Source organism: Perna viridis, chromosome 5 (genome assembly GCF_037379345.1).
Source record: "Perna viridis isolate PV_CMFRI_1.1 ecotype Kerala chromosome 5, ASM3737934v1, whole genome shotgun sequence".
Classification (NCBI taxonomy): Eukaryota; Metazoa; Mollusca; class Bivalvia; order Mytilida; family Mytilidae; genus Perna; species Perna viridis.
The window spans coordinates 48,985,260-49,057,348 of NC_142449.1; the positions used below are offsets into that span (position 1 = coordinate 48,985,260).

The window sequence follows — 72,089 nt, forward strand, 5'->3', positions numbered from 1 at the left end:
GCACATCGTTTCGTATATGCGGACTATAATAGCTCATACCAGGAAATCCTAATCAAAGCTAGGTTGCCTTCACTGCAAATCAGACGGATAAGAACTATGCTTTAGAAACTTTTAAAATTGTTAATAATATTGCCCCTGTATGTCTAAAAATCTGGTAAATGTACAAAAATCTAAATATTCTTTCAGATATGTAAAAGAGTAATCAAGGGAAAAAAGGTTATAGCAAAATATTGGATGTGCCTCAGGTAAAGTCAAGCAGTTACGGTAAAAATTTTTCAAATTTGCTGAGGCAACACTCTGGAACAGCCTTCCCAACCATTTCAGGACAGAAAACAGTTTTTCTCATTTCAAGAGCCTAATTCAGTCATGGAATGGTTCGGAATGTCGCTGTTCTGCATATAGGTAACTTTCTGTTCCATGTCATGCTTATTTTAGCTATACGTTTTGTTTGACTTCTGCTTGAATAATAGTACTTCTGCATTAGATTTAGTTTCTGTATGGTTACATACTTTTATGCTTAGTTCTCTGCTATATTATTATGTTTTAATAATTGCATCCTATGCTTATTTTGTGCTTGATTATATGTATTGCTTTGTGTGTATGTGTCCTTGCCTTGTATTATGTTATGTTATTGTTTTATATTCGGTCAAAAGCTCCTTAGAGTTTGTGTTTGTATTTATGACATGCCGTATCAAAATAAAGTTCTTATTTTATCTTATCTTAAAATGATGTAGAACTTCTAATTGTGTAGTTTTTGTCAGATGGCCAATTCTTCAATACATGCATGTGTGTGTGTGTGTGTGTGTGTGTGTGTTTAAATAAGTAATACGCGATAAAAAGCATTTTTATGCCATTCTGTGAGAAATTTAAGCAAATATTCAAAACATATTTTGACAGTCTTTATATGTCTCATACCCTTGAATAGTTTAATTGGAAGCAACGTAGTAAAATAGCATAAACAATTTCGACAACTTAAAAAAAATATAAGAATTAAATTCACAAGGCCTTGATCATCACAGACAACATGGTGATAATTGATACAAAACGAAAGGTCTCCTAACTTAGCAAACTTGTTTTCTAAAAAAAGATATACATTTGTTCAGACGTTTTTTTGGAGTGAATCGGGATAATAATGAAGCATAATATAGAGTAGCAAATCAACACCCATCCAAACCCCTATATACATACAACGTGAACGAACTCGTGTTTAATCAGACAATCTGCTGATTTTCTTTTCCTTTTTATTACTTGAGGAAAGAAAACACATGACAACAGAAAAACTTTGTGGTAGGTTATAAGTTTACATGTCGTAAAGAAGTACCCCAGAAAATGTATTGTACGGCTCGTTGCTTGTGGCATACACATCGGCTGACGGAGGGGTCTTGTCGCGAAATCGCCGCAGCCAAACTTTATCATTCTGATCCAGGACCACAACGGTTGTCTGTGATGCCATACTATTTTCTGTAGGACCACCGTATACTGCCACGAGTTGGACGCCGTTTTTCACCATTTCTGTTGTGATTAAGTGACCACGTCTATTAAGTACCGAGGCACTTAGTAGATATAGTCCCCTTACAGGAGCAATGAAGTGTCCGTCAATGGGATCGTAGGCATTTCCTATATTTGTAATGACCCTGTCAAACTCAATTGGCTGTAGGTATCCCAGCGATACGATATGTGTCAACACAGCTAAAAATGCGATTTTATTGCTAGAAGGAACTGAAAAGAAATTTGAAAAAAAATGTAATCCAGGGATAAAGACCAGACATGGAAAACAGACACACATAATAAAGAACATAAAATAACCAAATAATGCATACACAATAACAAAAGTAAATGTGCAACTCGGACTGCACTAGAAACTGGTACGGACCAGGTGAACCGGTAGGGTAAGCGTCCTAGGAACACCCACCGAGTTGCTCATAGAAAGTCAAATCCGGGTTCGACGAAAGAGGAAAGGAAAACTATGACACGTTGAACAAATCAGTTTTCATAGTGTACCTAGATACACCGTAACGATCCATAAGTTCATGATGACGACCATAAAACTTCTGTAGTGATGACTTTAATCTTGAAGCAATGTAACCCTGTTCCAGAAGACTACTTGTAAAAAGTCTAGTCTAGTGCGATACAAAAATTTTGCGTAGTTACGGCAAGCTCTGGCATAACGTATGAGTTGTGATATGAAAACTCTGTTGAATTATTCTATCAGATCAACATTAAAAATAAAATGGTTATACATAGCTCTGAGCCTCAAAATTGAATGTTGTGGTTCAGAGGAGTGGTGTGGGCACGTAATTCAAAAATTGAAGATATAATTTTTTACCCAATAAACTTATTTTGATAAAAAATATAGCTTTGCCATATCATTATTAGATAGATAATTATGATAGATTAGAAGTTGAAAAATGCCTCACCTCCAGATTCTAGAAGACGTTTATTTTTAAGAAACATATGTCTAAAAGGCGGTCCTTCGTCGTCAATAGAAAATGGCATGTGTGGTAGAGCTGATCTGCCTTGAGTTCTTCAGGAACACTCTGACTCAAATCGTCTCATCTTGGTGTCTAGCAGAGTTATTTCCCGTCTTAAATCTTTATTTTCTTCTTCTAATGCCATCATCCTGTCTAAATGTGATTGAAGAAATAGTACCATAAAGAAGTAATAGATATATAGATTGCATGAAGAAATAGTGTCAACTCGGCAGTCAAAATATCAACAAATAATCTGCTTAAGAAATAGGAGCACATCGGCAATCGATTTTAGAAAAAGAAACCAATCGGCAATCGACTTCCGAAAAATACTTGCCTAACGTCAACCACTTTTGGAAGTGATGACAATCGGCAATCGACTTAAGAAAACCAATGGATTATCTACTATAGGAATACAGCTATAATACCCTATCGGCAATTGTTTTAAGAAGTAGTAACCAATTGACTTCAGTAATAACTGTCAGGCGACAATACATATAAAGTCTAAAGGAAGCTGCCAACCAGCACACCTAATGCAGTCATGACGATGCAGCACAAACAAAAAATATATAAATCAAATGGATTGCACAATGATACCTGTAAAGATTTTACACAATAAGAAAATGTCTATGTACAAATTACTGACTATTAAGAGAGAAAACACCATCTATAAAACGAAAACTAAAATGCCGGTACCAAGTCAAGACCATTGTGGTTGTATTTAATCTGATATTGCCATTTTTTATACAGAGTTTTCTTTTAGACTACTCCTTTTGATTACAGCTTTGATTTTATCAGTTCGGTATTTTTTATTACCATTCGATGAACAACGTAGATGCTAGTGTCTCTTTTTTTGCAGTAGCCCTTTTAAAAATCTGGCTTCATACGTATGAAGGGAAAGATCGGGCAAGAGTGACGCACAATTCGTTCCCATAGGTATTCCGAAGGTCTAATGAAACAGTCGATAATTGTTGCCAACCAGAAGTTTCAACATTTTCAACATCAGACTCGGCGTACTTTTTGTTAGAATCAGTGTGTGTGTGTGTGTGTGTGTGTGTGTGTGTGTGTGTGTTTTTGTTACAAAATAAGCCTTTTGTGTACCTTGTACTAGATTAGTTTGTTGGGGTTTAACGTCCGAGCAGCAATATTTCAGCTATATTCAGACAATGAACATGAAATGGATGATAAAATGAACATGAAATGAAAAAAAGAAAGGATGGGTCACAAGGATAATAGGGTCGACAAATTTTGATTGCCACTGGAAAAAGGGGGGATGGGTAAGGTCGGGCAATTTAGCCACCTATGGCGGAGCCCAAAGGTTCCTACTCCTATCGAATACCACAGCAGGGTTCTTTAACGTACGAGGAACGTGGATCTTTCCCAACACGGTGCACCACTATGGTTTTGCGGTCAGGTTTTCCGTATTATAGCCTGACAACCCCAGCATGTAACACGCCAGGGGTACCCCATTCCACCACCTGGGGCACACATCCCAGTTGGTCTGTGGGCAGAGCGCTTAGCCCCCGGCTAGGTTTCTGAGCACTATTTAGTCGCCTTTTACGACAAGCTTAGCGCTGCTGCAGGCCTATTCTTTTAACACCCGGACCTGCACGGGGCACCTTGTACTAGATAGGCATATCGTTTAATTCTCTGCTTTGTATGAAAACAATGTTAAACAAGATTACGTAGAGCTGAATTTAGCTTGTCAGTATGGTATACAAGGTAGAAATATCAAAAGTCTGTACACTTCTACAAAAAGTAAGGCTACTGGAAAAAAGACACTCATATGGGTCTTTTGAATTCTTGAGATTCCACATCTGATTCACGACAGTTGTAGAGTAGGTTATCACTTTAACCCTATAAAGTTCATTTTTGACCGTCTTGAGTTAAGGCGTAAAGAGGTTTGAAAGGCGTTTATTCGTGCAATTGGCAGACCAAACAATATACCGACGTTTGTAAGCTTTGTTATCGAATAAATAGTAGGGAGAGCCAAATTACCAGAAGCTATAGAAATACCGGAAGACGTTAGCACAGATATGTTATTATTATTTATGTCTTCTTTTTGGGAAAGATATCATTTTGCAGTACTAGTATTTGATATACGTAGGAAAGATAGAGATAACACAACCATGTACTTTGACTAGAATTGTCATTTATCTAATACTTCAAACGACAACACTACAATGATCATTTTTATCTAATATATAATTTCATCTAATGGAAGCCTTAAATTTTCAAACCTTTCGTTGTGCTGAACAGAAACATATATCGAAATTTTCAGTTAATTTGTTTTGTCTTGGAGTTTTTGTTTGGTTTCGTCACTGTACTGTGTACATACCCAGCAATATTTGAAAATCCTTATCTGATACAGTGCCACTTTCCAAAATCAGAGAGAAAACAATAACCACAGAGAGGAGAAGGTTCATGTTAACCATTCCGGATAAAGGCAAAAATAAACTATAATTATACACTATCAGTCGAAATATGATAAGAACCACATCGATTATCTTTACTAGGGCACATGCTTATTTATATATGAAATGAAGAAAAGGACATCAAAATCAAAGGTAAAATTCGTGAACACAACAATTCCGGGAACAACATAAGATTGAATTGCAAAGAAAAAATGATATACACAAGCACGAACACAACTAAAAAACTAAATAATAAAAGAGTAATCAAAGGAAACAAAATCATAGCGGAAATCAAAAGAATGTAATCCAGGGACAAAGACCAGATAGGGAAAACAGACACACACAAATAAAAGAACCAAAATAATACGTACAATGCAACAAATGTAAATGAGTAACTCGGACTACACTAAAAATTTGGATTAAAGACCAGTTGCCTATCATCTTGCTTTTCTATAAACACTGAAAAACTGACATCGAAAACCGGTATTATTAGTCGAAACTTTCAAGATACTGCTTCGATTATTTTTTTAAGTTCAAAAACTATAATACATGAACATTTTTAATTTGACAAAAGATAAACCCTACTGCATTATTGATTCATGATAGCAAAGTATTAAAATAACCTCATCTGCTTTATGGGTTCATGCTAGCAAAATATAAAAGTTTGTGAAACAATTTGGTGCTTTTTACAGCTATTACATTCATTAAAGCATTACATTGAAAATATAACTTGAAAAGAGCTACAAAGTCGAGTTTAGATGTAATAAGCACTGTAATAATTTCTTAAATCAGTTCAACATAGATGTCATGAGTATCTCAAATTATGGTATGATTCATTCTTTGAAGGTAGTATTAGAGCCAATTATATGACGAAAATTTAGATGCTGAATTTGACAGAGACAACAACCCCACCAGGATGAATCGTCAGCTCAGGACAACCCATTGGTCTTCAATAAAAGACTAGGAAACTTTACACTACAAGGCAGACAGCACCAAAAAGAACACTGTACACAGGTACAGCGAAATAGTTGCCTGTATACACTCAAGCATAACTAGACACACAGAGGCCTGTCTTCGGTCACGCGCAAAAAAATGCAACAGGGTTAAAGTCATTTACAACCCTCCCTATTTTTAATCTGGCCATTGTGGAAAAATATTACACAATTAATCAGATAAAAATCAGTTTTAAAAGGTCTGAGTACCGTGCTACAACAGAAATAAAGAAAGTGGTTATACGTTACACAAACGCACGAACAAAGGACTACTAGCAGTAAAGTGGCATGTCATCTCCACACCAGTTTTAACCTTCTGAAAGTTATGTCCTCATCGTATGTAATATCTGTGCATATTGTAAAAAAATGATCAATTTAGAAAGTAGCTACCTACATCACCTTTCATGAAAAGATAGTGAAAACGTTTTTCAAAATACCAAACAAAGTTTGGGGATATATGGGTTTCTTCCTGTCTGTCCGTCTGTTATTTCGTCTGTCAGTCCGAACTATTTTTTTAATCAGCTTGCAGCATTGTTAAGAAACATTATGGGATGTAATTTAACTACTTGGAGATGTGCATACTGTCAGAAAGAGTAATCAAGGGAACCATGATTCTAGCGAAAATCGAAAAATGTAATCCAGGGACAAAGACTGTAAATGGAAAAAAGACAAACACAACAAAAAACATAAAGTAACTAAAATCATACATACATAGTAACAGAAGTAAATGAGCAACTCGGATTCCACTACAAACTTGGAGCAAGGACCAGGTGCACCGGTAGGGTATGCATCCTCTGCTTTTCTAGAAAGACGCACCGAGCTGCTCATAAAAAGTCAAATCCGGGTTCGACGAAAGAGGAAAGGAAAACTATGACACGTTGAACAAATCAGTTTTCATGGTGCAGGTAGATACACCATAACGATCCACGAGTTCATGATGACGACCATAAAACTTCTGTAGTGATGACTTCAATCTTGTAGCAACACAACCCTGTTCCAAAACCCCAATTGTAAGAAGTCTAGCGCGATACAAAAAGTGTGGGTAGTTGCGACAAGCTCTGGCATAACGTATGAGTCGTGATATGAAAACTCCATACGCAGGTGGATATGTGTTTGGACAAAAATTGTAGAGATGACGGCTGTTGAACTTAAGTATTTTTCAGCAAAACATGGTCTCATGCGTTTTGTCTTGTCCAATATGAATCGTGTCTCCACGTTGGTCATCAAATGTATAGGCTTCAACAGGCTGCGGTGGGAATTAGTCCCGTTAAGAACAATATCTAGGTTAATTCTAATTTTTAATAAGTGCTATTGTTTAATATAGAGTGTGAAATATTTCTACTTTAACTGTAAGTCAATTTGATCAACTAAATTATTTTTTTGGAATAAAATGTTCTTCATGTCGGATCTCAATGAAAAAATGACACCCTATACCCAAACTTGTGGAATTTTTTTTTTCGTTTCTTTGCTTTGTCTCGTTTCTTTTAGAGGCACGATGTCTTTATTTCTCTTGCTTTTCTTTCATCAGCATGCTTTACTTCTAGTAATGTCATGGTGGAAATACTCCATTTTACTCAAACTTGTCAAGATACTAGAAAAGATCATGATCAAAATGTAGATTATAATAAACACAGTGAGAGAAACTGTTTTGAATATTTAGAGGTGTTGAATATTTCTTCATCATTCTAGTAGAGTATGTTACTAAGGGTATTACTGAAATAATTTAAACGTGATCTATAATTATAATGTTGCTATATTCAAGGGTTGATCTCTGACAAGATATGTTTCATATGAAAGAAGAACTTCTGATCTCATATTACTGTTTTGGGGTTGTGTTGCGACAGATTTGTGTCCCTTTTCACGAATGAACACTTCCGTCACTCGTTACCATTATTTAATTTTGATGTTTTTATATTTCTATACAAGGTCATCATTGTTTAATTGTAGTTAAAACGTTTTTACTACGTTGATAAAAATGAAATAGCATATTCTTATAATTCATATTTATCATGACCAACGACATTTGACGATTGAGAGACGTCATAAATCGCTGTTACCACAGGTGGTAAACTTAATAATTTTATAGGTAGCGTGAATTATCGAATGTTTCCTGTGGCATGAATTTCGATATTCACACGTGAAATGAATTATGTTTTTTCTCTTGGGCTTCCTCCAGCTAAAATGTCAGAATACTTTTCTCTTGTGTTGTTAACTTTAACCGATCACAGAATTTTAAAATTTATTCGTCAATAACAATAAATCATTTAGAAAAGCTATTTAATGAATTGAATTATCAATTAGTAATCAAGAATAGTAATGCCAATCCAAGTTCATAAGGTAATAAAAACTAACTTTCAATAATTATTTATTTATTTCAAAACAGTTCTACCATATTACTTTTACTTCAGAAAGTGGTTTTAATACACCTAAAATCATACTTCACGTGTCGAAATTGTCTAGTCCTGTTAAATTATCAAATTTTGTAAAGATTTACTTAAATCGAAACTTTTTCCCCGAGTTGCTGAATAACTAGAACTGGGTATCTGATTGTAAGCCTATTGCATTGTACAATCTTAAAGTAAAATAAGGTTTATATCATGAAAGCTAAGACATATCGGTATCGCAATAGTCAATTTTATTCAAAAGAGGAGAAATTATTTGCCATGATTTTCATATGGGTCCTTTTTGTTTTGTTTTGTTACTTCTGAATAATAGCAATTTAAAATACATGTATAATTTACAGCTATTGTGAATGTTCTCAGTAAAGTAAATATGTTTTATATGAAGTCTAGAAACTGTACCTTTTCGCTTAAAACACTTAAAGACCACCCAAAATCATACTTGTAATGCAAAAATGATTTTTCAATTATCTTCATTCTTTAATTGCTAAAATCAATACACAACTTGAAGTGGATTATTGGTTCGCGTGGCACATGCTCTTTGTTGCGGAGGCGATTTATAAATGACACGTGTTTCCTGTTTTCTGTCACTGCAAAAATTCTCGGACATTATATTGATGACGTCATTAAATGTTGGGCAGACGGAAGAGAATGTTCATTAAAAGTATAAATATTTAGATTTTCTCTCGCGCCACTCACCTTTTCATCCGACCTTAGCATACTTCATTCATAGGTTCGAGAGAGAAATATGAAACCTGGCTAAAGATCTCTAATCATTGAAATACAAATGACGATGCAAAAGAAAACTAGGTTGGAGCGTGAAATGCGTTAATCGAATTTCATTAACACTATTCATAGTTGTTTGGTGTTGTGACTTACCAACGTTACTGAAGATTTAAAAAAATGTCATTTTCATAACGAAAACGTTGATGAAATCAATGAGAGATGTAGTAACGCATACGAAGATGAACAATCGATAATCGTTCAGGGCCACTTAAACATTTCATATTAATTGAATTATGATTTTGATTAATGTATGTTGATTTTACCTTAAGGAATAATTAAAACAGTATTATAGTAGACATTGATTAATGTAATGAACACGGAATTTCTGTCAAATATGTTGATATACCATTAAATCATGTCTGTTTTAAATTTTAGTAACTAGACAATTATGCTTCTTTGTGAAATATGATTTAAAATATATCACCCGATAGGCTTATTATTTGTTTTTATACATAAAATATATGTGCATTTCATAAATATATTTTGTGAATACTAAAAAATGTTCCCTTATTTACCTCTCTACAATATATAATAATGTTTTATTTAAAAAAAATAATGACACATTGGCTGTGTAGAATCTATTAAACCCCGAATTGTACTTTTTATAGGACAAAAATTCTCAAAATCCGTTCATTTTTACGCCTGTTTGTTTTTGAATTTTAACAGTCTTCGGCATGTAAGGCCAAATGAAATTTTGCGGTCTCACTTACTGATGAAATCAAACATACGATGTTTTTGACTCACTATAAAACTAAAAAAAAAAGTAATAAAGTTATATGAACTGTAGTTACGTAAATACGTGTCATCATTAGTTTTTTCGTTTTTTTTTTTTGTATAACGTCATACTTTTTTATGGTGCAAACAAAAATGAGAAAAATGTAAAGATGGGGAAATCTCAAGCACCATTAGGAACGATTTCAATGTACTTTGGAACTAAACTTGCTCATTGTTTTCATAAAATAATTTACACAACAAAACATAAAATAACCAACATACTGCATACAAAGCAGCAAAAGCAAATGAGCAACTCTGACTCCATCAAAACTGGGAGAATGGACCAGGTGCACCTTTAGGGTAAGCGTCCTCTGCTTTTCTAGAAACACCCTTATAAGAGAATTCCCTTATAAGAGTGAAGAAAATTTTCAGCCTTTGTTTTAAAAAGTGTAAACTGGTCCAAGCCAGGTTATTGAGTATACCCTGTTCAGAATAAGAAACATTCCGGATAATTTTATTTCTAATGGGTGATAATGTGCGATTTATAATGGGTTCGTTATCAAAACGTTTTGTATGGGATTATTTGAATCGCAGTGTGCGGACCAATCGACGTTGATAAAGTCATAGTACAAAGCCAGGTTATACAAAATAACCTTGTTTACTCAAAGAGAACCAACCAATCAGAAGGTTTGGTACAAATCAAATTTGATTAAATGGTTATGAATATAGTTCTTGAGTATAATAGTAAATGAAATATAAGCTGATGAATCGGCATTAAACATGTGTCCATTGTTTTTTTTTTTTTTTTTTTTTTTTTTTTTTTTTCGAAAAATTTAATATCAATGAAAAAATCAAATATATATTCAAGTACTTAAAGATATGACTATGTTTGATTTCATTATTTGTATTTCTTTGATTTTAAGTGTATTAATCATTTTCTTTCGGGTACAGTTGTGATAGTATAATTTTGCAGGTGGTCTTTGAAAACCAGCTACGAATTCCATGAGGAAGTTTTCGTATAAATGCCAGCTGGCGTAGAAATGTGAATGGCCATATTTCTTCCTATTTCGATGAAAGATGAAAATTATCTTTCAAATCAACTAAATTTTGTCTTGATATCTGACAAATTACCGGTCATCTCCTACCGAACAAGATTCAAGATGTTTCTAGATAGTTGCTATAATAACAAATTTATTTCACATCAAATTACGATTCCAAATGTTATGTAGTATTGTCGTTGAAAAACGAACAACCGTGTGAATTAAATTAAAGGTTCAGAAAAAAAATCTCATATACAGCTATTTAAAATCTTATCTACAGCTTCTAGAATCACGAATGTTATGTCCCCGTCATATCTTCTTATTCCTGAAATACATCAGCAATCAATGCGCGCCATATTCAATGTTTACATACATGAAATGCATTGACCCCTTCGGCCTTCTTAAGCTTCTATAGGTCGTCATTTTTATGTGTGATATGTATACAATTAAAAATAAATATTTTTATATAATGTTTTTGTGCTTTGTTTCGATAGGATTATTTTCGTTGATGGTCAAATGACAAAAGTACGATGTACTGATACGACGATTTAAACTTATCCCATCGTATTCTCATAGTGGTGCAGTATACTGATAAAAAATTAGGGGATGACTAAAAATTCTATATGATTTATTTTAAATTTATACATTAAGAGTACCCCGTGCAGGTCCGGGTGTTAAAAGAATAGGCCTGCAGCTGCGCCAAGCTTGTCGTATAAGGCGACTAAATAGTGCTCAGAAACCTTGCCGGGGGCTAGGCGCTCTGCCCACAGAGCAACTGGGATGTGTGCCCCAGGTGGTGGAATGGGGTACCCCTGGCGTGTTACATGCTGGGGTTGTCAGGCTATAATACGGAAAACCTGACCGCAAACCATAGTGGTGCACCGTGTTGGGAAAGATGCCACATTCCTCGCACGTTAAAGAACCCTGCTGTGGTATTCGATAGGAGTAGGAACCTTTGCGCTCCGCCACAGGAGGCTAAATTGCCCAACCTTACCCACCCCCCTTTTTTCCAGTGGCAATCAAAATTTGTCGACCCTATTATCCTTGTGACCCATCCTTTTTTTTTCATTTCATGTTCATTTTATCATCCATTTCATGTTCATTGTCTGAATAGAGCTGAAATATTGCTGCTCGGACGTTAAACCCCAACAAACAAACATATACATTATGAGTCGTTCATTACTTTAATGACCTTGTAGCAAGGTTGTAATTTATAAATTTATAATTGATGCCAGTAATAATAGAAAATATCGACAAAAAATACCAAAGCAACAAAACAGGACAATTCAGACCAGTCTCACGTACATGACTATTCCGACCCATGGGAGTCTTTGGGCTGACATTTTCTTTCACCCCGATTGGGTTGTTGTTTCTTTGATATAATTCATCATATCCATTCACTTTACATATATATAATTACTGAATTATACAAGTAACGTAACTTTATCAAGCACGAAATTTCCACAAATTAAAGTACAAAATAAGTGACAACTTTTCTAACATACAAATACTGTAATATGTATGTGTTTAGTCAATAACTTCGATGAAAATGTGGAAGTTGATCACGTTTATATAGTAAAGTAAATCATAGTAAACAGTTTTGTAGATAAAAGTTGTTTCAATGTATTTTAAACATCGTTCTAAATTAAATGAAGCAAGGGTAAACTCACACTTTCAAACTGCGTGAAACAAATGGAATATAAACGCTTTGTTGTATGGCGTTAATTCTTTTTTTCACTTCTTATCAAGTTTTATAATAATCAAATTGATGAATTATCGAAAATGTAATATGAGGGTAACTCAAGAGAGCGAATAGAGAATCTTCCGGAGACTCTTAGTTTACTGTATTTATACATTTCGTGCTGTTCGTATCTCTGTATACAAAAAATAAGAATCAAATAATTTTTAAAACTTGAATATGCTGTATACGTGTTTCATAGAGTTACCTCCCTTCGGCAGTATTACAACCAAATATGCTGTATAAGTGTTTCATAGAGTTACCTCCCTTCGGCAGTATTAGAACCAAATATGCTGTATACGTGTTTCATAGAGTTACCTCCCTTCGGCAGTATTACAACCAAATATGCTGTATAAGTGTTTCATAGAGTTACCTCCCTTCGGCAGTATTAGAACCAAATATGCTGTATACGTGTTTCATAGAGTTACCTCCCTTCGGCAGTATTACAACCAAATATGCTGTATACGTGTTTCATATAGTTACCTCCCATCGGCAGTATTACAACCAAATATGCTGTATACGTGTTTCATAGAGTTACCTCCCATCGGCAGTATTAGAACCAAATATGCCTGCTATTTTTGTTCAATTTTGTGCTTTTTGTCTAAAGCCTTCCCTCGTATTCATTTTTTTATCAAGCTTAACAACTTTTATGTATGGATGTTATAATAATAATGTTCAATGGATTGTTTGATCGATTTTTAAAATCAAAAACAAGTATAAAAATGTACTTTAAAAAAACGTTGGGACGTTGTACAAAGCACATGTTATAATTTTGTATAGAATAAAATTAAAATTCAACAAGTGAATATTTAGCTGTTGAAAAATGTTTTGAAGTATAATTAAATCATCTAATTTGATAAGAATCAGGTTATTTGTCCAATTTATCAGACTGCCATTCCAGCTTTGAAATGAACATTCTCGTTAATTTCTCTCGTATATTCCAGATAATTATCATGTCAAGAAGTAGTTAACATAGCCCTGGTGTTCTTCTCTAAGTACTTCAAACATGTGCTACTACAAGAGCTAGGCGACTAAATCGGTAATTTCAAGTTAAAAGCAATTACTTATATTTCCACGTGGTAATTAAATGCTTTTCAACTTGTTCTGGCATTCATAAATCTCGTATTTTCTATTAGTATATGAAGATTATCAGAAACTCCCAGAACATATTGACGTAGGGCTGGAAAATTATTTTGAACGAGTTCTAAGGGTGCTTTGAAGTAGTTAGTGATCCATCTGCCAAGACTAGAAAAACAGGTCTTACAAGAGGTCTAATAAATTATTTCTATACAAAAAGGAAGACGACGAGAAAAACTACCAAAATTCTTATTTTCTCAGCGAAGTACCTTATTAGACATTTAGGCTTACTCATAATTTATTTAAGGTTAAGGTTGTTTTCTCTTTGACATATTATAATATCCTTTCTCGTTATAGTATCAAATCTTGACGCAATTGGCAGTGGCACATATTGACACTATAGTTTACAAAGAATTATGGCCAACGGAAGAAGTGAAAATACAACACAAGGAATAAAATAGATTTTCATTGGGGGATTACCAAGGGGATACAGCACTGGGCTTTTAAGCATGAGTTTGACATCATTATTGATTCGGTGTTTTCTCCGATTTTAAAGTATGGAATATCAGGCGTTCGTCTCCCCATAACTCTGTCGAAAATGCAAAGAGTAATCAAGGGAATCAAGGTTATACTGGTAACCAAAAGAATGCAATCCAGGGACAAATACCAGACATGGAAAACATACATACACAACAAAGAACATATAGTAACTAAAATCATACAGTACATACAAAGTAACAAAAGCAAATGAGCAACTCGGACTCCACTAAAAACGGAGAGCATGGACCAGGTGCACCGGTAGTGTAAGCGTCCTCTGCTTTTCTAGAAACACCCGCCGAGTTGCTAATAAAAGTCAAGTCTGGGGTAGACAAACGAAGAAAGGAAAACTATGAACCGTTGAATAAATCAGTTTTCATGGTGCAAAAGCTCATATTTGCCAAATGGTCGCATTTATTGGGTTATGGGTTATAGTTATGGATTAATTTGCTCTATTTATCGAATACTTATTGATCAATATCTCCAGAGAGTATGATTGATGATTTTGATGAATAAAAAGAGATCGCTTTTTATTGATAAAGTGATCTGTTGCCTCATTTTCTCACTGTTCGAGTCGAGTCCACTTTAATGCATTCAGCCAGCAAAATGAATTTATTCAAAAAATTGTTTCAAACCGAATACTTATCGATCAGATTTCTAACATGAATTTCTAATAAAACTCGAGAAGTGTTGGATTTCCATAGCTAATTATAATCAATCGATTACCTTTCGAATTACCGATAAGTGATCGATGATCAGTTTGGTCGATTAGCCTTGTCCGGGGCAATATGTTTATCTCATTGATGGCTTTAAACACGCATATAATAAATTCACTGAAGTTGATATAGCGTACCTTTTTTGTCCCGAAAATCAATGTGAATATGATTTTGATGTCATTACCTCCCGACATCTACTGACTAAAGATGTACAAATGACTTCAATATGTTTAAGATATGCGGTTTAATTTATCAAAAGTGTAAACTGGTCCAAACCAGATCAGTGAGTATAACTTGTTTAAAATTTGCTCAAAGAGAACCATCTAATCTGAAAGCTTCTTAAAACTTAAATTGAATTATTAAACATTGAAGAACTGTCCCTCATAGTACATAATTAGGGAAGGTAAGTTAGTTTTACGTAGTTTTGTGTGCTCATTTTAAATATATTGAGAGTTAATTGTGACCATCATATGTATGATTTAGTATGTTAGAAATAAATATTTGAAGGACCCATGCACTGATTATCAAAAGATTTTAAAAACGAGAACAAATCCTACCAAATGACAAAAAAAAACTTGCAACTTTAGAAATGAATAGCAGAAAGATTATTGGTTAATCTGGTGCTAATGTTCAAAATTGGTCAGAACATGAAACCTCTGTGTTCGGTGTTGGTGCCAAAAATACCATTTTCAGAATGATACTAATTGTTCAAAAGATTCTAATCAAAGTTGAAAGTTGTTTTTTTATAATCAACCACAATGTTGGTTGTTTTAATCTGACTTGTCTTTAACCTTTTCTTCAACTGTCCATCTTTTTGTAGGACAACCATTAAATTGGAAAGTCATTAGAAAAGCAAATCACATCGTAAATTGGAAAGTAATGCTTACGTTTATTATTTTGAAGCTTGAATTCTCAGCTCAATCTTATCTTAGTTCCATAAATAGACTGAAACGATCTTAAAATGCACAGCTCTGCAGGGGCCAGTACGCTTCTATGGCAGCATCCTGGAGGAAAAATGTCATAAATTTGAGTGTACGTGACAGTAAAATAGCTTACTGCTCTAATTATGATCCAGTTTTCAGTGATATAATCTCTGATGTAAAACATACATGCATTGGAGTCTCGCTTTGAGAAAAAAGAAATTTATTTTTATGCATGATGAACATGTTCCACGTCTTTAGTTAATTGCAGAATATATATGTCTTCTGATGATAAATACTGACATTCATGGGAGTTTTTTATGCTGATAAGTGTTGTAAAATTAAGGAAAAAACTTAGGAAACTTTGAATCAAAGGTGCATTAAAAATACGTCAGGAGGAGAGAAAAAGAATACACCGGCGTGTGTGGCATTGATCAATTAAATCCACTGTATTTCATATGTGTCATTTTCTATAGCAGTTAATAAGTTTTTGACGATATCATGCCGAGGAAACGCGATAACCTTTGACCTGATACGTATAAGCTGATTGGCTGGTTATGAAAATTTATGATTTAGGTGTGACCAATTTGTCGAAAATGATTTTTTGGCGATATCAATCAGCATAGAGATGCGCTTGTTATTTGCCGTCTGTTTGCTGAAGATGGACAAGATAATTATGACGTAAATTATATTTACTTGGAAGGAACTGTGACCACGTGATCGTGAAATTATCGGTTAATTTCCAATAATGTGTCTTGACCTATGATGCTCCGGTACCTATTGAACTGAGACATCAGTTATTCTCAAAATGCCAATATAGCGTCTTTCGTGTTCGAATCGGTTGCGTTAACCCGTACCTGACATTTGTTTAAAGGGGGTGTTGATAATCTGTCCGATCGAGACTCTTTATAAAAATCAAGGAGTGTGCAATTTCAGTGCCAAGCAGATTTTTTTAACTTGAATTCATATTTTAAACAAAATATACGATTGCGAATCCCCATGTTTAGAGTTTTAGGGAGCTTTCATAACATATGATGAAAATGGATAATGCAAGAAAACATTTCAGGTAAAAAAGTTTGCCGTATATACGCAGACTTTGTTTCGTACTACATTACATTCTTCTTACATTTAGGCTTCTGGAACAGGGTTATGTTGCTACAAGATTGAAGTCATCACTACAGCAGTTTAATTGTCGTCATCATCGACTCGTGGATCGTTACGGTGTACCTATCTGCAAAGTGTCACAGTTTCCCTTTCCTCTTTCGTCTACCCATGGATTTGACTCTTTATGAGCAAATCGGCGGGTGTTTCAAGAAAGTCAGAGGACGCTTAGCCTACCGGTGCATCTGGCCCATGCTTCCATTTTTTTTTTCAGTAGAGTCCAAGTTGCTCATTTACTTTTGTTACTTTGTATGTATTATTTTAGCCGCTTTATGTTCTTTGTTGTGCTTGTCTGTTTTCCATGTCTGGTCTTTATCCCTAGATTACATTCTTTTGATTTCCGGTAGAAGTTCCCTTTGTTACTCTTGAAATAGATACGATTGCCGAAGAGTAATCAAGGGAACCAAGGTTATAGCGGTAATCAAAAGAATGTAATCCAGGGACAAAGACCAGACATGGAAAACATACAAAGTAACAAAAGTAAATGAGCAACTCGGACTCCACTAAAAACTGGGAGCATGGACCAAGTGCACCGGTAGGGTAAGCGTCCTCTGCTTTTCTAGAAACACCCGCCGAGTTGCTCATAAAAAGTCAAGTCCGGGGTAGACAAACGAGGAAAGGAAAACTATGACCCGTTGAATAAATCCGAACATATGTTCAGACACACCAGACTCTAGCCCGAAAATGTCTTCATACAAAAAAAACATGACCAGGCAATTAAAAATCGACAAGGTCATTTAAATACAATGTTATGGATTATCGTTCCGGCTTTTCCGCTTTGACATATAAATTACATTTGTACAAATAACTTTCTCAAGTAAAGAAAATGCAGAACAAGAATAAAATTATCTGCTTCAATCAGGATTTTATTCTGAAGAAAGGTTAAATATATGTGACCATTTTTTCAGTACCATTATAAAGTTCATTGATATATTTATGTATGTATGTTTGTATCAAATATTTAAATAATAAAATTATCGCCCTGGATAATTTTGTTCGTCCATATCTTATATATTATAATGGAGTCTTGTTTCTGCATCAGATCATTTAGTACACGAATGAAAGAGTTTTATCAGTGACTTTTTTTACATTTTTCCATTGTTTTACTGTCTGATATTTTCTATTTTAATTTATGGCATAATGTTTTGAAAAAAAATTAATATCTTATGTAAAAATGACTCGCCATAGACACGACATCTCGCCCTATAACTAATCGATAAAACTGATCACCAATCACTCATCGGTCACAAATCGATTGATTCGTTCTTTTAATCGAATACTTTTCGATCAAAGTCCCAAAATAGTTTGATCGATGATTTTGATCCGAATTTTCTTTTGGAAATCTGATCGATTAGTGATTATTTTGAACAAATTTTTTAAGAAAATCAATTTTGTTGATTAAATTGCATTGAAATGGACAAAAAGCATATTTCCAAACGTTTTGATACATTGATTCCTGACTAATTAACAACAATTAAATATTGTAACATATCACTTTATAAATAAAAAGTTGTTTTCATGGACACTGTTTTATATGTCATAGTAAATAAAAAAAAAATATATGAAACGATGGTGAACGACTACTTTCTGCTGACATTGCATATAATGTGTAAATATTGGCAAAAAATACCAAAGCGTGAAAAATCCAGCTGTGTCATACAAGATTCCTGTCTTTTATATAGATTTTTGACAATATAATGCAACTATTACTTATGTATAACACCTGGTAAAGACTATTCTGTTCGATCTTGTCATTAAGCTTCTCGTGATATTTTTTTTAAACGAGTACTGTCGTTGATTTGTTTTGTTTTCGTTATATTTGTTGTTGCTGCTGTTGTTTTACTTGCGTGAGATTATCTTCGTATTTATTTTGGTGTTTTTTTTAATTTGCTTGATTTTTTGTTGTCATAAGACCAGTAACTGTGGTTATGGTCCATTAAAGAATGTTCGCTAACCCCAAATTTTTCAAAACATGTACTATTTATTTCTTACCATTAATATTTTATTCATTGTTTTTGTGATAAAATTGTAAAAAACGAGATCAGTAGTGATTTGCCCTAGGTTAGCCCTAAGCAGTAGGGATTTGCCCTAGGTTAGCATTAAGCAGTAGGGATTTGTCCTAGGTTAGCCTTAAGCAGTAGGGATTTGCCATAGGTTAACCTTAAGCAGTAGGGATTTGTCCTAGGTTTGCCCTACGCAGTAGGGATTTGCGGATTTGCCCCAGGTTTGCACTAAGCAGTAGGGATTTGCTCTAGGTTTGCTGTAGGCAGTACGGATTTGCCCTAAGTTAGTCTTAAGCAGTAGGGATTTGCGGATTTACCCTAGGTTAGCCCTAAACAGTAGGGATTTACCCTAGGTTTGCCTTAAGCAGTATGGATTTGCCCTAAGTTAACCCTAAGCAGTAGGGATTTGTCCTAAGTTAGCCCTAAGCAGTAGTGGTATTAAGTTAGTTTGGCTTGAATTTTAATAATCACAAGACGATGTCAAATACTTTATTTAAGTCTCACCTCTTGATATTGAACAACAAATCACACAATAGCCACTGTGAAAAGTGTCATGAGATACTATATCATATATAGATATAATATACATTATATGCATTCAACATGCGCTATAATTACCTATCTTTTTTTAATTTCTAAATACTCTGCATCTTTACAGTTTGATCAAACATTATATAAATTTTGTTAAAGTGGTGCAGATAGACTGTTTATTGTTGTATGTTAACAAGCTTTTTTTTATAGTTAATTCTATTTTTTTATAATTTTTATTTTATTTAATTCTGTTTTATAGTTTATATTAGCGAAGTTTATATTATAATTTATATTAGGCCTTCTCAATAACCAAACATTATTGTACTTTTTGTTATTTTAATTTGTCAAAATCGATAAACCTACAATTAAATTGTTTATTATAAATTATAAGCAATGCGTCTTATTATTGATAATTTCACGCTTCTATCAAAAATATTTGTAACTTTTAAATTATTTTGTAAACTTTATTTTTCTCTCGGATTGGTAATATTTACTACGATTTACAACTAATCATAACAAAATCTCCAAAGTACCCTCCCAGCAGCATGCCAACTGGCCAATCAGCGATCTCCATGGGCGCAGTACAGGCATCACTTACGATGTATATTTCGTGCCAAATTATGCATAAAACTCGAGATCAATGTCTGCATTATCTTAATCTCAGAAAACCGTGTCTAACAAGTAATCATCTTCTTGATAAGAATGCTTGATTTCGGAAAAGATTGATTTTTCACTTTTTCAAACTCGTGCTTTGATTGATTCTGAATTGTTTAAGAATTTTAGGATATTATTGATACTGAAATTAACTTTTGAAGTGAGCAGATTATTCCGTGTTTATACTAATACTGTTTATAACTGTTTACAAATTGTGCAAGTATAACAATAAACAATGGAAGTATCATGCGCTAACGAGATCACGGAACTTAGACAAATGCAAATTTTGCCGTCGGCTGACAACAAATTCGTCCCAAAGCTTGAACCGGAACCATCAGACGACGAAAATGAATCAGAAGTCAGCTCTGAAGAAATTTCGACTACCACAAACTGTTCACTCAGTCCGGACTCGCAGACAACAGATCAAAAGGGGACGAAAAAATCGGGAGTCGGTGTTCGAAGGCAGGAGAAACCACCATATTCTTACATTGCTTTGATCGTCATGGCTATCCAGGCTTCCCCAAACAAAAGATGCACTTTGAGCGAAATATATCAATTTCTGCAGCAGCGTTTTCCGTTTTTTCGTGGAGCCTATCAAGGATGGAAGAACTCAGTTCGGCACAATCTCTCACTTAATGAATGTTTTATCAAACTTCCAAAAGGACTTGGGCGACCAGGAAAAGGGCACTACTGGACCGTAGATCCTGGGGCAGAATTCATGTTCGAGGAGGGGTCTTTTAGGAGAAGACCAAGAGGATTTAGGAGGAAGTGTCAGGCTTTGAAGCCTTTTGGAATGTTGGGCATGAACGGAGCACCGAACATGATGGGCCCACACTATGACTTGTTCCATCAAAACAATAATATGACTGGAATGAATATGCCATGTGGTGGAGGTATGCCACAGAGTTATGATACTAACAATCATGTTATGCCCGCACCATCTTCAATTCCACATTGTAATTTTACTCCAATGCAACAGACTCCGAATGTCAATGTGAATTGCAGTTTTAACATGACAGTCAATGGACGCTATCCCGGAACTTCCGGATGTGCCATGCCAGGATTAGAAAACGATTACATGACAAATTCGAACAATTTACAAGCCTCACTGTATGACAGAGACCACAATTCTATGCAAAATTTCTCAAATTCATGGAGCACACAACGTTCATATTTAAAGCAGCAGCAAATTAGCCCGTCCGGAAGTACCGGTTCCCTGCACAGTATGTCACCAAATTCTGGAGACTCTCCTTATGGACCAAATCCTTCTAGCGCAACAGAAGCTATGGATATGGCGCTAACAGGTATATTTTATTTTTTTAATATTCTTCCTACGTAAATACAGGTTATTCGTATGATAAAATATACTCTGTATGGTTTTCAATTTCAATTTAAAGAAAAATACCTCATAAATATAAAAAAAAATCTATGCAAGTCTTAATTCTGTCATAATTTAAATTGTAAATGATTTTAAATATTTTGAACATTAATATCAACACACAAAGTACAAATATTTTAATATAATAATAGTATAGATTAATAATAAATACAGATAGAACAAATAAGTAACGAATACATGAAATATTTTTACAACTACATTTCATTTAATCAAAATAATTTTTAAGGTTAAATTTTGTTGACGACCGTAGACAGAATTTAGCTGCAATCTAGTACCATTTTGAGTACAGTTTTTATGTTCTTTATATTTTTTGTTCGACGCCATTTACAAATTAGCCAAATAAAAAAATACATTTTTTGGAATCTTGAGATTGCGTCGGCCATTCATCAACCGTCAAACTAGGTAATATAAATCTTTCCTGGCACGACACTATCTTTTTCCTCATGTCGTTGTAGAAAATGTAGATTTTGATAACGGGTAATATTGATGAACTTCAAACTCCAAAGAGTCTTGTTGGGGGAGATAAGACCGACTTTTCTCTCCAATATCCTCATGATTTTTTAAAGATATTAAATCCGACGTATTCAATTACGGAATTTTCCAGCATTCCTTTGAAAAAAATTAAATTAAAATACGAAATTAACGACAGTAAATCTTGACACCGGTGGGAATAATTATTCAACGGTAAGCTCGACTATCGGTCCGATGAAAAGTAACATCTGTATAATTATTTATAGAGAAAACAATTAATTTCATGAAATTCTTAAATTCTTTAAATGTTGGTGGGAATTTGTGATGTATTTCTTCTCTGTGGGAACCCGACATGGCACGAGATTTAGCCGCTTAGCGTCAACATGTATCTTCTTTTTAGAATCAGCTGGTGGTCCACTCGGATCCTCTCGGATCTTACTGGGATGAGAGGATTATCAACACTTTCCCGCTGTGAATAAATTAATGAAGGGTTATAATCATTAATATCCTGACATGAAGCATTTTCCATTTTAATTTACGGCATGATGTTAATTGTTTTCTGTTGTAATAAGGTAGAAGCGTTTGAATGAATTGACATTCTGCTACATACAAGGCATGCACAAGAAAATCTTTTTTTTAATCTGTCAATTTGGTTTTTGCAGTCGTTTAAATATAATGTTCAATTTCGATTGCGGTTTTTGTCAACTAAATACAACATGATTTTAACATAAATTACTTAATGAGATTCGAGTGAGAAATATGGTTAAACAATTGAATGACAATATTGCATTTTTTCCTTCGTGTGGCACATTAAAGGTGAGCTGTTTCTTGTTGAGCTTTTATTGTGCTCCATTGTTACGTTGTTATATTCGGTTAAGAAACGTACGGACGTTAGCCGTAGAGTCATGATCAATTTCTGCATTTCTTGTTTACTGTAAATCATAATAAAATAAAAATGAATTTTATCATTTATTATTGCAAACATATTCATAATTTCAAGCAATGTTGTTAAAACATTTGAATTTGCAAACACCAATTTTAGACAAAAATACATACGTTTTATAAATAGCATTATTTTCAATATAGTATTTCAAAGTCAAAAGAATTTTTGGAAAGAAAAGTAGTTTAGATCCCCTAATAATTCTATATATCAGGAACGGATAAAAATATAAATGATGAAGATTCCCTTCCAGACTATCATTCACTCATTTTTGTCATGGTGCGCAAAATTTACATAGTTTTCCAAAACAAAAAGGTGGGTTGAAACCCTCGGAACTCTTCCCTGAATCCACCACGGTGTAACATATACAAATGTATAAATTATGTAAAGTAATACATTCTAGTAATAAGATATTGTAACATTGAAGGATAATAGACAATGCATATATAACTCACAATAATAAGATTAAAATAATCTTTAGTTTCAAAAGTACAGCCATAACCTTGGTCCGTAATATACCCACCATTTCGATACCGAAAGCCTAAAGCTATTGTCAAATATGAAAATCATATATGAATATATGAATATCAAATAATAAGTAAAAACAATAATTTGTGATGTTAGAACAGAAGCAATTTTTTTCATAAATTTTCAAAATATATAAACAAAGTATTCTACCCAATGTTACTCAGTTTTTCAACTTAAATACTTGTACATATAGATTATTGAATACCTTTTTAAGTACCGTGTTACCAAAAGACAAAGACAGTTCTTAAAAGAATACAGTTTCATAAGGTAGTCAAAAATCCAAACATAATCGAAATATTTTGGCTTCAATAAACATATATATTTAATTTGAAACAATTCCAAGAAAAACTATAATTTCCTGAAAAATAAAATGTTATTTAAATATCTATCTGTAACAAAGAGAATTTCTGGGCGATTTAGAAAGGGTTTCGATATTGGACAAGAAACACTCGTTTTTAGAAAGTCTTTAATCTTTCTCTCAGTAGATCGAAAAGCAATCTTATCACTCACTGCTTTATTTTAAAATTATTATTCTGCCATTTATCTCTGTCATCTTACGATTACTGCCTCAATCTTACAAAGATGTTTGTTTATATAGAAAATTCTCTGCTTGCTTTGTATGGACGGCACGCACCGAATCTAACACTGAATTTTGGTTTCCCCGCGCGAATTGGTATCTTTTGCAAACGATTCCGGTTTCCATGATGTATGAAAAATAAATAAACATATTACGCGTGATGATCCTTTGATGTGCATATTCTAGGCATATTTCGTCAAATCTTATCAAACAATGGTGTTTCTCGGCCGGACCAATTTTGATACATCTCATTAGTCCTTGTTTTTATTATTACTTACTCCTGCTCTTGTTATTTTCTTGTCCTGCATCTCTCATTAATTAACACAACACAATATTGTCGTAAAATAAGACTACGAGGGTATTTATTCCATTAATGGAGAGTATCATTGGTTACTGAACGAACGAATGACTAATTAACGCACTTAAATATATGAAGTAAATATACAATTTAAACTAAAGGTACCGGGAATGGGGTGCCGGTACTGAGGATATTGGGACTAAATTGAGAAGAGGAAAATTGTGCTAATTTCATCCTAGAAGTGAAAGTGTACTTGCTGAAACAAACGGCTTAATTTAATTAATTGAGGAAACAAACTCCTTGTTTTGTTTCACTACAAGAAAATATATTTCAAGTTTCTTTTTAAATAAAAATACTTACAAAATAGTTTATTTAATATTATATATAATACGTTTGATATCAAATAATAAGTAAAAACAATATAATTTATGATGTAAGAACAGAAGCATTTTTTTCATAAATTTTCGTAGTGAAAATTTTGTTGTTTTGTACAAAATTCTATCAGTATGAACCTGAGACAATATAAACAATCATCTTGTAGTAAAATATTAAATAAAGTATGTGAAAACGAGGCTTTATCTTTTATTGCCGAAATGTCATCATTTCAACATTAAAGTGTCATTAAATGTTTAAGTTTTAATGGCTGTACAAAAATGTATGGTATGGAAAATCTGCCAAAATTACCCAGAACGGTGTAATATTTTAACACATAGCATATATTGCTTCAATAAATAATGCAAATAAGCATAAATTCCGTAAAATTCTGTAACACACTGAAGATGTAGAATCTCGGGTTATCAGCAAATGATAAGGATAATGGACATCTAATTTTCTGCCATTAGTTGGAGATAAAATATCAGTTTCATGCTGACCATGATGTAAAAACGACAGTGGTTAATGAATCTGACATGCATTACAGATGGTCAGAGCTACCAGCGTCCATATATCATTCAATCACATTAGTACCTCGTTATAATTGGTCGATCTTGGATTACCTCCAAACATCCGTTCTAAAGGTTCCTGCTGGTTAGATTATTTTGCGGTCTTAGGTTTGATTATAAATGTAGCCTTTTCGGTAACAATACTAATTTTTTATTTTTTATTTTAAGAATGTAGGTACAATCGTTGAGATGGTCCGTTCTATTTATTTGTGTAGAAAAGGTGTAACAAATTCATGTTAATGTCAATTCTGTTTAATTTCAAAGGAGAAGATTGAAATAATATTATATAATTTTTTGCACATTCAATTTATTTATACTATCTTTTCCTAAATAATTTACACTCTGACTTGTCAATTTCCACCAGTTTTAAAGTCATTGGACTTTAACTTAACTGTAGTGCATGTACAATGTACATATATATTTTTTCTAAGTTGAATGGAGTTTACGTCTTTTTTTTCTCTCACGTGAATGTCCAAGTCTGATCATATGTTCGTGAAGACATAACCTTTTAAACAAAACCTTTAGTATGTGTAATGTTCTTTTTTATCGAAATTGCTGTATTTTGAAATTGAATTTTAACTTTCGTCAGGCTTTCAAAACTGCTAGTAATAAATATTGAAGAATAACTCATTTTCTATTCTACAAGTAATTTTCTATTCTACAAGTAAGTACACATGTACATATAAGTCTTTACTTTCAAGACAAAAAAAATATAAAATAATGAATCATATATAATACTATTATATTCAATACTTGGTCATATGTCAGATAGACATTTCGGAAATTGTTCTCTTTAAGTATTTTATCGTCCGTCCCTGTAACCAATCGATTAAGAATCAGAAAACATATTGTCAAATAGAGTTACCCTTCACTAGTTTAAGTATAATATTTTCGTTTTTCTTCGAGGTTATGAGCAGCCTTAAAATTCGATAAGATAAAATTATACCGCGTTCCAAAATCTTTTCTTGCCAATTAAATATAATAATAAAATAATTCATTTATCAAAAATATAGACCACCACGTCGGTAAACAAGTATAACACAATAAAAAAAATAATACACAAGGTTTTCTTCTGTTTTCATTGCTATACGCTATGGTTTTCCAGCTTTTAACTTTGACATTTAAAGCTGGAAAGCACTCGAACAACCTATAATATAATTTTAGAGTCTTTGACGGAAAAAGTAAAATAGAATCGAACGCCCCACGATTTGTGCTAGAAGATATGTACCAGTCAAAAGACCACCAGCGAAAGTTCACGTTTTAATGCAAAAATGTGACCCCTATGGTGTTAAAACAACAAGTAAATTATCATATGACATTAGCAAAGGTAGTTAATATCGGAATGGCATGGCTATGATTTAATGGTGTAATTTGCTAAAATGTAATAAGTCTTTAACCTGTAAAAAATGAAAGATTATAAAAGAACAGATAAGATTAAGAACAAAAGCCAGAGAGTTTCTCTATCAGAAATATGCACCGTGAAAACTATTTTTAAATTAATTTTACATACTATTTTTGACATACCGTTTTCACAGTTTATCTTATCTGTGACGGAAGCAATTATTTCGCACTAAATTTCCGATTAAACGTTACGAAGTTCTTGTTGTTATTTGTCTATAAAGCATTGCAATTCATTCCCTTTGGAAGTCAATGAGTGCGAACTATCTGGATTATTTACTATCGAAAAATATCTAAGGGTGCTCTTACGTTGGAGGCATATGAACTTTATGACGCGTAAGGACCGTTCCCCACAGTATCAGACAATGTTGACCAGCTGGCCCTACTCTTTGGGGTACCACATTGCCACGACGACTGATAACGCCAATATGAATAATTCATCACTTCATACATAATACTCTCTTGAATGTTTCGATGATAATATTGTGAAAAATGTCTTGTGCCATAGCAAAAATGACATAGTATGTCCTTTTTCTCGATTTCTTAAGCGCTCTTTATCAAATTTGCCTACAATTACAAACTGAATTTACTAGGGAGTTGAATCATCAAGTTCAGACTCCAGTCTTGAAATGCTAGATCTGACAGTACAATGAAAGCAATACCCTATAGACAATAGAATGTAAACTACACGATGCACGCGTGTATTATGAACTTTCGATCTTAGATAAATGTGCCTTCACATGCCATCTATTTTACCATGTACATCGAAAGTTCACCGTAGATAATATAGGAAATAGAATATCATATTTGGTGGTATCAGATATTACAGAATTTGCACGATTCTTACAAAGACTACTAATTAGGTAAAATAAGATTTTTACAAAGTAACAACATTAAATCGTTGTATTTCCTTCCATATTTTTTTCGATTTTCGTTGCAGATATGCATTTATATATTCAAACGCAATTCTTTTTAAACGATTTTGTATTGATTCTCGTTATTTGAGACTGTTTTTATTTTTCAGGTATGAGACTTCAAAATCCAGTATACAACCAAAGCAGTACATGTGACCGGAAGTCGTACGTGTATTATGGGGCCAACGGCATGTCCTCGTCGTTACATCCGGCCTATTACGAAAAGTGCTCAATGTAACTTTTTTTTTCAAATCGCCATTACTGTGAAATTTGTTATGTCATCGAATGGTTACATTTGTTCATTGACAATTTAGAACATATTTATGAAAAACAGTTGTCCAGGAAAACATATTTTATTTATACCTTACTTTGTCGTAATAAATTGTTGTGAAAATTCACAATATACCTTAGTTCTTATTTAAGTGTACAAATACTGTCCAAAATGTTCATCAAAAGTCGAGCCACATATATGAAACTTAACATTAATTGTCGGCGTGACAGCTTTTACAGTCTCAGCTTTAATTTTGTCAGAACTGAGGTCATGTACTGACCAAGTAAACAGCAAATAACACGCATTACAAGTCAATGGAAAATATATCAATAGAAATGAAATTTTCAAAAGCAATGACTTATAAAAAAAATAATTTATCTGGATGTTCCAACAAAACCAATTTGCAAAAAAATTATTTCCCTATTAAATATTTTACAGATTTTAGTCTGTATGTATTTATTCGACCGTCTGTCTGTCTGTTACTCCTCGACCACGTTTTGCTAATTTACACTACTAATGTAAAAACCTTCTTATAATTAACTATGAGTAACAATATGATTTATATTTGGATTATCATACCTTTCTATATTGCATTTTGTTTGCGAATATTTTTACCAATGTCTGAAACATCGTTAATGATAACATGGTACTATTTTATTTCTTTTCAAACATCATTTTCGGTAGTTTTAAAGTTATAATAATGGTCTGATTGAAGCAGAGTTTTTAGATTTTTTAGTTAATTAAATCTATGGTCTTAATTTACAATATCGTATCATGTTTATGACATTTATAATAATTATGTTTGTTAAGCCATTTCGGAGCGTCCCAAAGATCTTGTTGTGAGATCATTTTGTTGTAAGGTTTTGCTATTACGCCATCATCCACCTATAAAACGAATTTTTTATGACACGAAAATATAAACCTAATCTTAAAGAGTCGTTCTATAAAGTTAGTTTTTGAAGATGAAAGGATTTCGTACCGTAAAAATTCGAAATATATAGAAGATTTTCCTGTGCACGGTTCTTGCTTATCTGAATTAAGTGTTAATAAGACTTATTTAATCAAGAAATATAAGAAATAAGACAGGTACTTGAACTAATTTATTTCGTTTCAATACATCCATCAGTCACGGTGAAGCCAAGTAATTAGTCGAGACCACCCTGAAATGTAGGTGTTTTAATATGAAGCGATATCAGCTTGACTATCAAAATAGGAGGCTACCGAATCTGCTCTTCATCACAAGCACGACCGTATGTTTCTGTGCAAATCAAAAGTCTGTCAAAAATACAGAATTTCCTATACGATAACAAAATAGAAACTTGTCATCATTGACAATAGGAGAACTACCAGTCATATTGTCTGCGAAATTGCAATTATTTCAAGTGGATTACATCAATTAGTAATCAGAAACCAATGTCGATTAAGGGCTTCTCTAAGCTATTGTTTCTCCTGTTGTGGGAAGTATAAATAGAATCTGTATTCATGTTTAACTATGCCTGGTTCGTCTGAATATAGCTGAAATATTGCTGCTCGGACGTTAAACCCCAACAATCAATCATGCCTGGTTCCATTCCGATCCGTGAACCAGTTTTGTCTCCATATTTGTTTTTGTTTTTGTTTTTTTTTTTTAAGTTTTAACCAACATTTTTCTTTATTATACCAGCCTGCAAAGTTTGGGGTATATAGTACAGCACATTAGTTTAAGTAACAATCACTCCAGACATTGGTAATATCGGTAAATCGCTTGCTTTCACAATGAATGGCGCATTTGGTACCTGTAAATGTGCACGTACACTTTGACTTTTTCATGGATCACATACGACATGAAGCGTCTTTTAACACCACATTTTTTGTAACTGAGGATTATCTATTTGTCGATGGTTTTAACAACACCGAACGATGTATGTCTATATTTTCTATATTGGTTAAAACATTTTACACTTCAGGTTCGTCGTAAACATATACACTCACACAAGTTAAAACTGAGGACGCTGTATTAATACATCAAGTATTGTAATTCTTAGGAGTTCCGAGTTTCTCATTTAGTTCTGATTTTCTCTGTGTGTTTTCTTCCGATTTATGTTTTTTGTTTGTTTATCTTTGTAGCTTCCCATGTCTTCGTCTTTTCACCTGCATTATCAACGGCGAAAGGTCGATTCCGTCCGCCCGTCCATCATGCTTAGTGCCTTGGTACCTCCTTGATGTAATCTGTTATACATATTTAAGATGCATCATCCCACATATTTTCAGCCTGTTGAAGTTTGCCATTTTGACAGTTTATGTTGTAGACAGTACCTACTTTGTGTAAAGGGGGTGACCATTTGATTCTGAAGTTTATGAGGAGGAAGGCTGGCCCTGAACAAAATTTGAAAATAATTATTCTGGCCAAAACCTCCTTTGAACTGAATAAGTTTTCTGACCTCAGTCCAGATACAGTGAAATAGAAATAAATGATCGTGTCCCGATAAATTTTATGGCTCGCAAAATTAAAAAAAAAAATTCTGACCCCACAAAATTTGTCAGGCCCCCGCAGAATCAATGCTCGTCCTGAATCATAGGCTGAAAATAGAAAGTCGAGCTCCTTCCACGTACTTTCTGTTCAAACAATCTTTTCAGATTTCTTGGGTATTGCCAGTAAATTTAATTATCAAACCTCATATCTGATTGGTTTATTAAGAAGGTCATATGAACAGGAAGTAGACCTCATATCTGATTGGCTTATTAAGAAGGTCATCTGAACAGACCTCATATCTGATTGGTTCATTAAGAAGGTCATCTGAACAGGAAGTAGAATGGAGTATTGTTAGGTCTCCTCAAGACATAATAAATGAACAACTGCTTACATGTACAAATCTTATATCGTATTTAAAAAAAGCCGCACAAGTTTTCCGAGTTAATGAAAACATATACACTATCTTTTATACGTATACTTTTAATTAAAAGAAAACTGAACCAATCGACGGAATTAGTAAAGTCAATAATATGGAAAATATAGAACTATTGCTGTTTACATTGAAAATAATATAAAAACGTACGACATGTGCATCTCGTAATAGAATAGTTTCACCGTGTTTTCTCTTTGAGAAAGATAAACACGGAACATACCATACACCATCTCAAATTCTAACACACTACCCAAATTTCTGTTGCTCATATTGTCTAATCAAAACAGCCTAATTATTTGATCCTTTGATACAGCTTTATCCAAGCTTTTATAGTACTCGTGAAATCGGGATGTAGAGCACACATTATCTGTATTGCACTGTGTACAGTATTCTCTCTATATCTCCAGAAAGGAGAGGAATAATTTGATTTCCGACTTCATATACTACATAAAGCATAACCGGAACAACGTTTAAATAGGAAATTTTACAGGACTCTGCATGGTACTATATGTAATGCAAACAACCAGCTTTGAGACCGATATTGAGTGTCAACATATTCTAGTCACATTTTTTACCATGCGAAAAATATTTTCCAAATGAAAATAAATATTCTGGCTTGTACAATTTTAAAATACAATGCATTGTGTACTACGTTTTGATTAGATATTTGTAACACGTGCTGATTAGTAATAATTTTTGCACAGTAACTGAGAAAAGTTAAGCGTTTTAATCTGTGAAATGTACATTTACCCTAAAAATTAAAAACAGTGTTTGACAATTAATGCCGGAACACATTCTGTGCAATTTCCTATTTTTTTTAGGGGGTGGGAAGTATCAAAATCTTTATTTACGTTCGTCTGAAATTTGACTGACCTACATAAAAATACGGAGAAATAATTTGTCAATTTGCCATTTACCAGAAAATCCCATCAATTTGGTTCAGAAAAATATAAGGAATTAAATTGAATAAATCATAAAACTTAAGCTTTTCATCTTGAAAACTTATGAAAAAAAGAATTGGCATGGAAGTTTGTTCAGTTATAATTTAAGATAAAAGTTAAATAGTCCAACTTTATATGATACTAGATATTTTTTAAAACATGGTTACCCTGAAACAAATCGGTAACACTTTGGAATGATTTATCACTATAAACCAGACCATATATAATGTTATTCACATCAAATAATTTTGGCATCAGACAGAATTACAAGATGACTAACTCAGAAATTCTGCTAAAGTGTTGGATAAGCATTCTGCATATGAACAAATGGCATTTTACAAACTGTGTCGTGGTACTTGAACAATTATTTATGAATTTTTTTTTATTTTTCGGAACTTTGTGGTTTTCCAAACCCCAACTAATTTTTAATTTGATAAGTATTTTATAATGGACATAATTTAGATATAAATAACAAAGTTGTGAACGTACTACCTACAAAACTCGGTAATTAAGCAACCACGAGAAAATAATGAGAATGAAAAATATCCATCTGAAACAAATGCCAACGATACCAAAAAAAATTAAACAATTGGTATACGGAGATGCATGAAAGTTTCGTGTATTTCATTTCCAATCACTCTCATGAGAGCTTTCAAAGTTCGAGTAGGACATATATACGCGCGCACGAACCGTGAACATTAAGTGCTTACTTTCTTGTTTGATGAACATATTAAATCTAAGAGCTTTTAAAAAATAATAAGGTTTAAAACGAGGTCAGAATTTAAAACTTTTAATTTACTGAACTGTTTTTCCATTAAAGTATACAAATGACGAACATTTATCAAGCACACAACCCGCTGATCAGTGGAAGGCTGTGAAATTAAAACAACTGAGGAGAAATGTCCATCGTCATAGTTCATATACATGTTACAATTTACATAAATGCTAAAACGATATATATCATAACTGAAATGATGTCAAGGGGGTATATTTCATAACTGAAGCGATGTCAAGGGGATATACATCATAACTGAAACGATGTCAAGGGGATATATTTCATAACTGAAGCGATGTCAAGGGGATATATATCATAACTGAAGCGATGTCAAGGGGGTATATTTCATAACTGAAGCGATGTCAAGGGGATATATATCATAACTGAAGCGATGTCAAGGGGGTATATTTCATAACTGAAGCGATGTTAAAAATAATAATTTCCTATATTTCCCAATCATGCCTTGCTTTATTTATCGACTAAACGCTTATGTTGAATATTCGGGGTGTTATTCAAGTATACTCATCACCCAAAAATGAACATCCTTTTGAACTTTCAATCAATGTGAATCATTACGTGATGTTTATTTCATTTGTAACGGATAATTTTGTCATATTACATGCATGTATAGTTGATGTGGCATGAAAAATATGTATGCGAAAAAAAGTTTCATACTTAAATAATTTTTCCTAATACATGGTAGGACTTTTGGCTGTTTTCAGCCGTGAACAGTTACAGATATTAGAAACACTGTACATTTATCGGAAGTTCGGTAAGGATGTTATTGCTACTACAACTATACTAATTTACTTAATTAAAGATGGCAAAATTCCTTCCTAAAAAAGAAAATAAAAACAAAGAGCAAATTTTTGTTAAAACATTCATGACATTTTAATGTCCTAGACATTACATCAAACTACAGTCTATTCTGTGATATTGACATTTTTAAGTTACATGCTCGTCTTTTTTCATCAGTCCGAGTTTTAGCAAAAAGTTAATCTGTAACATTCTCTCCTTGAAAGACCCATGGGTGGCCTTGAGCTGACATTTTTCATCCCGGCGGAGTTGTTGCCTCTTTGACATATTCACCATATCCATTCTTCTTATATTTGTTTCTTGATATGATATATATAGTATAAGATATCATGAGCGCAAATTATTAATTAATTTATTTTTGTTCACAAAATAAGAATATCTTTGTTGTACGCACACAATATTTGTTTACCTTGCACTTTGTGGAAATATTTAGTACAGAAATATTTTAGTCGGTGTTCGAGGAATAGATACATGTACCATTTACAATCTATGATGCGATTCGATGAAGTAATTCCTTTCAGGGCTCTGTACGATATACACTGGGATGAAAGGAGGGACCTTTATACTACCCTGCCTACAGATTAACTAAAAAGTTTCAATAGGACGAATCTCAATATTTATCATTTTATAAGCACCTCCTCTGGTGGAAAACAATATGTCGTTTCTCTGCTCAATCGTCACAATGTCTGAAAAGTACACAATCATATGAATGGTCTCCTATTGTACAGTTTTGTACAAAAAAATCTTATTGTTTGTCTTGGTGCATGTATCTGTGTATAAACTCATAAATGATTTTTGTTCTTGTCATTGTTCTTGTGGGCCCATGATTGGTACAATAAAATACTTTGAACTTTGAACTATAAGGTTGAATTACTTAAAAAAAGAACATTTCTAAGACTGGTAAACAGTCAGATTAATCAGAATTTGGTGATGCGTGCTAGGAAGGTTCTACTGCATATTACATTAAACCTGTTTGAACCGACCCACTTCTGGATTTTATAATTTTTCGGTTTAAACAGTTACTTGGTTTATAAAAAAAATAAAATGATTCGATTATCTTCTAAATGTTATGACGTTTTCCTGCTATTAAAAAAGCTAGGATGAGTAAAAAATATTCAATACTAAGAAAAGAAAGAATACGAAAAACAGAGATATTGAAAAATTTAGAATACATAATTAGAAATATAAAAATGGGATCTTACTAAAATAGAAAAAAATAAGGAAACCAGAAATACTACATTGGAAAAGAGAAAGGATACTGAGAATAATACAGAAGAAAGGAGAAAGAGTACTGGGATTACTACAGGAGAAAGGAGAAAGAACACTGGGAATACTACAAAAGAAAAGAAAAAAGATACGATACTGGAAATATTACAGGAGAAAGAAGAAAACATCGTGGAAATGCTACAAAAGAAAGGAGAAAGGATACGATACTGGGAATACTACAGAAGAAATAAGAAAACATCCTGGAAATGCTACAAAAGAAAGGAGAAAGGATACGATACTGGGAATACTACAGAAGAAATAAGAAAACATCCTGGAAATGCTACAAAAGAAAGGAGAAAGGATACGATACTGGAAATACTACAGGAGAAAAAAGAAAGAAAAGTATCGTGAAAATTTAATCACGCTGTTGCACTATTTTATTTTTAGAAAGATTCTATTTTTTAAACAAAAAAGTAAATATCTTCTTGTTAAAAATGTTTCACCTTTAAAAAAATCGAAAAAAATAAACATTGTTCGTTCCTATAATTTTCTAATAGTTGTCCTGAGAATCAGAAATTTGGTGTTCCTTGTTCTAACATGCCGTTATTTGACGAATTACTTTGTGATAATAATGTTTTTGTCCTTTAAATATAACCAATTGATAGTTTATACAGCAATCTTTCGTATGCTTTTATTTTTTCATGTCTGAATATTGTATATAAATTTATTTACATGTAAATACAAGTACAAAATGTACATGTCAAGCAGTTTTATAGAAAATAAAAATATATACATAAAGGTACGGGAAAATGAAAACATGACGTCTTCAAGTTAAAATAATCTAAATACTAACAACTATTATGGTAGAAAAAAACAGCACGTCCATTTAAAAACAGCACGTCCATTTAAAACCAGCACGTCCATTTAAAACCAGCACGTCCATTTAAAAAAAAACATGTAAAGGTTGCTTGTAGTGCATGCAAACAGCACCTAAACTTTCTCAAGCTAAACCACTGTGAATTTTTGAAAGCTTAGATAACGTTATCAGTTTTGTTCTGTTCCCTTATCAGCTGACGAAAGGCCAATTGAAAATTTCATATAAATTTGATTCCAATGTAGGAGATGCTAATCTCCAAAGCTTTACCACCAAGGTGCATTTGAATGTTAAGAGTTGGGAAGCAAAGATGTTATGAGAAACTGTCATCTACTACAGAAACATTATGGCCCCACGCTCGTCAAATGTTGATCAAAGGATGTCTGTACTCTCCATGCAGTGCAGCAATGTCACGAAGCATACTTAATCTCAACAAGAAGGACACACTATCATTGAAAATACGAAGAAAATGTATTATAAGAAAGAAGAAAAATGAATGATCACCATTCTGTGTAATTTTTCATGAAAATTGTTGTTCGATATATATTTTATATGAAAAAAATCGGAACAAGTGCTTGTGCATGAGTTAATGCATTTCCTACTATAAAAATGGAAAAAAAGGCAAATCATGTTCAAGCTTTAATACCGAATAAAATATGATAGTAGCTTTGTTCTTTATTTTTAGTTTCGATCTGAGCATGACAATAGAGGGGAATATTTCGCATATACATTTTTCTGTAAATATTTGAGTTAGTTCCTCGATCGTATTTTATTCAGCTGATCTAGGAAGACTAGATTTAAAAAAGACAAAAATCATTCATAATGTTGGAAAATAATTTATATCTTAAAAGACAGAACTTTCCATCCATTATAGATGTATATTTGCACGTGCACATGCAGAAGGGAATCTGCTGAGATTCCACGTCATTTACTGTCCCACTTAGAGTCGTAGGGTAAGTGTACTTGTCTGAAAGAAAGGCCTAGAGTCGTAGGGTAAATGTACTTGTCTGAAAGGCCTAGAATCGTAGGGAAAATGTATTTGTCTGAAAGGAATTGTACTAAAAATGCATTCGATAGTACAAAACCTGGATACACTATAATTTGATATCCGATGTGCTTCTTGGGTTTCGGTCATTGGGGAGTTTTTTAGTTTAGAGATTTCACAAATATATCAAGTTCAATTGAATTAAATACAGATTCCCATACCTAAATAAAATATAATGCTTTATCATATACTGTATGTGTAACTTATAAATTCGATTTCCCCCTGTACTGTATGTTTGGTCGAGAAAGCTTAGAGTGTCTAATATAAGAAACTACTGTAACTGTCCGATTTTTCTTGGTTCTAGTTCATGCGCATTATATTTTCAGTGTTCAATTACGTGGAACTATTTAAAAGTATACATGCATGCACTTTGGCGATTACTTGTACTTTATAGCGGAAAACCGCCTTTTAAAACCAGAAAGGCGCACGCACCGGTTGCTCGCCGCCATGTGCTGTAGGTATATCTAATCACCAAAAATTATTTCATATGTCATCGGTAGATTAATTCATGACAAAAACCTTGTTGTAATCGACTAACGTTATCCCATATTTTATTTTTTATTTCATCACGTTGTTCTGAAATGAGATTGATCCATCAATAGATGTTTCGTTCTCGATTTGAAGCTTGTTAAATTAATGAGATGGACAGATTATTCTACTTTGAATCGCATCTTTTATGATTCGCTACTCTGACTTTTCTTTTAATCGTGTTACACATAACTTTTAAATAATTGAAACGAAGTTACTTATTAAGAAAGAGTGTCGATCGCACAAAAGATTTAAAATGCAGTTTTGATGCAGTTGCCCCCAGTTTATTTGTTACTGTAATTTCAGAAAATTAATTATCATTTTTTTTAATCCGATATTTCTACTCATGACAAAGTTTTAATTTAGAAAAAAAAAATTGTTTTGTAAAGTTTTAGTTGTGTACGTGGTATTTTTATGGGTTTAATTAAGCTTTTAGATTAAATATAACTTCTTAATCTCACAATAAGTCTCGAAGTCTTATCCAACAATCGAATGTGAATTGGCCTGCAAAAAGAGCGTAGAGTAAAGAAGGAACACATGTAAGCAATGTTGTGATGCGGACTTTGGACAGGTCCTTGACATGTGTAAAACGTATAAAGGCTCATGAAATCGATTTGTCCCCATTTAGTCTACCTTTGCATCAATACTTTTGAAAAAAAGGATTATTTTTCAAATACAAATTATGCAAATTTGACTCTCTGCAACATTTCGGCTTTAAAATGTATACAAGTTTTGAGTTCAAGTAGATCAAAAAATCCAAAAGAAAAAGGGCACAAATTATAATCCAGAATTGTTTTGAATCAATTAAAGTACAGTAACAGTGGATCGAAGTTGCATGGAAATGGATGATTTCTATATAAATTTTAATTTACAGACGGAAAAAAAGAAATATCGTGATTATAGGAAATTGTTTTTTTTAATGCCATTCTTAATGTTGCATTGTAAAATTCAGAAAAATTCAGAAACAATGTAAATTTAGTCAAATAGAATAACACAAGTGCATATTAAATCATTTCAAAACATACCAATAATCCATTTTATTCGAAAGTAACTTACGCATATTTCAAATATGCGTACTTTTTTATAATAAAATGAATATAGAAAAACAGACAGATTCAACGAAATGGAAGACATGGGGCAAATTTTATCCCATTATTTTTGTGTTGTATACAATGTAATGGTGTCATAGAAGATATGGATTTTTCTTTAGCTTAAATTAGTTAAAAAACAAATTTATTTGCTAAAGAATACAAGCAAGGGGACTGAACTCTTGTTATAATAACATAATTGAGATCCTCTCACATACAAACAATGATTACAAAGAACGCATAATGACATCAATTAAATAAAAAATATCGATAATAAAAAAGGAAAAGGTAATGCAAATTAACATGAACGATATAAAACTAAAACAAGAAAATGGAATAAAAGGGAGGTCTGGCAAAAAGGGCGGGTTAGGGTTAAGGTGAAGTCATTTCATATATACATGTGATATTATTGAAACCTTTTAGTTCGTTTGATAAACACAAGCAAAATATCTGTGTTTTCATAATATGTAAGACTTTTATCACCAGCCAACAAGAATTTTGTTGTTACGTCAAAACTGCCTAACCTTGCCAGCAGGGAATTTTTATGTTCATTACACATTCCATAAATTAGTGGATTCAATCTCCGCAAGGATGTCCGCAACTACAAGAAGGGGATGAAACTACTGACACTACATTTATACGAAATAAATCATCATTTAGGACCTGCACATGTTTCTTATCCTGGTATATATATAGCGTTAACTTTCCTTTCACCAAAATTGAAGTACCCAAGGATTTTTCTCGTTGTCCTTTTAATGATTCTTTTGAAAATGCTTATGTTTCTTGCATTTCTTGTCACTAAATTTAGTTGATTCCAGTCCTCTTACTGTTGAATAGAAAATACAAAAATACCAGTTTTATATATTGTAAATTTCGACATGCTGTACACGTGTTTCAAGGAGTAACCTCTCATCAGCAGCATTAAAAAAACAAATATTTAGGAAGATCATAATCAAAGTATTACGTGTATACAAGAAGTATTCAAAACCAAAACTATCGAAAGAGGAAGACAAATCCATCACCGAGAGGTTCTACCACAAGCAATGCAAGGAATGAAGCCTCAGTGTGTTACGTATTTTCAAATTTGGGATACTGCAAGATTTCATAAGTAGGGTATATAAAATATGATATGATTCGGGGTCAGACAAGTCTGACTAGTGGGTTGATGGAAACCCTTGGGGACATTAGGTCCACCAGTGACCTTTCGGTCATAGTTAAACTGAAGTTGGGTATGGTATATGTTGTGTAAATTAATTATACGACGAATTTTGATTATTAAGTGGGGTGCATGATATCACTAAATTAAAGTATTGCGGACACAGATTGTTATGTATAGGGTAAAACATGTTCAGACGTTTGAATCGTCTTTCATCTTCCAATAACTCCCGACCCGTTTCATAGTAAATCGATTCCCTGCTGGCGAAAATAGGTAATCCTGTTACAATACGCGCAGCATCAAGTTGTATTTAAAATAAAAAAAACTATTACTATTATCAAGAACACACCCGTCCCAGGCTTCTTAAGCGTAGCGTATACCATGACTGGACGAATGAAAGTTAGATAAATTCTGGCTAAATATGTTCTACAAAGAACGTATTTAAGTTTTCTAAGAACGGATATTTATTTTTGCCAGCAGATTGCATAATATTGTCTAAATGGGTTGAAAACGTCCCGTTCGAACCAAACGTAATACCTAAGTGTTAATGAGACGAAACAAATTCAATGGATTGGTTTTGAAATAATAATTCAACGTCTAATTCAATGTTCTAAATCAGAGGCTTACAGTTTTTATGAGTACAATTTGTTAAAACTGTTTACTTAAAACTTTATCTATTTACCTTTACATAACGATTACCCGGAAAATAGCGCAAAGTTGGAGCATCATGGCGCGGAGGATATTGTGAATATTTTAAAAAGGCGCAAAAAAAAACATGTGGTCTCTATTGAATGACAATGTAAAAAAAAGATGCGACGTAATCAATCAATCAATAACAGTATCGACTAGAAACTCCCTATCAATATGCTGCTTTCTTAGCTATTTTGAAAAATTGGATTTTGTAAACATACAAAATAGTGCAGCAGCTGTCCCCAATATAGTGTCATAAGGATCAATATACACGTGGCCTCAACGTTATACATTCTTCACAGTATCTTAGATTTTGTGTAAAAATGAATTTGAATCTTCATTTGTTTCTGATTGTTATACTCCATTTTAGATCAGCATTGTCGAAGATATTTGATGTGACTGGAACGAATATTCAAAAGGTACGTAGCGATCATAACCATAGTTTAGATGTAATTAAAAAAAAAGAGGGGGTGGGTGAGTGGTGAACTGGTAGGGTAAGTACGGCTCGATTGTTTGACTATACCATACTGATCATTTACGTTTTGAAACTGGAAAGACAGACAACAACCCCGCCTAAATTCCTTCCCAAAATGATGAGATTTGATAAACATTACATGTGCCAAAACAGGAGAAGTCGTGAATGGGTTTTCTTTCTACATAGTATATCCCCTATTCTATAAACAACTAAGTCTCTTTTATACCAATATAAATGAGTGATCAAAAATAAATTAAATAATTTTAAAAAAAAATTGAGTGGACCAGAAAAGAGGAAGAATTACTTGTTTTTCTTCTTACATCTCACATACAACTTGTCTCTTTGTTCGGATGTGTGATGATTTATTTTCCTCCTGACGGGCCTTGCATATATATATATCCCCGGTCAATTATTTTCCCCCTTTAAACCAATGTATTCTTTCTCTTTTACAGCTGCAGAATGATGGGGTTTTTATGATCATCTTCGTGACAAAGAGTGGTAAATAGTTTATTTTCGCGTTTATTATGAAACTTTCAAGGGCCATATATAGATACAGGACTAAGAGATAACTAGATTCGTAAAACAGAGTTGAACACTATACGAGATACAAATATACTCGAGATCATATGATGCACACTCATCCTAAACTCTTCTTTCTTACTTTCAATCAAAGTTATAACTTTATAAGTTATCAAAAGATTTTATGGGGCACATGAATAATTACAAGAAATTCTGAATAGAGCGGGGATCCAGGGTATAATTAATTTTTTGCGCATATTTTGTCAAAATTTTGCACGAAATTACCAAAATTTTCGACAAAAGGGGGTCCAATACTGGACCTCCACTCCCTGGATCCACCACTTAAGTTTAGTTTTATTTGATATTTAATCAAGTTTGTATATGTGTTTAAGAAAATCGTACTGTATATTCTACATTGTACTACCATGTTGCAATTTAAAAAAAATGACCATTTTCCAATTTAACACAACGCTTTGGGTTTTTTTCAGATTGTTATGAGTGTCGGGTCTTGTATCCCAAATTCGTCGCTGTATCTCAGATATTCGTTGATGAGGAAGCACGTTTTGGAAGAATTGAACATGCCGGTCTGGCATCACAATATAATATAGAATCATTTCCTTCTCTGTTGTATTTTAGAGCGAACTCAAAAAGGGTTGAAAGGTAATGACCTAAGAGAGATAACTCTTTTTTGTTTGTTAACCTCAAGAAATATTGATTTATGCATGTAATAATTTATTGATTGGTTGTCTTTAGTTCATTGTTTTCCTTATACACAATTCAACAAACATTTAAATTAACAAATTATTGTGATTTATGTACATGATCAAACGAGGAGTAATGGTAATTTCTAATGTTTATGCATTCATTCTAAAAAAAACCTTAGGAACTTTACAAAAATAAGCATAGTTTATGCCATTCAGTGGAATCTAATTCTATGGTGAAATGGGTGAAAACCGCCGAGTTAAATCATTTTGTAAGAAAATAGTAACTGGAGTCTTGAGCAGAAAGTTCTTTCTTTGTAGAATACGAATTGACGTTACAGTCGAAAGTATCATCAACTTCATCAGTGTAGTTGTAAAAAAAGATTTTATGTACATGGACATACACTATACAGTAGAACTTAACCAGGCTAACTTCGATGAAATTCTGGATACACCTCGTCAGTTCAAAATGTTACTACTCTACTCAAACGGTAACAATGATTATATTTTTCGTTCATTGAAGGGCCACAGACTGCTTTTGCAGTTTTATTTTACCTCTTGATTTGGTAGTGCTGTTGTCTCTGGTTCATTGCCCGTTTCTCTTTTTTATGTGTCGAGTGGGCCCGAACAGGCGATGATTCATAGGGGCTGAGCCGACGTACGCCCTTCTAAAATTTAGATGTTTTCACAAAGTCTACCCCTAAAAATTGTCTTGCCTCTCATTGCTTGGCCTTTAGTAATAATTACGCTCGCTTACCTGAAATCCTGGATCCGCAACTGCACTGAACACCATTTCCGACGAATGTTCTTTTGTTTTAATGCACATTATCATTTAATTTTACTGCTGGGTTCGTTCTCAAATGGAAATTTTCACCATGGCCTTGCTTCTCACTTTCAGTGTATACTAGTAACATCCGACTGAGGTTTTGAATCTATTATTTTTTACTTAGATTTTTATCATATTTATCGGTTGTGTATGTACTGTAAGTTCTATTTCTCACATACATCGTAAACGTTTTTCGTATCATTATGTACATGTATGATAAGGAAGAGTCAATGTGATAGTATCATAGTCAGTCCGTCTGAGTGTGTCACTACATGTACTATAATTATCTTTTACTGTAGCGGATAAAGACAAAGTAGAATGGCTTGACGATGTTGCTGAGATCTACAAAAATGATGACAAAGTTAGTATCCTGTGCATGTAAATTCAAATTCTCTACGAAGCTCACCAAGGCATTAAAACTCTTTGCCGATATACACGATACACAAGTGACAAGAAACACATTTGTAAAACACACGTATTCATAAGGTTTGTGTCGATTTTTAAAGCAGGTCGCAGAAAAGAGGGTCAGTCAGTGCAATGTGGATCCTGAAAAATTCAAAAGATCTTGAGATTAAAGGATACTATAGACACTGTGAAGACAGCCTCATATCTTGACCTACACTTAGAAATCGATGGTAAAGGAAAACTATTGACCAAACTTTACGACAAACGTGATGTCTTTTCGTTCAAAATTGTCAACTTTCCTTTCATCTGTGGGAACTTCCCTTCGGCCCCTGCGTATGGAGTGTTCATATCACAACTCATACGTTATGCCAGAGCTTGCCGAAACTACGCAGACTTTTTGTATCGCGCTAGAACTCTAACAAATAGGCTTCTGGAACAGGGTTATGTTGCTACAAGATTGAAGTCATCACAACAGAAGTTTTATGGTCGTCATCATGAACTCGTGGATCGTTATGGTGTATCCATCTGCACCATGAAAACTGATTTATTCAACGGTTCATAGTTTTCCTTTCCTCGTTTGTCTACCCCAGACTTGACTTTTATGAGCAACTCGGCGGATGTTTCTAGAAAAGCAGAGGACGCTTACCCTACCGGTGCACCTGGTCCATGCTCCCAGTTTATATTGGCGTCCGAGTTGCTCATTTGCTTTTGTTACTTTGTATGTATGATTTTAGTTACTTTATGTTCTTTGTTGTGTGTGTCTGTTTACCATGTCTGGTCTTTGTCCCTGGATTACATTCTTTTGATTATCGCTATAACCTTGGTTCCCTTGATTACTCTTTCAAAGAGTGATAACTCTTATGTACATGTATCTATTCAATCTTCTTCCAATATTCGGTTTTGGAGATCGAGTTGTACATGAATATTATGTACTCATTGTGGATATATTATATCCAATGAAGTAACCTCTGTTTATGTTTTATGTTTCTTAATTGTATAAGACGACTTTCAATACTGTTACATTATTTTTTATTCTGAAGGTTATTTTCTGTCGAATGAATGTTGATCTGGAAGGAAACCTTAGAGGAAGGTAGGAGTTTTTTTTATTCTAAAGTCATGCAGTTGTAAATGCTTTTAAAAAATACTGCTCAACCAATAATATAGTCATGCTTAAGCAAGCGAAACCATTTTTATTAAGATACTCTGTGGTCCCGCCAAAGAAAACTTATTGGTTTGGGTCTTTTAATGGTACCTCAACACCATTTTGATATTGCCCCATCAATAGAAAAGTTAAAAAACGCTTCCCTCATCATTTTGTTTGGCTATGAACACCCCCATCGACTTTGGCAATAAAAAGGTAAAATTTATAATAAATGCTTCTCTCCCGCGTGTATTTTCATGAAAAAGGTTTGAGAACCAAAATTTAATTTTCAGTACGCAAGACATATCCAGTTGACACATTGTACATGTACATGAATATATATATATTTTGACAGTACATGTCTCTAAATCATAACTATAAATATCCGTTTGATCGATTTCTGCAGACGGTTCTTGAAAAGCCGAGGGCGTTTATGATTACCCAGCAAATGTACATTGTCCTTCGTCCTACTACATGTTCTTGTGAAGTTCAAGTAGCTCAAATAATTTTGGTTTGCAGCTATATTTATAATAGTTGTTTTTGTTGTTTCAATATTGTTATTGTTTTTGTTGATGAAGATGTAATTCGTTATTTACGAATACGAAAAAAAAACTTATTTAGATTCGGTACATATAATAACAGACAACATAACCTCTGATTAGCTTTTAACCGAAACGAATTTAATTGTTGTACTGTTTTATTTAATTATCGTCCTCTTTTGATAGAAGAGTTTTCTAATTTTATTTCTCCTTTACGTCAGCCTCCAATTTCTAACAATACAGGTTCAAAGCCAAAAAGTTTCCACAACTTTATTGGTACACTAACGACGAAATTCCAGAAAAGTTAATGTATGGAGGACGTTTCGATAAAATGGAGCTAACAACATTTGTACAGGATAAAACAGGTATTAGGAGATCATTACACGATGGATCTCTAACAGATGGAGTAAGTATTTCAATTAAAAAGAGGTGACTACAAAAGAGTAATCAAGGAAGCAAGATTCTAGCAGAAATCAAAAGAATGTAATCCAGGGACAAAGACCAGACATGGAAAACAGACATACACAACAAAGAACATAAAGTAACTAGTGAAATAATATATACAAAGAAACTAAATAAATGTGCAACTTGGACTCCACTAAAAACTGGGAGCATGGACCAGGTGCACTGGTAGGGTAAGCGTCCTCTGCTTTTCTAGAAACACTCGCCGAGTTGCTCATAAAAAGTCAAGTCCGGGCTAGAGGAAAGAGGAAAGGAAAACTGTGACACGTTAAACAAATGATATTTACGAAAGGACGATATGTTCACGTCATTTAGTGTCATTTAAAAAAAAAACATTAATTTTAAACTATATTTGTATAACTCTTCTGTCAGAGGAATACCGGTATTTTATAGTATGTCACTCAGCAACTCTTCTGTCAAAGGAATATCGGTATTTTATAGTGACTCTTTTGTCAAAGGAATACCGGTATTTTATAGTATGTCACTCTTCTGTCAAAGGAATACCGGTATTTTATAGTATGTCACTCTGTAACTCTTCTGTCAAAGGAATACCGGTATTTTATAGTATGTCACTCTTCTGTCAAAGGAATACCGGTATGTTATAGTATGTCACTCTGTAACTCTTCTGTCAAAGGAATACCGGTATTTTATAGTATGTCAATCAGCAACTCTTATGTTCGAATTCTTGTTCATTCTATGTAACTTAATCTTTAACAAAATGTTAGAGAAACATTGCATATGAAGTCCTGCTGTTTCGTGATTATTTTTTTCACTTCTTTCATCTGTTTTCCGAGATAATACGAGATCATACACAGAAAACAGAATACACTATGAATTGTACAAAGAGAAATACTAGTAACTCTAGCTTGTTTGCGAATTTTTCCTATTATATTTTTAATTTAAAACAAAAATTTATATCTATAAAAATTCCTGAATGTATTCCTAATTTTGTTCTTTTTCTGTAGGCTGATACCCTAATTATGTTCTTTTTCTGTAGGCTGGTACCCTAATTATGTTCTTTTTCTGTAGGCTGGTACCCTAATTATGTTCTTTTTCTGTAGGCTGGTACCCTAAAAGATTTTGATGATTTGATACGTGAGAACAAAGTTACGATTGCCAACGGCAAAAATATGGTAAGTTATCAATAATAATTATGTTAGCTCTGCACCCAAATCCATGTTTACATGTACCTTGGTAAACCTACATGTAGCTCCGCCATTTTCTCAACCGAAGGTAGAAAAAACTTTATGTGGTACTAGTGTTTTTAAGAGAATTTTAAGGTCAATATCCAGAGTCTTTCAAAATGCTTCAAATGTTTCTTTATATTAGCTTATCGACATAGTTTCCATCATACTGTGGTTGAAACCAAATCACATTCTTTTTATTATACAAGTTTTATAGAAATATACCATTTTGCAGGCTAAGGTCGTTAAAAAAGCCAGAACCCTGGTAGAAAATTACGAAGATAAGGAGTAAGTATATTTCCAACTATCTAAAATGCTAATTTTACCTTGGGGCAAGAGATCTAAGAATGGTTGGTGTAGATTATAATATACTGAAACAGTCCATTTTTAAATGAAAATGTCAGCTTATATACAGGATTCTCGGGACAAGAAATCTATGGTACTTAGGTAAAAAAACATTGAAACTATTCATTTTATTTACACGAACTGTCATCCTAGAATCGGATGAGACAGACTGTATTTATTGTATCTTTTTTCACTTAAGACATTAAAATACAAAACGGTTTTTGTTCCATTAAATAGTCTATCTTATAACACATCAGTGTGACATAAAATCGGATTCACTATTTTCTAAAATTGGGTCTCGAACAGACTTAATGACGCTAACCCTTCGTAGGGAAAATCACCGAGTATTTTGGACTACATTTTAATCGACAGACTTTCAAACAAAATATGTAGTGATTGAAAACAAAATCGGACTTCTTTGATTTTATCATTTTCCTCTTAATGATTAATAAATTTTTGCACTCTCTGGCTCGTAACATCAAAGTATCAAATTCTTCATAGAAGGTCGACACCACGGAACAGATTTGTTAAAAAATCACCCTAGATGACGCTTGCTATTATGTTTGTACTATATTTGGTACAAGGCTCTGGTAGGTAAAACAATTTACCGATATTTTGTTTTTTTTACAGAATGGCTGAGTATTACCTTTACTTGTTAGAGGAAATAGAGTACCATGAAGATACTTCTATAATTGACGACGAGAAATACTACCTCATCCGAGAAATAATGAATGGTAAAAAAACTTTATATCGATAGTTTATTTTTGAAAGTTTAATATTGTGATAAATGATTTTTTACGGAGGGCCAGATCTTCAGTAGTACATATTAGAATATACAGAAAAGAAAGTAGAAACATCGGGAAAGACAACAACCATATCTAAACATTGAAAAAACAACAACAACAAAAGGCTATTTGATGGTGAAAGTCGTACACCCGAGCACGGTCTGCCTTCGGTGTACAATGTAAAAATCTCACAAAATACATGCAGTTTTAGTCCGTCGGATCTCTTGCCTGTGACTTGCTTTTTCTCAAGAGTTTATCATTTTTAAAGTAACATATTCTCTCTTAATACTTGTATGATGTCTATTGTTCTTTCTTTAACCACATGTGATTATGTACACTCTATTTATTTATAGAACACGGACCTAAAGAACACGAAATGTATTTAAAGAAGCAAAATATAGTTCGGCAATTCTTCGTTCTGCTTGGCGACAAACTGGTACAGAGAAACTCCAAAGAGTCGCCATTTGTATTGTCAAAAGAGCCAAGGCCACACAAACATAGTCTGAAGAAGATACATGTACACGAGGAGTTATGAGAATACATGGACCTAATGGCCAAGTCGTTGTACTTAGACAATAATTTGGAGTATTCGATTTAACTTTATAAAAATATAAAGCACTCACGATAAGCCCACTTCATGTTAGTTACTTGTTATCGAGTCTCACAGGCGCTTAAAATTTGGATTCACTTTTATTTTTAAAGACAAATTTGAGTGTATATACATCATCATTTTTTTCCAATTCCAGTCCTTCCTTCAATAGAAATTGAAGATCTTTTGCTGAAAAATAAACAATAAAAAAAAACTCATCATTAACATTACATTAGTGTTTCTTTTCAAAAGAGAAACCTTTTTGGCTCATTGCAGATTAGATAAACTGACAGTTTCTCTTTTAGTCTGGCCTTATTTTCAATATGTCAAATTTAGTCAAGCTTTTTTTAAGACTTTAAACCAGTTTTATTCAATCGAAAACGTTTAAATGTACTTAGCGTAACTACTTACAGTATGCATGCCTAATTATATTTTGTAATAATTTTAGTGTTTTTTTCTCGGCTGATTCTCTTGATCGTGTGTTTTTTTTTCTCGGCTGATTCTCTTGATCGAGTGTTTTTTTTGTCTCGGCTGATTCTCTTGATCGAGTGTTTTTTTTTTCTCGGCTGATTCTCTTGATCGTGTGTTTTTTTCTCTCGGCTGATTGTCTTGATCGAGTGTTGTTTTGTCTCGGCTGATTCTCTTGATCGAGTGTTTTTTTTTCTCGGCTGATTTTCTTGATCGTGTGTTTTTTATGTCTTATCTTTATTTTCTCTATCCCTTTATAGTCTGTAATTATTAGTATACGTTTGTAAAATAAATATCTAACCAAATTCATGTTTCCTGTTTTAAAATGGCATTGTGTATTGCTGAGTGTCGTAAAAATTCTAATAATGTGAAATGTTTCAAATCCTTGATTTTTTTTTCAAATTTCCGATTTCAAGTTTTATAGTAATCTGATTTGCTAAAATTAAGATAAGGAAAAATTAAGAAATAAATCAGTAACCGACCTCTGAAACCAATTTCGTGAGGTCATGTAACTGCTCTTGGTGCTAGATTTGCTACAAGTCACTCTTTATATAAAAGAATATATGAAAACGTTTATTGATTGCATGTATCCCTCTGATTCAAAATCTACTAATTATTCACACAGTTAGTAATGGCGTTATCAGAGATTTTAAGTAGCTGTCTTTGTAAGAATCATGCAAAATCTGAAAAATGTGATACACCCCAAAAAAGTCTGCATATTTTTGTAATTAAGTTGTTTTATGGGTCTATACTATGAAATTTGTAATAATTCATTCAAATCTGTCTGATTTTAGGAGATAATCAACAGTTAAAATCAAGTAGTTTCTATTGTATTTGAGTGTAATTTACAGAGTTATCTCCCTTAATTTTAAAATCTACAGTGCATTCTATGTAATTTTTATCTCCTAAGAATACAGGTTATATGGAAAAACTTAATGTTAATTTCTGTTTATTATGACAATTCAAACATAATATCAAAAATAAAAATATGTAGGCTTTTAAATAATGAATGACATTTTGCACAATTCATGGCTGGGGTGCTACTAAATCACATAGATGTTCTGTATCATACATATAATAAAGAGGGACTAGCTAGGTCCCTGTACAATTAATTTCAGACGTCGGATTTATAGAAAAAGGAGTCACGGTTTCCAATAAAGAGATGAACATTTAAGAGTTAGAGATGGAGATAGTTGGCCATATATCGCTTTACTACTGGCCAAAAATTGTCACCCGTCGGAATAACCTGTCCAGCACTTATTCATGTACAATTAATCGATCAATCAGTCGGTGAACACAGCAATTAAGCGTTCAAGTATAAACATGACGTTTACAAATGGCATGGGATATCCACAAACAAAACTTATAGGGAAGTTACTTCTATGACCTTGAATTTATCCACTTTAGAAATATTATCCTTTTCACTTCCACTTAAGATACTAACAACAAATACCCATCTGACGGTATATATTTGAATTAATGTGATTTATATTCAAAACTGCTTAATAGATAACAAATTCATAGCTAGCATTGGACCAAAAAGTAAAGTAAGTTTACTGCTATACATGTTCACGTAATGTAAAAGATGATGGTATATGCTTTTAGATAGACATGTAGGTTAAGTATATCGGAAATGGGACTTACATTCGTCCAGGATCCTGTGACAATACAAGTTAAAAGGAATCGTCGACAAGTGCAAAACCACAAAGCAAAAGTCTGAGACAACCAGAGGCGGAGACCAAATCACTAAAAAATACCAAACAACTCCATAAATTACAACCTAAAACACTTCAAGAGATCAGGTTTGTGCACTATAGTCAGCGTCTCCCGCTTTTTAATCGACACCGTCGTGCGTGTCTATGTAACACCTGTTGTACGTGTGCGTGTTTTCCCAATAACTCCAGGACGCTTACCTTACCGGTGCACCTGGTCCATGCTCCCAGTTTTTAGTGGAGTCCGAGTTGCTCATTTACTTTTGTTACTTTATATGTATGATTTTAGTTACTTTATGTTCTTTGTTGTGTATGTCTGTTTTCCATGTCTGGTCTTTGTCCCTGGATTACATTCTTTTGATTACCGCTATAATCTTGGTTCCCTTGATTACTCCTGCAGGGGCGTAGCTGCCTATACGCAAATACGCAGTTGCGTACTTTCGGAAAAAGTAACAAAAATAAAAACACACATTTTAAAGATGAAATAAAGGTTATTTATCACATATGCATACCATGAACGTAGTATAGGCTCTGAAAAACTGGCTCCAAAATCGTTAAAATTCAGGAGTTTCCCTCAGGACTTTGCCTTGCCGGACTCATTGGGGGTCTTGAGCGACCCCCCCCCCCCAAGACCCCTCGCCGTAATTTTGCGTACAACTAAAACAGGCCTAGCTACGCCCCTGTCCTGCTTCCTTTAGAATATCCTTCGTTTTGAAACAGTTTATATATCAAAGAGTAAAGTCTTAAAAGTGGTTAATCGTCAAATATTCACTGTCACTGGTTTTGGCTTACTTTCAACATCCGAATTTTGTTTGTACATGTACAGGTTCCATGTATTGCAGGATTTGTAAATAAACTGTATACAAACAAAAAACATCCGAAATGGTACGAATGCGATATGTTCTAAAATCGGGTGACTTCCGCTAGAATATTGGTTCCCTTGATATAATTGCGTGTTTTTCGTAACCGTGATGACCCGAATGTTTTCAAACATCCCAATGTGATCATTTTATCTTTTAATGCAAACTTCCCGTTCCAATACAAGCAAAAAAAAATAAAATAAAATAAAACACGCATAGACATGTGTATGATATATTTTAAAAGAGGTGCGGTGTAGCGATCTTTGGGTCGCTTATGATATTGACCAGTGAACTTGTTCAGGAACCAGATTGAGCAACTGGCGATGAATAATTCGAAATACCGGGACGCGCTAATGTATATGACCTATATATAGTCTTGTAACGAGCCCAAGTGCCTGAATCGGAAACTGGGTAATGTTCAAAGCTAACCGATCATTTCATGTAAACTCCCCGTTCTCGTACCAGCAAGAAACACACGCGTAGAACACGTGGGTATAATACTTTAGAGTTACATTTTTCCTCATATGAAGCAATAAATGTGACGATATGGCGGTAAACACGGAGAGGATCTACAGCATTACGTGGCGTATAACTACGTATTTATGCAAATCATATGCGAATAGTAAGTACTGAAAATACGAATGCGAGAAGTCGCTAACAATATTAGCGACTTAGTAATGATAAATTATGCGTATTCGGTGAGCAACATTTGCAAGGATGCAATATGAATACAGATATTTCTCTAAGGACAAGCCTATCAAAATTGTCGTACCAAACGAGAAGCTTAACGTAGTTTCCCCACGCCTCTTAGTCATAGATCTCTTATCAAGAAGGCCTACATCTACTCATTTCTGAATAAAAAAAAATACCCATGGGAACGACCATTTTATTTTTGCAATTTTACTGTCAAGCCGTTTTTTTTTTTAGATTTACGTAGACGAGGTCGTGACATACATACTCTCCCTTTTCCTTATTTTTTTCAGAAGCAAAATAAGATCTTCTGCTTCATAATCATTCACCATTAACTTTTATCAATTATCTCAAGACATTAAATTGAATTTCAATATTTTTTTTTATTTGTAACAATAATGTAATATAAAGGAATTTAATAGACAAAACCCAAATGAGCACAAAATGAAAGGACTTCTGTCACTATATAATAAAATAATCATTGAAAAATTATGTATATTCCTGAGAAAATTAGATGCACTTTTCAAAGAACTATTGGTATAGTTCATAGTTTATCATGTTAAGCCCCGTTGACACTATCAAAGGTGGATCAAGTTTTCTTGGTCAAAGTCATACGTCGACATTATCAAAGCAGTCAAAGATTTGGCAGGAATCGGTGTTAAATTTACAAACACAAAAATGGCTCAATTCTCAGAGGAAGACTATATTGCTGCTTCGCTTTGACTTTTTTGAATGAGAATGAGAAATTGTGCTAGACTATAATCTTCGTCGACTATACTCTTTTACTTTGAAAAAGGGGAAATATGTCTAACTGTTGGCTAGATTATTTATTTTCATTATACAAGAAATTTAAATATATCAAAACTATTTATAGATTAAATAAACGTTTTTTGAATATGCATGATAAGTGATTTATTAAATTCTATATCACAATACCAGACATTTATAGCATACCGTAATTTGATATATTCTGAATAAAATATACGTTATTATGCATATGCATTATAAGTGATTGTTTAACCCCTATATCGTATACCCTGTATTATCCCTCTAGACCTGTAGCAAATACCCTATATCACACCTCTAGACTTACATCGCATACCATATATCACACCCCACTCGTAACAAACTTGAAATACAGTTAAAACATGATATAATGAACACGGCATGTCAATATCTGTATCACATGCCGTATATGTATCAACCATCTACCTATATCACACCTCGGGCCGGAGGCCCTTGGGTAATAATAGGACTGTCGGGTTGATATGACATATAATACAGATTTTGGCATGTAATCAGTATATATCATGTATTTAGATTAAAATATACCTTATTGTTTATTCTTTATAAGGGATTTTTTTAGACCTAATATATCGTTCATCCTATAGGCTACATAGCATACTCTCTATATATCACACACCTAGACCTATATCGCATCCCTTCACATACCTGAAGTCCAGTTAAAATAATAATGAACATGACATAACCCTAGGCCTCGACCTGTATTACCTCGCGGACCGGTGGCCCTTGGGCTGATATAGGACTGAGTCTTGTGTTGATACGGCATATAATAGAGATTTTGGCATGTAATATTCAGTATGTACCAGATTATATTTGGAGGTCAGAAATTTTCTAGATACCAGAGACCAGAATGTATTGCCACACCCTTTCATCAAATGATCCTCCCCTATGTTTACCCCTGAAATTAGAGTATAATCTATGCTCAAACTTGTTTTCATTGGATAGTCTGTTGTTTATAGAGCCAGGAAGATATATATTTCTTTTATATGTCAACCTGTGGTAAACCTACAATAAATTGAATAATGAACCACGGATTCATAATCATTATAAATATCAAAAGTTTTAGTCTCCTATATATAAATCAAATGACTATATCCACTAATTGCTTTTTTTAAGGATGAATTGGAGTCTGAAAATGAACCATTCCTCTTCGTAATTTTTTTTCTTCCTTTTTGTAACTACGTTTAATTAATTTGTTATGTGGGCAGTCACCCCTTCACGCACAAATGTATTTGCGTATAATTATTTTGGGAGAGGGAAAGTCCCAAGTCTTTCCTGCTTCTCGGATACTCTCGGGCATCGAATGTCATTTTGGAAAAAAAATCTATAAATCTTTTGAGATCATTTAATTATGCAATTTACTGGAATTCAATGTCATAAATTTGTGAAAGCACAAAAAAATATTTGTATCAATGCTGAAAGCTTTGGTTCATTTTGAATTGTTTTTTTTGGGGGGGAGGGGAATTAAGAAATTGCAGGGGAGGTAACTACAAAGATCTTAACATTCGGAACTCCAAATATTTATCATCAAGAAGAAAATGTTCCTGGTGAAAATGTATACTTTAAACCAAACAAACGAATAGAATGCGGATTGACGATTCTATAACACCCCAGAACAAAAGGAACCAAAGACTAGAACCAATAGAACATCTAGATACTGGTTCTGGTAAGGAGAATTATTTCAATTCCCCCACAACTGTTTACGATCATGTAAACAAACTTCGTCTTCGATATCCGAGTTCCAACAAGTTTCGAAAGTGACTAATTTCTTGTTTCTTTTTCCTTTTCGTACATTGATTGAATAGGTAATGACTGAAAAATGGTTAGTATTATATCCTGCGGACATAAAAAGGGAAACAAAACTTTTTTTCTAGCAGGTTTAAGGGTAATCACAAGATATAGTAAGTCAGTATTGGTCAGACAATTTCTCCTTGACATGTGAAACATATCCATTTATACTGGTCGTTCTTTGTAGAAACTAAAATTTTAAGAACATTCCATACCTTTTTTAACACGTGGGAATTATATTTTCGGCCATTTATTTTCGACAGTAAAGGATATTTTCCATAAGTTGTAATTGTAATAGTTATAGGAAATGATATTCCTTCAGTTCTACTTACTTAAGGTTTTGATATTTAATTGGAGCAATATTGAATATTTTTAAAAATTCATGCAACATATTACCTCGTATTATGTGGTAAATGTAAAGAATCTCTTGCACTTATCACCAACATGAGCAATTATGTAGCCTCACTGTTCGAACATAGACAAATATTGCCCACACAACATCCAGAAAATATTGAAACTGAATTGTAACTCTTTCATAAGGGAACTGAAGGCCTCAGTAATACATTTCCAACTTATTCACTTCTATTAATATGGGTTATATAAGATGTATCTGTTTTCTAAAAGGACTTGGTCATTTGAGAAAGGTCTTTCAATACAGTAAGGGTGTCATGCATATATTTATCATGCTGTCAAATTTACTCAGTTTGCAAATTATGATGCGACCTTCAATTTCAGATGTTGGCAGGTAAGCAATAAGAATACAAATTACTGACTTAACACAAACATACAAAATCAATATCCCTTTTTTGCTGAAAAAAAAAAAATGCTACGCATTAAGGTGACCTCTTCTCTGCACCCCTCTATTTTCAAATCCTAGCTAGAACACTGAATGTGTGGATGAGGAGACGCTGCCTTGAATTTATGGCAGTCCTGCTCCCCTCCTGCTTTAACTAACAACTTCGTCCCCTGGGGTTTTTATTTTAATTAGATGAACTTTTAATACATGTGAATCTCCAGTCAAGAGGGCACAAATCTTCCAGTTCAAAAATATTTCTTCTGTCTTTTCACTTAGGATATCTACTTAATATGCTTAATTACCTCCTTTAAAACAAATAAACTACAGGTTAAAATTGAGTTGAGTTGGAAGTCGAACAATTGATATCCAGGGTTTATATTTGACATAAGACATCTAAGCTTAATTTCAGGCTTATTTATGAATTAAAAACATAATTATGATATAGCAATGTACAAGGGATTGGTTGTTACTGTGTTTTCCTGAACCCAAATATCTCAAAAAAAGTATTAACCTACATGTACATGTTAAATGTAGTGCTACTTGTCAAATAATGGAAAATCCTCCCGAAATGATTTTTTTAAAATGACCTGAAAAAAAAAAATATAGTCTCACCCTACATGTACAGAATATCGAGTAAAAATTACTTATGCTTTTAATATAAAGCAAAAGCTACATGAATATTCATGTACTTGAAAGAATTAAATATGTTTATTCCAATCAAAGGACCCTTCTAAGAGCATACATTTGTATGTGACAATTACATACAATGATACAAATATAGTTATTAGACATTTACAAACATATAAACAGAAACATGTAATATTCTATTGTACATTTGAATATATTACTGTGTGTCACTATGTACATGTACAGAGACAAGACTGATTGAAGATGGTTTAAATATTGTCTTTCTTGAAGTGCAAATGTATATAATATATTAATTCCTCTTGCCCTGTTTACTAAAATATGTCACATAATTATAAACACATACATTTGTATTTCTGTGATATTTGTGGTATTATTATAGATATGACACGTCTGCAGAACGACAATGAAAGGACAGAGAAGAGCACTGAGGACATCTGTGATCTTTTACACAGTCTTAAAATAGAAAATGTAAATAATGTAAGTCAATACACTACTGCTTGTGTATATTTTACCATTGTCATATCCATGGTCATTGGTGAATAGATCACATGACATCATTGGTTAATAGATCACATGATATCATTGGTTAATAGATCACATGATATCATTGGTTAATAGATCACATGACATTCATTTATAAGAATCTACTTAGTTACTGTTATATTAAGTTGAAGTACATGTACTTGGTTTATTATTTTAAAGTATCTGGTAACCTTTATATTTAAGCATTTTTGTTCCCAGGTTTAACAAGCCAAGGTTTCATTTATACATCCTGTTAAATCAGCATGACTGTTGCATTTTGCGTAAAGTGAGCTGCACAGACTGAAAACTCACATTAAACCTCACAATGAATGGGACCATCCAAGTATCAAATACATGTACAATAGATATACATGTACGTTACAACAAGTACATTTCTGTATCAATAAAAGATTCCAATTAAATGCCAGAAATTTACTATGTTGCAACCTATAATTTATTGAATCTTTGGTTGGTTCCATTCATCATGAGGTGTGTATGTCTGTTTCTAGTCTGCATAGCTCACTTCACCCCACAATGCAACAGCCATATTGAATTTTTACAGGCTGTACATGTATGAATGAATTCTCAAATTCATCTACACACTTTTGGTTTTAAAGATGATACAATAGTACTAAATTGAGCAACCTAACAAAATATTATGGACAGAAATCAACCATGACTTTTGTGCTTTTATTTTTTTTTTTTAGCACACCTGGCCATAGGCTATGTGAGCTATTGCCATCACTTGGCGTCTGTTGTCGTCGTTAACAATTTCTTCAAACATCTTCTCCTCTGAAACTACTGAATAGATTTGCATGAAAGTTATATTAACTATTCCTTAGAGTATCCTGCACAAAATGACTGTTTGGATTTTTGATCAATTAAGAAACATGGCCACCTTACTAAAAATAAAACATTGGGGTCAGACAGTATATATCTCCAAAACTGTTAGGTTTAGCGATATTTTGACATGAGTAAAAGTATTCAGCATGATGAGATCTATCTATGGTCAAATTTTGGTGAAATCTGTTGACCCATGTTGGGGTTATTGCCCTTTTTGGACGTTTTTTGCTGTTTTTGATGTTATTACTTTCAAAAATCTTCTTCTCAAAAACTACTATACAGAATTCAATGAAAGTTAGTTTTTTGTTTTGTAGGGTATCCTCAACAAAATGACCATTTGGATTTTTGAATGGTTAAAAAACATGGCAGCTGTTACTAAAAATAGAACATAGGGGTCAGACATCAGATCTCTACATATATCTCCAAAACCATTAGGCTTAGCCATATTCTGACATAGATAAAAGTATTCAGCATGATGAGATCTATCTAAAGTCAAATTTTAGTGAAAATCTGTTGACCCATGGTGGAGTTATTGCCCTTTTTGGACGTGTTTTGCTGTTTCTGATGTTATTTCTTTCAAAAATCTTCTTCTCAAAAACTACTATACAGAATTCAATGAAAGTTAGTTTTTTGTTTTGTAGGGTATCCTTAACAAAATGACCGTTTGGATTTTTGATCAGTTAAAAAACATGGCAGCCGTTGCTAAAAATAGAACATAGGGGTCAGACAGCAGATTTTTGCATATATCTCCAAAACAGTTAAGTTTTGCTAATATCTTTCAATTACTGAAATATCCTTATTATAAGGCCTACAAAAGTGTCTTGAGATCAAAGTTGTCAGATGACACCATGAAAGGGTTATTGCCCTTGAGAGGTGAAAAATGACTTTTTTTTTTACAGTTTTCAGCCTATATCTTGAAAGCTATGATAGGTAGAATGAAACTTTCAATTGCTGAAATGATTCTTGTATATGGCTTTCAAAAGTTTCCAGGGATCAAAGTTGTCAGATGACTCCATATAAGAGGTATTGCCCTTGATAGGCAAAAAATTACATTTTTTTGCAGTTTTCAGTCAATATCTTGAAAATTATAATAGATAGAATGAAACTTTCGACTGATGAAATGATCCTCATGATAAGCCCTACCAAAGTCTTCATGGAGTCAAAATTGTTGGACAATTTCTTGTTAGAGTTATTGCCCTTGAAAAGCAAAAATTTAACCAGGTGAGCAATTCAGGCTCCTAGGAGCCTCTTGTTATCCTTCAGGATCAAAAATCTTATGTCACCGGTCCTGCCAGGAACTTCCCTACTATTTCTGATCTCTACACAAAAATTTAGTGTAATTGTAATTCATTTACAAATGTATATAATTCAATACCTCTTTTATAACCATTAAATATGCTTCTGGCAATTATTCAGGGCTCTCTTTTGTCTTCTATTAAATTTCATGTCATGTTTTCCATTTTTGGCACATTTTCTTAAAAAGGTTTGATGTTTTTTTTCTGTTTTCTTGCTTGAACTTTAAAAATGCTTTTTAAACTAAGGCCACAAAACTTTGAGATATTCTTTGTGTCCATGGTCTAAGGCTCCCTTTCATTTTCTATTCAATTTCAATTTTATGTTGTTTTTTTTTATTTTTGGCATTTTTTCATAAAAATTAATGTTGAGGAGTGTGTACATTTTCGCACTCCTACTAAAAATATTTTCATCACATACCACAAAACTGAAAGATTTTTGTGTGTTAACTGAAAAGCTTAATGTTTAGTATATCAGCTATCATGCGCTCATGGCGCAGCTCTTTATCTCAACATCATGTTAATTTTGTTTCCTCCAATTTGAAATTTTGTGATCAAGTATGTGTAAGTCACTGCACATGTACATGTACCTGTAAGTCCTGATTTTACCTTTTGGCCAATATAAGTAATACCTTTTCTTACACATGATAAATGTACATTTGTGCATCTAAACTATCTTTATTCAGTCATACAAGTAGTATTAAAACATCAGCTAACACACTAGGGGTAAATTTTGAAGGAAATTTTGTCCTCAAATTCTTCCTCAATTGAAATACTGACCAGAGAGCTATTGCCTGGTATTTGAGGAAATAATCTCTAGTTAGAGGTATATTTGTGCTGATAAAGCACCAGTGATACTGGTATGAGAGCTCAGTGATACTGTTATGAGAGCACAGTGGTACTGGTATGTGAATTCAGTGATACTGGTACATGAATTCAGTGATACTGGTACACAAATTCATGGATACTGGTATGTGAATTTAGTGATACTGCTCAGGGATGTCAGTAGAAATTGTCAACTAGTAACATTGGACGGCTACTTGCTCATCTTTTGACGTCTGCTCTATTTTCAAAAATGGGTGAACTCTTGCAAAATTTTAATCAGTTTATCTGCTACTTTTTCTTTTTTTTATGACTTAAAATACTACTGACATCCCTGCTGTCAATTTAGTAGTACTTTAATATGGTGTTTAGTTTACTGCTGTCTTTTCAAGAAGGAAAAAAAAACCATGTTATCAGTCAAAGCAGTACATTAAATGGTCAAGTTTCTGTATATTTGAAGACTTTGATGCTTGAAACCTTTTACATTGGTACTTTTGTAATTTGTTATGCAGAGTAAATTACTACAGAGAGGAAAGTCTCAATATGGATCTCCAGTACCTTCCAGTACATCACAGAGACAACAGTTTGTACCTGATCTTAAAGTGTCTGAACTTTATGGTAGTGTTGTGAAAGTTGATGCCCCTGATGGCTTTCCCTATGTTACTAATAGCAACCAGATTCCTAATGGACATGACAGATCTAAGTACACATTAAGTGGGGGTACATCATTTGTCCAGGGTGTTGATTTCAGTTGTCAGGTCTGGTCACGACAGAATTACCCATTTTGGCAGTATAATAGACGCAATCAACTGACACAATCTGACCCAAATGTTGCTGATGGGCCTGGTAATAATCGACTTTCACATCAGCATATGAGTAGGAGGTTACCAGAAGTGTTGGATGGCCCAGGATCCTTAAAAGGTGAGTCCAGGTTAAAATGATGGAATTTAAAATGATATTGATTTGATGTACATGTATGCCATTTAGAATTCCTATTTATGGATATTTATGTGTGCTCGATGCATGTACATGTAGATACTTTTACATTTGACACTACAAGCTACAAAATGTGTGAACAGTGCTTGAATTTTTAAGCTTACTTTAGACACTGTAGATTGCCCTTTTGATTTTAGTTATTTCTGAGACTTTTGAAATGTATGTATTTGGTGTTGGCAAGAGTTAAAAAACAAATGTGTTTCACTATGTGGAATCAACTGAAAACAAGATGTTTCCTCTGGACCATCTTCTGATTTAATCTAAATAAGCCACTGTATATTTTTGATCTTCAGTTTCAAATGACAATGAAACAGATGAGGCTCCATATGGGCCAGTCTAAGACTTGTATGATTTATCCATATATATATATACATGTTACATATGTCTTAAATTTCAGATGACATTGAAACAGATGAGGCTCCATATGGGCCAGCATATGACCTAGATGATCCATTCCTACGATCACTCACAGATCAACAATTTCCTCTCTTTGAGGAAATTTCACATATTCACAGGCACTCAAAATCTTTTGACTATTTAAATGAGAATAGCAGTTCTAGTAGCAGTGATGCTCAGAGTCCAATGAGTAATGTTGTGGATAGTGATCTGAATGATATTAACAGTATTATTACAGAGTATTCTAACAATGCCAGTCCGAGCAGTAAAGTGGCTACCACATTTGAAAACTGTCATCTGTCTCCTGTACATGATGTTGTGGATAATACAAGGAAGCGTAGAACCCAGGACGGCCAGCCATCACCTCCTAAACAGCCTCATCTTGATTTTCCTGATATTGATGAGGATGGAGACAGGTAATTTGCATATACATGTAATATTTGTATATAACAACTTTACAGTAGTATATTGATATTGTACTTTCAGTGTTATCTATAGGTGCTTAATTTCTTTGCAATGAGTTTATTTCTAGAATGTTCAGGGATTTGTTTGTACATGTAATTTGATTACAAAGTTTTACCACAAAGGGAAAATATTGAATCTTCTGATATATTTTAAATGATTTAGAATCTATGGTAATATTTATACCAGATCTTCTTGATTCTTGAACATCTATCTGAATGGAATAGAGTAGGTGATGAATTTATTTTACAGTGTTTGATTCATAAATTACTAGAATGGCTAGGGTTGAAACAAGACTACATGTAGTTTAAGAGGTAGTCTGAAAGGCAGGTTGATTGATAGATCTGTGATGTCATTAACGTAGATTGATCAACAGTCTCCAATTTAAATAATTCCTGACTTAATAAAGCTTTGGTGAAGTGAAATATTAGTTTTTAACTGGAACAGATTAGATATTAAATTTGAAGGTTTCCTAACCAATTTTGGGACAGTTTGTGCTTCATGAAGCTGCCCTGAGGTTGGTTATTTTGGGACAGTTTGTACCTCATTGTAAGCTGCCCTGAGGTTGGTTAGTTGGTTATTATGGGACAGTTTGTACTTCATCGTAAACTGCCCTCAGCTTGGTTATTTTGGGACAGTTTTTACTTCATGAAGCTGCCCTGAGGTTGGTTATTTTGGGACAGTTTGTTCTTCAGGAAGCTGCCCTGAGGTTGGTTACTATGGGACAGTTTGTACCTCATCGTAAACTGCCCTGAGGTTGGTTATTTTCGGACAGTTTGTACCTCATCGTAAACTGCCCTGAGGTTGGTTAGTTTTGGACAGTTTGTAGTTCTTCAAGCTACCCTGAGGTTGGTTATTATGGGACAGTTTGTACTTCATCGTAAACTGCCCTGAGCTTGGTTATTGTGGGACAGTTTTTACTTCATGAAGCTGCCCTGAGGTTGGTTATTTTGGGACAGTTTGTTCTTCAGGAAGCTGCCTTGAGGTTGGTTACTATGGGACAGTTTGTACCTCATCGTAAACTGCCCTGAGGTTGGTTATTTTCGGACAGTTTATACCTCATCGTAAACTGCCCTGAGGTTGGTTAGTTTTGGACAGTTTGTAGTTCTTCAAGCTGCCCTGAGGTTGGTAATTTTGGGACAGTTTGTTCCTCATCGTAAACTGCCCTGAGGTTGGTTAGTTTTGGTCAGTTTGTACACCATGAAGCTGCCCTGAGGTTGGTTATTATGGGACAGTTTGTACTTCATCGTAAATTGCCCTAAGGTTGGTTATTTTGGGACAGTAAATCTTCAGGAAGCTGTCCTGAGGTTGGTTACTATGGGACAGTTTGTACCTCATCGTAAACTGCCCTGAGGTTGGTTATTTTCGGACAGTTTGTACTTCATCGTAAACTGCCCTGATGTTGGTTATTTTGGGACAGTTTGTACTTCATGAAGCTGCCCTGAGGTTGGTTATTTTGGGACAGTTTGTACCTCATCGTAAACTGCCCTGAGGTTGGTTAGTTTTGGACAGTTTGTAGGTCTTCAAGGTGTCCTGAGGTTGGTAATTTTGGGACAGTTTGTTCCTCATCGCAAACTGCCCTGAGGTTGGTTAGGTTTGGTCAGTTTGTACTTCATGAAGCTGCCCTGAGGTTGGTTATTATGGGACAGTTTGTACTTCATCGTAAATTGCCCTAAGGTTGGTTATTTTGGGACAGTTTGTTCTTCAGGAAGCTGCCCTGATGTTGGTTACTATGGGACAGTTTGTACCTCATCGTTAACTGCCCTGAGGTTGGTTATTTTCGGACAGTTTGTACTTCATCGTAAACTGCCCTGATGTTGGTTATTTTGGGACAGTTTGTACTTCATGAAGCTGCCCTGAGGTTGGTTATTTTGGGACAGTTTGTACCTCATCCTAAACTGCCCTGAGGTTGGTCAGTTTGTACTTCATGAAGCTGCCCTGAGGTTGGTTATTTTGGGACACTTTTTACCTCATCATAAACTGCCCTGAGGTTGGTTATTTTGCATGACTTTGATAAAAAAATTAGAAACATTCCTGAAGTAATCAATTTTTTTTTGTAAAGTTTATTTATTATCTGGTTGTTACAAGTTACTGTCCATATAGCAGTGAATTATTATGAGCATAAAGTGTGCCCCTCTTCTTACTTTTCAATCCCTTTGTTATCACATACAACAGATTAATCATAGTAACATACAAGTAGGAAGAATAAAGAAAGAAAATTATATATTGTTTTGTATATGATGATTTGTTTTTCAGTGTTCTTCATTCTTTGGTGATAGCTGATGATTTTACTGATGAAGATATGGAGAAAGTCTTGTACTTCTTAGATTCATCTGATCTGTTGTCTGATATCATTAATAAACAAAACAATATGTGGAGGGTATGTATTTAAACCATTTGGTTGTCAGCTGTCAGCCTCTATGAGAAGTACTGTCGTGTATTTGCACACAGCATTTATGTGCTCATCGTCAGTTTAATTCTGTAAGGGATTTTAATACTCCCATTTGATGAGTGGATGCGTATTGGAATTACATCCTTTAACTGTCTGTCTGTCCCTCCATCTGATTGAATTACATGTATCGCAAAATTATCTAGTCTCCTTATTGATTGATTGATTTAAAATTTAGTTTGTGATCTCACAAAAATGGGGCATATATTGCAAGTAATTGCTGTCTGATATTATCTTCTTGTTCCTGAGAATTTCCCATTTTTTTACTATTAGAAACTAACGGGATGTTAATGTACATGCATTTAGGACAAAAATACACCCAACTTCATGTTTTGCTTATTTTTGAAAGGAAAAAATACATGAATATATAACATTAGTGCTGATACATTTATATAACAGTGTAGTATTCAATATTTTATTTTATTATATTTTGTATATTTTTAGACTGCCCTATTTTTAGCAGTTTTTACCAACCAAGCAGAATTAGTTCAGTGTTTACTTGATCATGGAGCAGATCCTAACATACAAGGAAAGGTGAGACTGTAAATAGTTCAAAGGTCAATGATCTATTGGTCAATGTGCTTAAAGTACCTGTGTAAAATTGTTGGTTAAAGTCTCAGCTTAGTTGAATAGTTTTTGTAGGTGGGTATAAAATAGAACCCAGGGGGCCCATTTCCCCTTTTGAAAGTGATTTTTTTTTTCAAAATTTTATGATAGTACATATATTATGATCTTTTAAGATAAAACTTTGAAAATTACTTGCAAAGCATTATAGTTCAGTAAGTTAGGTTGTTATTTAGCACTGTATGATTAACCTAAGTGAATTTTTTTTTTCACATTTTTTGTTAAGGAAACATTTTGGGACTCTGGCTCAGTGTGTTAGACTTAAACAAAGCAGTGTCTATTTGATTGATCTAAGGTTCTCATCCTGAAGTACATGAAATATCTGTCATTTGATGTGAAACCATAATCAATCAATCAGTCAATACTTCTGTATGTTGACATGTTGGAAGAGTCTTATGTAGGATTAGTAATTGAAAGATTGAAGATTGTGTTAATAGTATAAATATTTCCTTGTTATTCCTTATCATTGTAAAACAGATCATAATATTTGTTTAGGACTTAGATGGTAAAGTATTTTAGATAATTTCTTATTACTGTAAATGTTATGTAAAGGTCAGTTAGTACTGGTTGATATGTAATGTACATATAGTACATGTATAAGGAAAACTCTGTTTAGGCTAAATATATAGGTATAAGTACAATGTCAGGAGGACTGCTCCTATTGAGGAGAATTACGTGTACATGTATTTATCATGTAGTCATGGGTTTAAATATTTTTTCAACCCATTGAAATTTGACTTATTTACTTAGTCATATGTTGCCTACAAGCAGCCTCCATTCAACTCTGTCCTATGCTGTTCTCATTCCAGATTTTCCCTATTTTTTCATGTCTTTGTTTTATTCTGTTCACCATGTATTGCAAGGCCGACTTCTCTTCCTGTTTTATTCTGTTCACCATGTATTGCAAGGCCGACTTCTCTTCCTGTTTTATTCTGTTCACCATGTATTGCAAGGCCGACTTCTCTTCCTGTTTTATTCTGTTCACCATGTATTGCAAGGCCGACTTCTCTTCCTGTTTTATTCTGTTCACCATGTATTGCAAGGCCGACTTCTCTTTCTGTTTTATTCTGTTCACCATGTATTGCAAGGCCGACTTCTTTTCCTGTTTTATTCTGTTCACCATGTATTGCAAGGCCGACTTCTCTTCCTTTCTCCTTTGAGATTCCATGTTAGGGCCTGACGTGTGATATTTTAAATTTTTAGATACCTATACATGTATTTCATTTTTACAAAAAAATTAGAGTTTGTAGGGTTAGCAGAATAACAGGTCAATTTTTTTAAGGCCTAATTCAAATGAAGGTGTTTTCAGCACAACCATTAGTAAGTGCTTAAAATACCACAATTTCATCAAGATTGGAAAAATCAAGTTATCCATGAGTTATAAAGTAAGACCCTGTCTTTTTCTAAATTCTCAGTACAGGACAATTCACAATCAAAGTTCAATTTCTTCTTAACTTTGTATATAACATCATGAAGCAAAACAGTTTGATCTGATGACATTACAATGGAATTTAAACCCATCATCTCCTGAGCACAAAAAAACTTTCATTTGAGATTATTAATATTTACACAACTGCTGGAGAGATGATTATAATCACTGAGAAATAGAGAAAATAAATTCTTGGAGCATTTTTGAATCAGAATACCTTCTTAATCTAATGAATGTCTGTCACGATACACTTATATGTATAATTAGTTATCAAATCTAATATGATAACAGTACAATTACTTTGTTTAATCTGAGGAAACATTTATAGTTGATAGAAAAAATGAAATGAATAAGGATAATATGTCAAAGTAAACTCCTGCCACATCTTTTGTGCCTGTCCCAAGTCCAGCCTCGGTATGTATTGTATTGTTTCGTATTCACTTTAAGGTTACTTTTATGTTGCTGGAGTATATATGGGCAACTTTTTTACTGTACCTGTTTATAATGTTATTTTGGGGTCAGCTGCTGCCTGCTCTGTAGTGTGAGGGTTTCATTGAAGACCCATGGGTGGCCTTGAGCTGACATTTTTCTTCCCGATAGGGTTGTTGTCTCTTTGACATATTCACCAAATCCATTCTCATTATATTCAAAGTTATATAGAATATGGTGACAAGAGTACAAAATACCCATTTTATTTTCACCTGTATAATGGTGAGAAATGCATTATTTAATGACCAAACATTTTGTTGTGAAATTTGATACTACTGAAAAAAACATTTGAAAATTGAAAATCTATAACAAAATTCTGCCCCTTATAATTTTTGTTCACCTTTTTTGCCAGCCATTCTGTTTCCCTAGCTAAAATGTATTGCCCTTGCCATTCTGTTTCCTCATTTAATGCTCCTGTAATTGTGTTTTCCCACCTACTGTCTCTGCTATTATGTTTCCCCAACTTTTGCCCCGGTCATTCTGTTTCCCCACCTATTGCCTCTTCCATTGTGTTTCCCCACCTATTGCCACTACCATTCTGTTTCCCCACCCATTGCCTCTGACATTCTGTTTCCCACCTATTGCCTGTGCCGTTCTGTTTCCCCACCTATTGCCTCTGCCATTGTGTTTCCCCACCTATTGCCACTACCATTCTGTTTCCCTACCTGTTGCCTCTGATATTCTGTTTCCCACCTATTGCATCTGCCTTTTCGTTTTCTCATCCATTCTTCTCTTTCTTTTTTTCCAACAAATTCTCAACCTGCTATTTTTCTCTATCACAATTTTTTCCCCCAACATACCATAGTTATAATGTATTATTCTTGTTTTTTACATTGTAGGTACAGCTAACTCTTGAAACCTATGATCTGAGGACACCATTACAGTTATCAGTAGAAAAGGGTGATGAATCAATACAGATAACAAAAATGTTACTGGAATCACCAGACATCCATATAAATGCTAGAAGTGAAAGTGACAGTATGTATTGCTTCTGTTCAGATCATTTTAATCCTTGTGGGTTCAAATCCAGGCCGAGTTACACAAAAGACTAAATTCGGTAGCATGTTGTATTTAAAGAATAGGGTGACAAAGGGTTGGCTCAAGAGTCAGATTAATGTGTCTGAGTGTGGTGGCATGCCTAGCTTGGAGTCAGAATAGTGTGTCTGAATGGGGTGGCATGCCTGGCTTGGAGTCAGATTAATGTGTAAGAGTGGGGTGGCATGCCTAGCTTGGAGTCAGATCAATGTGTCAGAGTGGGGTGGCATGCCTCGCTTGGAGTCAGATTAATGTGTCTGAGTGGGGTGGCATGCCTACCTGTGGGTTGTTGCCTCTGTGAGGTAGCACAATAAAGATCCAGCTCAGTATGTTGAACAAGTACAAAGCAAGGTCAAATCGATTGGTAAATCATTTTCTTCCTGAAATGCTTGAAATATCTGCCATAGAATGTTAAACCATGATAAATCAATCAATCTACTTTTCAGAGTAATATAATACCCTTTTTTCATTGATGGGACATAAATGTTGTTGTAATTTCTTTCTATGGTAGTTTAGGAAGTTTCACTAATCAAAATTATGGTATAATTAAACAATTCTCTTATATATAACATTATCAATGGATATTGCCAATATATTTGGTAACACAGCAGTATCATGAGAATGAAAATACCAGGCAGTAAAAACAATGGAAAACATATAAATTGATTATAATTATTAATAGGATAATTAATTGAAAAGAGTGAATAAGTAAAGTATGAAATTGTTCTGTACACAAGGTAAACATTCAAGTGTTCTTGGCACAAGTAACTGTATTTTGGTATCCATGGTAACTGATTGATTATCCTATTTATTATATTGATTTTTTTTACATTTTGGTGGAAGAAAGTCTGACTGAAATTACACATTACAATTTATTTCACAGTGTGAATGATCAATTTTTTTTACACAGGGAATATTTGATAAATCACTGTTTAATATTAATATAATAATTATATTACCTTGCAGGATTGACAGCTCTGCACATAGCTCTGAAGTCACACAGATTGCCCAGTGAGACAAGGGAAGGTCTGGATTGTACACAGACCATTAAAATGTTGATTATGTTCGAAGCTGATACTGATTTAGGGGTAAGGCTTCAAAACTACAGGATAAATGAGAGGGTGAAAATATATCTCATCAGTACGGTGAAGAATGCTGAAGATTTAGATATGAAGAATTCTATTCACAAATTATATCTGCAACTTATCATATTTTAATTACTACACACACACATACTAACAATAAAATACCCTTTCATATTATCAGCTCACTTGTCATACATGTGTACATTTTTTTTGCCATCATTTTGTATCAGTGAAAGTCTGTTACCCAAATTGCATAAATTATGCAATATGCATGTTTATTGTTTTACATTGTGAAAAAACTAATAATTTTTTGGGGTATATTATGAGAAACATGTGTTTTCTGTATGATGTCGTATATGAAAGGCATTAGTACTTCATATGGTTTTGCAAAAAAAATGAGTGTAGTACATGCACAAAATCACACATGTGCTTCTATACTGGTCATATACATATGTTAACATATTTTGATAAGCATGAAAATTATGTTGTAGCTATTCTTTTTGTGTGTTTCTTTTGACTTTATTAATTCTCTTGCTTTTGTATCTTGAACTTGCTACTGTTGATTTGAAAAAGTCATCAGACAGATACAAATGAAACTCTATACTGAGACAGATTCAAATGAAACTCTATACTGTTTTTTTTGTGCTCAGATCTTGTTTATCTGATAGATTGCTTTCTTAAAGTGAACAAGCTGAAATCATTCAAATTCCATCAAATTTGACATTAAGGTTTTTAAGAAATGCCAATAAACTATATTCAGACTGGAGATGACTGATCACCTTTCTGGAAAAGTTCAATTTAATTTTTATACCCCACCACAATAAGTGGCGAGATATTTTGTTATACTCTCCAAAAGTTGTATGCCTGTATGGTTTTCAGATACTAACCCGAGAACAGATTTATAAATATTATTGAAAACTCTTTTTTTTTCAATAAAATACTGGTTAAGTTAATTTTCAGCAAATTCCAAAATGAAGTTTTCATGTTTTGAACATTTTGCCATCCCCTATTTTTACCATTTGTGGTGGGGTATTACTTAATGTTCCAGAAATGCTCTATTCTTATAATTTATTTGTGTTGTATTTTAGGAAGATAGAAGTAGCAAAACTCCTCTCATGATGGCAATAGACACTTGTGATTTGAATCTCGTGAAAGTTTTCATAAATTGTGATTTGGAAAAGAATCCTGAAATGATCCGATCAAAGATGAATGCAACAACCAGATCAGGTGACACAGCACTGCATTTTGCAGCGGGGGCTAACTTTCCACGGAAGAAGAAATGTAATTTATTACGTCTTCTGGTCAACAGTGGAGCGGATAGCAGCATTGAAAACAACGAAAAAGAAAAGGCAGAAAGCATAACAACAAAAGACCTGGTAAATGTAGTTCTATTTAACATGCTTATTACCTTAGAAATAATTTATTGGGTGGGTGTATGGTGGTGTTTTCATTGACACATGGACTGTATAATTGATTATTTTATACCTAATAAGGGAGGTATAAAACGTGAATATAAAGGCTGACCGTATGTAAATGAGTACAATACCATACCGAACATGAATTATTTCTATTCTAATATGACAAAAAATGACTCTGCATCTGAATAGCCCAGAGGTAGATATTTTGGGTAATATATCATTTAACGTTTGTAGGTCGTCATATAAGAATTTAATATTAAAACCTCTAAACTGTTCTCAGAGTGTAGTGGTAATGCATTTGGTTAGTATACAGACAAAACTATTTCATGTGATTTTCACCTCAATTGAGCAAATAAAATTGCGAGTTTCATGTGAAATTCAGGTGAATTGAGCCTTCACATGGATTTCATGTGAACTTTTCACATGAAGGTCATGTTGAGTGAATTTCATTTGAAAAATCATATTAATTTTATTTAAAGTTCACATGAGTTTCATATGAAGCTGGATTGACTAAATTTTACATGAACAATATTTGTATGGGAAACCCATTTTGAAATTTGAAGACATTATTTTATCTCTAGTATCATCTACATAAAGCATATAAAAAAAATTATAAATCATATCCAAACAGGCAGCCTGAACCTTTTACTTGTCTCAGACTTGTTGAAATTCAATAAAGTTTGTTTGATTTTAGTATGGAATAAGATTTTATCACATTTACTGCAAGGGCTAAGGCCAAGATTGAAATTGTTTCCCCTTACCCTACCTACCCATAAAAATTGGTCCTACCCAAAGAATTTTTTGCCATTTTTATTTTCAAAGTGACATCATTAACTTCATCAATCATGGTTTTTACTGAAACAAATTAACTTTGGGGCATTTTTTTCCCTACCTACAACCTACCGAAAGCCAGGAAGCAGGGGCAGATAAGGGGAGGGAATACACATAATTTTAAGTGTTGCCTTAACAGTTATAAGGTCTAGTAAACATAATTATTTTTGTGGTTACTAATTTTACCTGTATTTTCAAATGAATACATTCCCAGTTTTAAAAATGTCAGTATTTTATAGTTGGGATGAAAAAAAAAATTCACAATATTATTTTTGCTATGGTCATACAAGTTACATACTAATATGACCATAGCAAAATAGTAAAAATTAGTGCACTGTGAAAAATAATATGTTAACAGAACATATCTGCATATCGTGTTTGGTCACTTTGAGAGATTAATCTAAGTCAAGAATGAATTTTCCATAAAATATACTATTGAATCCGGCATGTGGTCCTTTCTAATCAAGATATTTTCACATTGCAGTGGAAGGAAGCATTTCGATGTTGAAAGAAGTTGGCTTCTCGAGAAAAATGGCATAGTGATCAAAGTGATGAAGAGTATTTTGAAATGGATGTACTGTACCATGTGACAATTAATCATGTGACCCTGTATCATATGACAATTAATCATGTGAATTTTGTTCTCATTCTCTGAATGACAGCATTGTTGATGTGTCCATAGTCTTCCATATTTGTTGTGTTTGAGGCCTTGTTAAAGATAATTACTTTGAGTATAAAAATAAGTTACTGGCTAAAACCTAAAGAATCTGAAACATACAGTTTCTAATGATATACTTACAGTATATTGCTTCTCTAACACTTACATTGGTAGTCATTTGTTATTTATTGAGATAAAGATTTTGGAAAATGTTAATAAGTATGAAGGAAGCTTTTAAGTTTGGTCACAGTAATCTGTCTCTGAAATGTTTATTTGCACCTCAATTTTACCTGACAGGTTTAGATTTTGCTAAGAGTTGTCTATCCCTGAATTGTTTATTTGCACCCAGATTTTACCTGAAGGAAGTCTTGGAGTCAATTTGATGTAGCATTGTCATTTTAAATTGCTGTTTTCATTAGTACCATGGCAGTAGACTGAGATAGAATATATTAGACATTATAATGAACCAAAAACAGTAGACCTATGTAGAATGTTTTATCTCTATATTTTTTCTGGCAACTTTTTTTTTTGCATTGTTGATTTATTAAGTATTAGTGTTTGTAAAAATCAGGCAAAATGGGAAAAATCAGAAACATGCATGTCAAAACCCCTACCAATGTGACAATGTAATATCACTCAAGGATACTTTCTCTATTTTTGAAATTAGCAGTTCTTGATCTCTGTGTCTGACTTTGTGCAGAAGTTTTTCAATAGAATCTTAGAAAATGAGGTTTTTGACAGAGTTATCTGCCCTTGAAATGTTCATTTTCAGTGCATTTCAATGAAAGTGATCTCAATAGTCCAGCATATCTTGTTTGTTTTCCTTGATTCTGATGGTGCAAATAGTCAAATTGTACTATCAAAATGGTGGTTTTCTTCATACCATGTTTCATCCACTGCCTGATTTTTACAGGGACTGACACTTAATTATTTAAGGTTGAGAAAATGTTGTGAATTTTCAATTTCATTGTGTACATTATATTGCAATAACTCATTTTATATGACATTGAATTCATATGAATCATTTATATATACCCTTGCCCAAGATCACCCATAAACTATGTACAATTCATTTCTGTGATGTTAAGTTTCAAGTTCAAGAATCATTTT

At 33.4% G+C, this 72,089-nt stretch overlaps 4 protein-coding genes across 7 annotated transcripts in view; 3 read left to right on the forward strand and 1 right to left on the reverse strand.

Moving 5' to 3' along the window:
- Positions 1-1,013: 1,013 nt before the first annotated feature.
- On the reverse strand, positions 1,014-15,990 carry LOC148618069 (complement C1q-like protein 2). 4 transcript variants are annotated; one of them, XM_088581686.1, is made up of 3 exons: positions 15,769-15,990; positions 2,418-2,620; positions 1,014-1,719 (listed from the first exon to the last, which is right to left on the reverse strand). In XM_088581686.1, the coding sequence occupies exons 2-3, from the start codon at positions 2,494-2,496 to the stop codon at positions 1,301-1,303; spliced, it is 498 nt and encodes a 165-aa protein (XP_088437812.1). In that variant the 5' UTR covers positions 2,497-2,620; positions 15,769-15,990; the 3' UTR covers positions 1,014-1,300. The 4 variants fall into 4 exon arrangements, with proteins under 4 accessions (XP_088437812.1, XP_088437811.1, XP_088437809.1 ...); XM_088581685.1 differs by having other exon boundaries at positions 2,418-2,624; XM_088581683.1 differs by lacking the exon at positions 15,769-15,990 and adding an exon at positions 4,807-4,937 and having other exon boundaries at positions 2,418-2,624.
- A 4,128-nt stretch (positions 15,991-20,118) lies between these two features.
- On the forward strand, positions 20,119-28,019 carry LOC148618070 (uncharacterized). The gene is made up of 2 exons (XM_088585929.1): positions 20,119-21,454; positions 27,727-28,019. Exons 1-2 carry the CDS (start codon positions 20,386-20,388, stop codon positions 27,852-27,854), a joined length of 1,197 nt encoding a protein of 398 aa, XP_088442055.1. The 5' UTR covers positions 20,119-20,385; the 3' UTR covers positions 27,855-28,019.
- Positions 28,020-40,137: 12,118 nt separating this feature from the next.
- LOC148618071 (uncharacterized) lies at positions 40,138-48,635 on the forward strand. Its single transcript, XM_088585930.1, has 11 exons — positions 40,138-40,310; positions 40,819-40,864; positions 41,374-41,545; positions 41,908-42,077; positions 42,712-42,773; positions 43,858-43,907; positions 44,741-44,903; positions 46,021-46,092; positions 46,379-46,431; positions 47,119-47,222; positions 47,627-48,635. Exons 1-11 carry the CDS (start codon positions 40,215-40,217, stop codon positions 47,806-47,808), a joined length of 1,170 nt encoding a protein of 389 aa, XP_088442056.1. The 5' UTR covers positions 40,138-40,214; the 3' UTR covers positions 47,809-48,635.
- Positions 48,636-53,898: 5,263 nt separating this feature from the next.
- LOC148618072 (uncharacterized) overlaps positions 53,899-72,089 on the forward strand; it is a 19,564-nt gene continuing 1,373 nt past the window's right edge. The window contains exons 1-10 of the mRNA XM_088585932.1: positions 53,899-54,062; positions 56,008-56,105; positions 59,620-60,028; positions 60,501-60,915; positions 63,218-63,341; positions 63,855-63,944; positions 66,792-66,930; positions 67,954-68,075; positions 69,161-69,448; positions 70,806-72,089. The exon at positions 70,806-72,089 is cut by the window's right edge and continues 1,373 nt beyond it. Of these exons, the coding sequence (XP_088442058.1) occupies positions 53,981-54,062; positions 56,008-56,105; positions 59,620-60,028; positions 60,501-60,915; positions 63,218-63,341; positions 63,855-63,944; positions 66,792-66,930; positions 67,954-68,075; positions 69,161-69,448; positions 70,806-70,829 (1,791 nt within the window). The 5' untranslated portion in view covers positions 53,899-53,980 and the 3' untranslated portion in view covers positions 70,830-72,089. The remainder of the gene's footprint in view (positions 54,063-56,007; positions 56,106-59,619; positions 60,029-60,500; positions 60,916-63,217; positions 63,342-63,854; positions 63,945-66,791; positions 66,931-67,953; positions 68,076-69,160; positions 69,449-70,805) is intronic.

Bases quoted from the DNA above. Each gene is read 5' to 3' on its own strand.
- LOC148618069 (XM_088581686.1), bottom strand. From the start codon at position 2,496: ATGCCATTTTCTATTGACGACGAAGGACCGCCTTTTAGACATATGTTT. The intron at 1,720-2,417 runs GTGAGGCATTTT...ATTTCTTTTCAG, and splicing joins ACGTCTTCTAGAATCTGGAG to TTCCTTCTAGCAATAAAATC.
- LOC148618070 (XM_088585929.1), top strand. From the start codon at position 20,386: ATGGAAGTATCATGCGCTAACGAGATCACGGAACTTAGACAAATGCAA. The intron at 21,455-27,726 runs GTATATTTTATT...TTTATTTTTCAG, and splicing joins TATGGATATGGCGCTAACAG to GTATGAGACTTCAAAATCCA.
- LOC148618071 (XM_088585930.1), top strand. From the start codon at position 40,215: ATGAATTTGAATCTTCATTTGTTTCTGATTGTTATACTCCATTTTAGA. The intron at 42,774-43,857 runs GTTAGTATCCTG...TTTATTCTGAAG, and splicing joins TCTACAAAAATGATGACAAA to GTTATTTTCTGTCGAATGAA. The intron at 44,904-46,020 runs GTAAGTATTTCA...CTTTTTCTGTAG, and splicing joins ATGGATCTCTAACAGATGGA to GCTGGTACCCTAAAAGATTT.